The sequence below is a fragment of the Hyperolius riggenbachi genome, chromosome 4 (assembly GCF_040937935.1).
Source record: "Hyperolius riggenbachi isolate aHypRig1 chromosome 4, aHypRig1.pri, whole genome shotgun sequence".
Taxonomy (NCBI): Eukaryota; Metazoa; Chordata; class Amphibia; order Anura; family Hyperoliidae; genus Hyperolius; species Hyperolius riggenbachi.
This window is the reverse complement of record NC_090649.1, coordinates 79,106,394-79,178,482: the sequence shown is the minus strand read 5'-3', so window position 1 is coordinate 79,178,482 and position 72,089 is coordinate 79,106,394. Positions and strand designations below refer to the sequence as shown.

At 45.1% G+C, this 72,089-nt stretch overlaps 2 protein-coding genes and 1 non-coding gene across 9 annotated transcripts in view; 2 read left to right on the top strand and 1 right to left on the bottom strand.

Moving 5' to 3' along the window:
* Nucleotides 1-10,250, bottom strand: part of ITSN2 (intersectin 2) — a 225,262-nt gene extending 215,012 nt beyond the window's left edge. For 3 of the 4 annotated variants that reach the window (XM_068280241.1, XM_068280247.1, XM_068280245.1), the window contains exon 1: nt 10,161-10,250. The gene's annotated coding sequence lies outside the window, so the exon portion shown is untranslated. The remainder of the gene's footprint in view (nt 1-10,160) is intronic. The other variant, XM_068280248.1, reaches the window with a different exon arrangement.
* An 11,905-nt stretch (nt 10,251-22,155) lies between these two features.
* Nucleotides 22,156-22,319, top strand: LOC137505514 (U1 spliceosomal RNA). Its single transcript, XR_011020124.1, has one exon. It is a non-coding gene; the product is annotated as a U1 spliceosomal RNA (small nuclear RNA).
* Nucleotides 22,320-22,473: 154 nt separating this feature from the next.
* LOC137571300 (large ribosomal subunit protein bL19m-like) lies at nt 22,474-60,383 on the top strand. Of its 4 annotated transcripts, XM_068280238.1 has the most exons (7): nt 34,894-34,994; nt 36,232-36,340; nt 42,086-42,204; nt 46,527-46,661; nt 51,421-51,599; nt 59,645-59,879; nt 60,259-60,383. In XM_068280238.1, the coding sequence occupies exons 1-7, from the start codon at nt 34,907-34,909 to the stop codon at nt 60,261-60,263; spliced, it is 870 nt and encodes a 289-aa protein (XP_068136339.1). In that variant the 5' UTR covers nt 34,894-34,906; the 3' UTR covers nt 60,264-60,383. The 4 variants fall into 4 exon arrangements, with proteins under 4 accessions (XP_068136340.1, XP_068136339.1, XP_068136338.1 ...); XM_068280237.1 differs by lacking the exon at nt 60,259-60,383 and having other exon boundaries at nt 59,645-60,014; XM_068280239.1 differs by lacking the exons at nt 34,894-34,994; nt 36,232-36,340; nt 60,259-60,383 and adding an exon at nt 22,474-22,622 and having other exon boundaries at nt 59,645-60,017.
* The last annotated feature ends 11,706 nt before the right edge of the window (nt 60,384-72,089 follow it).

The window sequence follows — 72,089 nt, the reverse complement described above, 5'->3', positions numbered from 1 at the left end:
CTCATTCCATGCTTCCATCCCTACATAGGCCTCGATTTATAAAGCATTCCCGCATGCGGAAATGCTAAAAACAGCCGATTTTACCGAACACTGAACAAAATGTGTATTCATAAAGGCTGTTTCCGCATGCGGAGCTGACATTCCGGAGCAGAGTGATAAATCACCGCCTTATGCAGCGATTCTAGGCGGAAATGTAACAAAAGGTTTATTCATAAAAATTAGAGCAAGCGGTATGCGGACGGGAAATACCACTCCCTCTGATGTGGCGAGAAGCGTGCGGAGTATGTGTAAGTCAATGGGACAGACCTCCCAAGCAGCAGCAGAGAGAGCTGCGCACTGAGGAACTCAACCAGCTCCTGTGTTTCCACAAGGCTCCCGACAGCCTACAGCGGGAAATCTCCGCTCTGCTATCGCAACTGGCAACATTATATGAATGCCCACCCAGAAGTCTGAAATACCGAGCGCTGAGTTTCTCCGCACTGATTTACTTCACCAAACACATTTTTATGAATCGAGGCCATAGTGTTATGAAGGGAACCTGAAGAGAGAGGTATATGGAGGCTGCCATATGTATTTATTTTTAAACAATACCAGTTGCCTGGTTATCCTGCTGATACTCTGCTTCTAATACGTTTAGCCACAGAACTTGAACAAGCATGCAGATCAGATGTTTCTCACTCAAGTCTGACTGGATTAGCTTCATGTCTATTTCAGGTATGTGATTCAGACACTACTGACCAGAACGATGAGCAGGACTGCCAGGCAACTGGCACATGGAAATGAATATGGCAGCCTACATGTGCCTCTCAGTTCAGGGGTATTTCAATTCTTCTCCACACAGTAACTCCCAGTGGTAACTTATCCAAACTTCAGGACTACGTTTTCGCTCATCTCCGTGGTGTGGTGTTACCCTGTCCTGGTATACACATCCTGCTCTCCTCATTCCTGGACAAGGCTCACAAATACAGTGTTCTCCCCAGACTCTTTTAGAAGGGTGCCCCACCCAGCTAATTTTGGGGAGCACCCGGCTGTCATCGGCTCGCCTCCTCATGCTTCTCTTACGCTGTAAGCAGAGTTGTGCCGTCCCTGCATGACCCCCTCACACCCCACCCGGCTACTTTTCCTGCCCCCCGGCTGGAAAGAAATTCTGGGGAGAACACTGAAATGTCAGAGCTGATCATGTGCCTGTTCTTCAAGGTATGCGAGGCCTAGATGCCTAAATAAACCTGACTTCCTTCACCCAAGAAAGTGGTCATTAGTCACTTTCCACATCATAAGGTCCCAAGTACAGCAAACCATTATATACATTTCAACTTCTGTTTGGCTCTTGCAAATAAAAAGACATTAGTCTCTGTATACAATGCAGCTCTGTGCAAGCCAGAGAATTCTACAGAGTTGGCTAGATTGCTTTTCAATTGAGCTATGTTTAAGAGTAAGCATGTTTTAAAACACCCTCAACTACTTTAGCACATCTAGCAACATAAGAAACACTGCATATACGACCTTTCCATTTCTCTTACTGCCCCTTGAGACCTGTACTAGAAGTCTCCAGGGCCCTACCAGTTAATTACGGTATGTTTTTCTAGCTCATATTAAAAAAGGGACCTTGTAAGAGTAAATAAACTCAACACAGTGCCACGCAACACAGTGGCTGTACCACTGCCAGATGCTAATCAGTATAGTACAGCGCTCCCTGGTGTTGCCAGCGCTAGCGACTGCCTCCGCCCTCCACATCCACATTGTGACATCACTCCCGCCACACACTGATCAACGCTATGAACAGACAGATTGACGAGGGTAAAAGGTGGCCACTAACTAAATTTGCTGAATGATCGTCGATTCTTCGAAAGAACAATCGGAAATAACTGTTTGTGACCACTAATGGGAAAAAAAAAAAAATGAAAAAAAAAAAAATCTAGTAAACAACCTGATCAGATTAATGAAATCAATCCGAATTCCGGATTGATGTCGCCAATCTGATCGGATTGGTTAGGAGATTTTTGTCCATTAGTGGTTCAAACAAAAATTTCCGATCGCTCATATGAATAATCGTTCGTAAATGATTGTTCGCCAAATTGTATTGTTAGTGGTCACCTTAAAGGATACCAAGAATATTTTCATATTACAACTTTTGGAATTCATTTTAAAGTTTAACTACTTCACATTTGATCGCCAATTTTATTTACAGGTTGCTGGCACAGCAATGGGGGCACGGTGTGCCCCCTCATATGCTGGGCTGTTTTTGGGATGGTGGGAGAGGGAGGTGGTCTTTGGTCCTGCTTTGGAGCGATGCCAGTCCCACATTTTGGGCTGGCATCGCTTCATTGATGACATCTTTTTTTGGGATGGCTCTTTTGAATCCTGTCAGGAATTTATTGATTTACTCAATGATAATAATTTGAATATTCACCTAACATCTCATATTTCAGATCGACAAGTAGACTTCCTGGATCTCCGTTTAACAATGGGGGAGGACAATCATGTTCATTTCAATTTATTTCGCAAACCAACAGCAACCAATAGTTTACTACACTTCCAAAGTTGTTATAAACCAGATCAAAAAACGAATCTTCCAACTGGTCAGTTCCTCAGATTGAGAAAGAAATGCCTAGAACAAGAAGACTTTCAGCAACAAGCTCATGATCTAACACAGCGTCTACAAGACAGAGGATATCCTAGGAAGGTAATTGCTCATGGATACAGGAGAGCGAGGGAGGCAAATAGAGCTGATTTACTATGTCCAAAAGTCAAAAATGATAACACGACCATCCGTTTTATCACTAATTATAATAACCAGTGGTCTGACATCAGACAGGGATTGCGGAAACATTGGCCCATTCTACTGTCTGATAGCCACCTAACTACGGCCTTAAAACCATTTCCCTCAATGAGCTGTAGGAGAGCAAAAATCATCAAGGATATAGTATGTAACAGTTTTTACCAGAGATCTACACGATCTTTGGGGACTGGCCATAGGCTGAGGGGTAGCCATCCATGTGGTAACTGCTCCGTTTGTCAGTATATGTCTCCCACTTACTCAGTAACCAATGCCCTGGGAACAGAAACTTTCCAGCTCCATCAATATAATAACTGCAGATCAAGTGGTGTAATTTACCTTTTGCGATGCCCTTGTAATAAACTATACATAGGACAGACAAACAATCAGCTTAGAAAGAGGGTGCAACAACATTTATCAAATATCTCGTTAGCAAGTAGGGATCATTTAAATCACAAAAAAACTTACAAGTGTTGCTTCACACTTCCTGTTCCACCATCAGGGGAGAGCAGCAGGCTTACATGTTACAGTCTTGGAAAGTATAAAGATCGGCCCCAGAGGAGGTGATATTACCAAACTCTTACTACAAAGAGAACTGAGATGGATTTACCAAATGGGGAGCAGAGCCCCTAGAGGTCTTAATGAGGAATTTTCCTTCAAACCATTTCTTGGGTAAGTATACAACCAATGAGGGATACCACCTTTTAGGATAATTGGTGCACTTCTTAGGACAATTGGTGCACACACATATGGATGGGTTATCACTTTCTATAATATACTAGTTTTCCTTCTGTAGGAACATGGCCTTGCGGGGGTAAGCGCAGACCATTATGACACTGCACATGTTCTATTCACATACACTTTTTGCACTTTAGTATAATAGCTGCGAAGGTAAGCGCAGATTTTTCTGACACGCCCTTTCACTTGATGTAAGTGTGGTGGGGGTGGTCCTTGGTGAGTGGACCATGGCCACCTAATTATTTGTCGTATGTCACTCTATATATAATTGTGTGCACGATACACCAAGACACTATATCTGTATAAGGTTTATGGGATGTGGCTTTGGTTGGCCTTAGGTGAGGGGCCAATCAGGCCATTCTTTAACATATGTATTTGGCACTTGGTGTTCACCCTTAGTGATTTATTATTATATTGCTCCCAATGTGGTTCTTCTCATTAGGAATTACATATAAAGGCTTTACTCAAATAAATATACTATTTTTGACGTAAATTTTCATTTAGATCCTCTGGGACCTGGGGAATCTGCTCACGGCTAATTTCATGCGAATCCCTCCTCACCTTGGCTCATAGAAGAACAACTGATCATTCATTTGTGACAACCGCCTTCTGCTCTTCGTATATATTTGAAAATATGTGATTTTCTCACTCCTCAATTGCCATTATGCAAGAGACATATGTCTCTTATACATGTAGTGCATGGACGCTGCTTTTTGTGCCCACCGCAGCTCTCCTTTTGGGGGGGGGGGGGGGTTCCCTTTTCCCTCTTCCTTTTTTCCTTTATTTGATGGTGGTCCTTTTCCCCTGTCGTGCTGTGCCACCGGCGATGTGTATTCCATGTAAAACTGCAACACTCTTTACTTGCATTGGCGATGCCTTTTTTGAAAATTATGATAATTATTGTATATGCATGATCCCTGTTCAATTTCAGTATTATAATGTATTGTATTAAGCTTGCCTTCATGTTTTGTCTAAATATTTTCTCTTTTTTTAATTGTTGTTTGGGCAGCATAAAGTAATATTATATCTTAAGATAGCGTAGTATTCATTCAATTATATATGGTCTGCGCATGTGGGAACAGACAGCTCTGTTCTGGATTACAACAGTGGGAGGATGCGTACCTCTCACCTATATTCATTGCAATAGGACCTCCGTATCTATGAGCGCTCTATTTGTATTGGGGGATGCACAGTAGGGGGAGGATACGGATCCCCGTACCTCTCACCTATGCCCATTGTAGTGCATTTCCGCATTCTTGTGCGCTCCACCTTTTTTTGGGAGGGTGCGGACTTCCTTGTTTCTCACTTACACTTGTTGTAACGTATTTCCGCATTTATGTGCGCTCCACTTATATGGAGAGATGCGCATGCGGCCATACATTTGCATCTGTCACACCCCTCTTCTGACGCTCTACTATGCGCACGCAGCTGTGCCTACACGCACGCTGGATTACGACTTCCTGCCCATACAAGCCAGGCGCCCAATCAGCGGGCTGGCTTCCTCGCAATTTTAGTTTATAAGCAGATTCTTACCCACAATACACTGCTCCTGAGGAAGTGGTCTTTTTTGAACCATGGCACACGTGGAGCGTCCTGTGTGCCTCCCTCCACCCTCACTCCATGGCTGCCTCCATCCATTGTCTTGGGCTATGTATGTATACCTCCTAATTATTTGGTATCCGTGATCCTTATATGCACTGGTCACTTTCAATTATGTTTACCACTTATTATGGTTCATGAGCATATTGTCATATCTTAGCACTATTCTTATCTGTCACTTCACGGGTACATATAGGATATCTCTTGGTTCATACTTTTTACAAACTAGCCCAGACCCGGGTCTCATGTACACAATGGTGGGCTCAATTCAATGAACCCACGTTGAGTAAACCTTTGTGGCAGCCATTAGGGCTCATTTTAGACTTAAGAGGTGAGGCATTTGTGATTTGTTTCCGCAATTTATTGTATTGTGGCGATTTGTTGGGTACAGCCCTTGTATCCTTTTAAATGTTTTTATAATGTTTGTGCAGAAAATGTAATAAAGCTTTTTTCACATTTCTAACTGGTGGTGCAGCCCTTTGTACAGGATTTCTTCTTGCTCTCCTTTCTTAAAGGTGGCCACACACGAGACAATAAAATGATCCGATTTTACGTCAATTCGATAAAAACGATCATTCGACTGAAAAATCCGATCGGATTTCCCGTTTTCTTCTATTTTAATTGATCTGGAATGCCAGATATTTTTCTTCAATCTTTCTAAAAATGGTATGGTGTGTGTTAGATTGTCAGTTTTTTAATATACACACCCTAGCAATTTTCTCAGATTTTCCAATCATTTTTAACATAATTCGGGAAAAATTGAACATAGGTGTGTGGTACATTGGTCATATTTTTGAAATGTTATAATCAGAAAAATTGATTGCAATTCTTAAATTGAACAGATATTTTTCAAAAAATTGTATGGTGTGTGGCCACCTTAAGATGGATGAGGAGTGATATCACAGTGTAGGCGGAGAAAAGGGGCAGAAGCAACCACTGCATCCATGACAATCTATGTGTGATCATGTTGCTGGTCAGATTTGCAGAGAACCTAAAGTGTACCTAATTATAGTCTTTACAAACCAGGGCTGTGGAGTTGGTACAAAAATCTTCCAACTCCAACTCAGTTTATGAAACCACGACTCCAACTCCGGGTACCCAAAATGGCTCCGTCAGACCCTCCCGCGGGGGGCGGACTTTCAGGCGACAGTAGCGCGTGTGTACGCACTGTCAGCAGACTGATAAGGCTGTTTCTGAACGATCCGCTGGTGCCCAAAATTGCCCCAACTCCACAGCCCTGTTACAAACACAAGGTTTTATACCTAACTGGGGCTTCCTCCAGCTCCCTGTAGCCCGTGGGCTCCAGTCCTGTCCATTCTCCCGCAGATACCACCGGTAAAGTCGGGGACTACTGCGTATGCGCGACCCTGGTTACACACCTCCTTGGGAACGCTCTCTTGGCCAGAAGCGTTCTGTGCATGGGCAGTTACAGGCCTTAACTGTGTAGGACGCTCCCGGCCATGGGAACATGAGCAAGGAGGCGTGCAACCAGGGTCGCACATGCACAGTAGTCGGTTGACTACAGGCAAACAGATGGGAGTGGATGCATATTGAGTGAGGCTAGGGCCTACAGCAAGCCCCAGGCAAGCATAAATCCATGTGTTTTTAACATCTCAGGTTTAGGCCTCGTTCACATCTGCTGCGCTGAAAAACGTGTGAAAGCGCGTGGTAAAAACGCATGCGCTTGTGCGCGCTTTAGTGTGCGTTTCTGTGCGTTGCGCTGCGCTTCTTTAAAGCATGTTTTGCTTGTTGTATCAGCAGCAGTTGTCAATAAAACTTTGTTTTTGTATGTAAATGTATTTTTTTCTCCAATTAGGGGTAAAAAACGCATGCGCTTCTATGCGCTAAAAAAGCGTACCCATTCACTTGCATGGATGTACGCTTTCCAGCTCAACGCACAGAAATGCATGCAACCCTACGTTTCTGTAACGCTGCTCAGCGCAGCGCATAGATGTGAACCAGCTACATTTAGTTACATGGGAAAGTAAATACCTTGCTGATCGCACAGGGCAGTGCGCTGTAAAAAGCGCACAGAAACGGCCCTGATGTGAACGAGGCCTAATTCTGATTACCTGTAAGCTTAAAAAAAAAATAAAAAAAATACTCACCTTAGTAGAGGGAAGCCTCTTGATTATACCCCTGTCCCCCTCAAGCTTACCGTTGCAGCGCTGGGACCACCAGAGTCCAGTGGACTGCAGTGCAATACATATGTTATGTAAGTAGAGCAAGTATTTATCTACCTATATATGTGTTTTTTTCTGAGATTGTATGGCTGACAGCTCCTCTTTAAGTCAAGGATGCGAAACGCCAGTCCTCACACATTTTGGCACAGCTCAAAATAAGTGAAGTCACTGAATCAGGAAAGGTTCATCAAGTAGAAAGGCCACGGATGCGCCGAATGGAGGCAATCGGGAAGACGACGAGGGACTCAGTGGAGCTTATGGGGCTGGAGAAAGCCCTAGGTAGGCATCAAAACTTTGTATTACGGCTTCTTAGGAACATTTTAATTGGGGAAGCAATTTATTTGCATTACAGCAGCAAGGACAAAATAATTCTCTAAACACAAACGGATGTCAGAGAGAAACATCTCATCAGTCTTAAAGAGAAACCATAACCAAGAATTGAACTTCATCCCAATCAGTAGCCGATACCCCCTTTCCCATGAGAAATCTATTACTTTTCTCAAACGGATCATCGGGGGGGGGGGGGGGGGGGACCATGGTGCCGACATCACACTGTGGGAGCTTTGTTGCATTGTGGGAAATAACAGCTGTTTCCAACTGCAAAAAAAGCAAGCAGCATCTTCTTCCACTGACATCACCTGCCAGCAGTAAAAATGTCACCATTTGATAAATGTCTGAATGTAAATCAGGAAAAGGAAAGATGTTCCAATGAGCAAACACTGACTTAATCATTTATACATAATTACTGTTAAAATGAAGCACTTTTTTTACTACACTATTTTCACTGGAGTTTCTCTTTAACACAAGATGAGAGTGCATTTATCTCAGCCTAAATTTACACTGTTTTCAATAGTAAAAAATGCTTTTCTGAACAATCTTTCCGCGCATATTATAAGCAAAGTAGATGTAGTAAACAAATAGTAATTGCAGTAACTGATACAACTCGGAGAGGTACTGTATTCAATATCTCCAGGCGCTCTCTGCCTGCGTATCTACAGAGGTTCCCTAATACCGCACTACCTCTTCCCTTCGGTTATACTTCGCTGTCAGCAGCTAACAATCACCTAAATTGTAGACAAAGGTGAGGTTACTTTTTGTAAACAGGTCTTGCTGGTGCTGCATCTGGAACCCTGGGCAAATGTCACCCAGCCGTGACGTAGCAGCAGCACCCCAGCCAAACACACACACCTCTTCTGATCCAGAACATGAGATAAGTAGGTTGCAAAACGGGTACTGCACACTAAGTATATGCAATAAGCATCTGAAAACACAACTGATATGTGCATTGCATAATGCCCATGTACAATGCAAACATAACACACTGTGCATGTTAAGACGCATATGTTATTTTCACAGCATAGAAATGTACTGTAGAAATTACATTATAACATGATCTGTGACAACGCAGAGATGTGAACATGTGGTAACATAGCTTAGGCATCAGTCAGGGCAGGTTAGGTTAGGAAAGCAGAGGGCTCTGGTCTAGGTCAGGGGACCAAGCAGTAAACCTCAAAGGGAATAATCACAGCGCCCGCTACAGCACGAAGCGTTATGATTGGCCGCATAGTGTGGGCGTAGTTAGCTAAAGCCCCATCTACACGATACGATTCTTTATACGATTCAATTACGATTCTATTTACGATCCGATTAAATCCAACATGTCTGATCAGGATTCGATTCAATTCAATTCTATTTGCCATTGCAAAACAATGGCAAATCGAATTGAATCGAATCGAATCCCAATCGGACATGTTGGATTTAATCGGATCGTAAATAGAATCGTAATTGAATCGTATAAAGAATCGTATCGTGTAGATGGGGCTTAAAACCTATCTGAAAGCTGGCAGTTCGAGAGGGTGCTGTCCACCCAATCACATTAGCAAAATCTCCCTATGAGATTTTTTTTGCTGAGTCCCCTAAGCTAGACTAGTGTCGAGTTGGTCATAAAACACACCATCTGACTGTACAATTTTACCAGTATGTACTATAAGACCAATAGTTTGGACTGTAATCTACAGTATATTATTTAGTATTTATATAGCGCTGACATTTTCTGCAGTGCTGTACAGAATATATTGCCTCGTCAATTAACTGTCCCTCAGAGGGGCTCACAATCTAATTCCTACCACAGTCATATGTCTATCCGCACACTCCATATGAACCAAGTTCAATGTTTTAATTCATGTCAAGTGACACATTCCATTCCATATACCAACGGTTTCAGGGCCCCGTGGGGTCCCCTTTGTCAAGGTAACAAACACAGAACGGTGACAAAGGGGGCCCCGAAACGATTCATTGGTTTATGGAATGGAATGTGTCACTTAACTTTAATTAAAACATTGAACTTGGTTCATATTGAGTGTGCGGATCACCTGGATTCTTTTACATGTGTCTTTGATCTAGCACCTCCATGGTAGTGTGCAATTCCATACGGACTTGTGGATTTATCGCGTTAAACGCCTGAGATGGACATCATCCATCTGAACTAGTCCTTAGGATTAAGCATTACCTTGGGCACCCTATGCAGTAATGATCCTAAACAGAAGGATTAGGAACCAGGCAAGGTGATGAGTTTAAAATAGACAGTGGAGATTAAGGCAGCTTAGAACACTGAATCACTAATTTCTCCAGAATAATCTCAGTAATGAGATTCTCTCTGTGTCAGAACATGGACCTGCAGCTTAGACCCCCTGCACCACTGTCATGTCTGCGGGGAAGCTCAGGGATCAGGCTGCTGTGTGTACAGCAGATAGGCACTATGCATAGCATTACACAGCCAGGCTACTGCACACTACACACAGACAGACATTACTAGAGGCTACAGACCACACACACACACATGTCCCCCCGCAGCACACACAAACCTCCAAGCAGCGCAGCTCTCTCCTCTTCCTGCCCCGTACACCTCTACAGCAAGCCGAACAGGACAAACCAGCTCCCAGCGCGCAGCGTCACTTGCGTCACCCGCCTGCTGCCCAATGACAAGGTACAACGCTGACAGCCAAAGCGGGAGGGCGCAGGCAGGTGCAGCGTTGATCTGCAGGTTCAGCGAGGAGGCTCCGGCTGCAGATAAGCTCGGGCGGGAAGCTGACAGATGCTGAGGGTAAATGGGTATGGAGAAGCTGCCAGTAGAGCAGAAGTGTTTCGTTTGACAGGCTGAGGAAGGCTGCAGCTCTTCCCAGCTGTGCTGCAGAAACGTCAGCAAAAGATGCAATGATGACTGTAGGCAGTGCTAGGCTGTAGCTCCAGCTTGCAGAAGCAAAGTTCAAGAGAACCTGTGATTAATGATTATTCTCACATAAAATGACATGATATGCAGCACAATTAGGACTCCTTTCCACTGACTGTTGATAGGCAGTGAAATGCCTCTTAAACTCTCTCAACTGTTCACTGCTGCCTGTTAACTGCTTGTTGCTGACTGGTAACTGCTTGTTGCTGCCTGGTAACTGCTTACGTCTGCCTGTTAACTGCTTGTTGCTGCCTGATAACTGCTTACTTCTGCCTGGTAACTGCTTGTTGAGCACACAGCTCAACAGTCCCTGGAAACGGAGCAGTGCTTTTCAGCGCTGCTAGCTGTGGGCGCAGCCAGCGCCGCCATAGACTGTAATGGGAATCAGTCTATAGCGGCGCTCAGTGAGGAAGGTCGGCTCCGTCAGAAGACGGAGCCGAAGTTGTTTAAAAAACACAATAATTCGGCCTCCAGCAATCGCTGGAAGCCGAATTATTTCATTCCCCCACTATCCATGTCGGCCTGGAGGGGGAATAGTAATTAAAACGCCCCGGACTTGTGCAGAAGCAGGACCAGCCATTTAACAGCTGGATCCTGCGCCCAAGTCTACCAGCGCCGTATTCAAATGTACGCCCTCGAAAGGAGGCCTAAGTGGTCACATTGGGCCTGATTCATGATTGGGCAGTAAGGCCTCTTTTCCACGGACTCTTGAACCGTATGCTCAGCAAGCAGTTATCAGGCAGCAGCAAGCAGTTGTGAGAGTTTGAGAAGCATTTCACTGCCTATCAACTGCCTGTGGAAAAGAGGCCTTAGGGCTGGTTCACACGGGCGTCTGCCCAGCTTTCAGAGGCGTTGCGTTAACTGTCCCAGGATGCTACATGTAGTGTCCAGGGTCGCCTCGAACACCAGGAAAAATCAGGATTTGAATGCTGCGTTCGCGCAAATGCCGGTAAAAGCCCGGTACAAATGCTTCCATTCACTTGAATGGGAGTGTTTAATGCCGAGTCCTGAACGCCGGCGGTAAACACGGGGCAGACGCCCGTGTGAACCAGCCCTTAATCTGTCATGCACACATAGCACATGGCAATTTTACCAATATCAACACCAGGTGAGCAGCACCAATTACTCTATTAGCGGCACGCATGTTACCGTAGCAATAAAAGCTGTGCTAATATTGTAATGAGCACTGCTGCCCTGGCGTTAGCACTAGAAAAATTACCATGTGCTACCTGTGCATGGGAAATTTACCAGCTGTGAGCACAACCACTAACAGGAGTGATTACACAGAGTCAACTGTCAGCCAGCAACTGGTGCTAATCATTCATATCCTCTATCTTGTTATGGAAATTTACCAGCCTTTCGTGCATCAAGCCCAGTAAGTCTTACCACCACTACAAAGGCTCATGCAACAGATCTAAAAGTAGGAGCTTCTGATAACAGATGCATCACAATGCGCGGTGCCATGCTGGTCATGCACATGGTGTCCAGTAACACACAACTTCTTATTAGAAACAAACCGTGGTGGCAACACGCAGGTGTAAGTGTGCACATTGCCTGATCACTGCAGAAATTTGCTCTGCGTCATAGTGTGAACATGCTACAAGTGCAGTGATTGGCCCAATGATGGAGCCATGATCCCATCTCCGAGATTATCAGCTAAAGTCAGAACGCCAGGCGGACGTGATTGACTTGTATCACTTCCCCTGATTGGCCACACGGCGTCTGAAGGCTCCAACGAGCACACTGAATCAGAGGCGTAGCTATGGGTGGGCAAGTGGAGACATATGTCCCCGGGCGCAGCACTGTGAGGGTGCTCAGCATGGCCATTGCACCCCATGTGCAGGTGGCTCGCTGGCTACCCTGAGTGCCCCTGCTTCTCTCCCTCCCTCTCCAGGGGAGTGCAGAAGCATTAACAGCAGCAGAAAAAAGGCTATCTAAAGGGGGGCACATCTGGCTATATAGACGGGGAAGGGGTGGCACATCTGGCTATCTAAAGAGGCACACATTCTGTTGTGGGCCCCGATGCAAGTTTTACATTGGGGCCCCCCCAAGCACTCTGTACATAACAATTGATACGGCGCACCAAAACCTGCCAATGGCAACTACAGTGTCAAAAGTGCAAGAAAGGGACGGGGAACAGTTTGTTAATGATTACCACTATTCAAAGTATCTATAGAAGTGATTATTATGAGCACAGGACCAATAGAGTGCTAATACTGCAATCGAGGAATGGCCCCTTGGAGCCCCCCTGGCCCAAGGGCCTCGATGCGGTCGCAACCTCTGCTCCCCCTATTGCTACGCCCCTGCACATTTGGCTATTTAAAGGGGGGCACATCTAGCTATCTGAATGGGGTAAGGAGGGACATATGGCTATCTAAATAACATTTGACTCCATCCCTGACCACAAACACATGCTGATGTGTGGCCACACCCATTTTGTCTAGAATGGGATGCAAAAAACGCCTTTTCCCCGGGTGCTGAAAACTCTAGCTATGCCTCTGCACTGAATGGCTGCACGGAGGTCCTGGATCTCTACACCTGGGACATGGTTTTATCATCTGCAAGAAGATTAACTTACCAGGAGGGCACAGGGTGACACGTGAGGTCGCAGGGGACAGGGGGGCTGGTGAGGCACGGGAGCCGGTGAGACACAGAAGGACACCAGCCAGAGGGGAGACAGGGATTGCTTAAAAGGAAATAAATACGGCAGCCTCCATATCCCCCTCACTTCACTTGTCCTTTAAACCTAGTCACATTTAAAGGAATACTGTAGGGGGGGGGGGGGGGGGGGTCGGGGGGATATAAGTTAAACTAACCTGGGGCTTCTAATAGTCCCCAACAGACGTCCTGTGCCCGCGCAGCCACTCACCGATGCTCCGGCCCCGCCTCTGGTTTACTTCTGGAATTTCAGACTTTAAAGTCTGAAAACCACTGTGCCTGCGTTGCCGTGTCCTCACTCCCACTGACGTCACCAGGAGTGTATAGCATAAGCCCAGTATGGTCTGTGCCTGCACAGTACGCTCCTGGTGACATCATTGGGAGCGAGGACACGGCAATGCAGGCGCAGTGGTTTTCTGACTTTTAAGTCTGAAATTCCAGAAGTGAGCCGGAGGCGGGGCTAAAGCATTGGTGAGGATGTCTGCGGGGGACCATTAGAAGCCCTGGGTAAGTTCAACTCATTTTCCCCCGACCCCTACAGTATTCCTTTAATAAAGAAAACCTGAACTGAAAATTAAAAGTCAAAATAAGCATTCACAAGTCATACTTACCTTCCATGTAGTCTACTTCTTAGTGTCTTTCTCCTGTCCCGTGTCCTGTTTGTTCACTGTGATAAAGGGAATTTTCCGTCCTCCATTTTGAAAATGGCCATTACCCATTACAGTTTTCTGGTCAGCACACAGTTAAACTGTAACATCGCCCACTTGAGCCATAGGGAAACATGGACATTACCTGGTGCATCAGTTTTCCTCTCAGCTATAACTGACAGCAACTGATATTTTACTGACAGCAACTGATATATTTCAGATCTGACAAAATGTTGTCAGAACTGGAAGGGATTATTGTCAGAAGAAAATGGTGAGCTGAGAGGAACTGATGGCAAGGTAACTATGTAATGTTCATTTGAAGTTACCTCATGTGTTTATTTTAAATATTTTTACTCAGTACAGGTTCTCTTTAACCTGCCTGGCGTTCTATTAAGATCGCCAGGCAGGCTGCGGGAGGTTTTTTTTTTAATAAAAAAAAAACTATTTCATGCAGCCAACTGAAAGTTGGCTGCATGAAAGCCCACTAGAGGGCGCTCCGGAGGCGTTCTTCCGATCGCCTCCGGCGCCCAGAATAAACAAGGAAGGCCGCAATGAGCGGCCTTCCTTGTTTTGCTTACATCGTCGCCATAGCGACGAGCGGAGTGACGTCATCGACGTCAGCTGACGTCCTGACGTCAGCCGCCTCCGATCCAGCCCTTAGCGCTGGCCGGAACTTTTTGTTCCGGCTACGCTGGGCTCAGGCGGCTGGGGGGACCCTCTTTCGCCGCTGCTCGCGGCGGATCGCCGCAGAGCGGCGGCGATCAGGCAGCACACGCGGCTGGCAAAGTGCCGGCTGCGTGTGCTGCTTTTTATTTGAGCCAAATCGGCCCAGCAGGGCCTGAGCGGCAGGCTCCGGCGGTACTGGACGAGCTGAGCTCGTCCAGACCGCCCAGCAGGTTAAAGAGACACTGAAGCGAAAAAAAAAATTATGATATAATGAATTGGTTGTGTAATACGGATAATTACTAGAGTTTTAGTAGCAAAGAAAATATTCTAATATTTTTATTTTCAGTTATACAGAGTTTTTTTTTTATAACATTGTATCATTCTCTAATATTTGCAGTTTAGACACTACTCAGCAGTCTAAATGGGTTCAAAAGTTCACTAGCCTGCTCTGGAAAATCTTCCCTACAGAGGGGAAAAAATACATTCTAAGGCCTGGTGCACAACAAAAACCGCTAGCAGATCCGCAAAATGCTAGCAGATTTTGAAACGCTTTTTCTTCTTTTTCTGTAGCGTTTCAGCTAGCGTTTTTCGGTTTTGTGTAGCGGTTTTGGTGTAGTAGATTTCATGTATTGTTACAGTAAAGCTGTTACTGAACAGCTACTGTAACAAAAACCGCCTGGCAAACCGCTCTGAAGTGCCGTTTTTCAGAGCGGTTTGCGTTTTTCCTATACTTAACATTGAGACAGAAACGCATCCGCAATCCAAAATCTGCAGCAGCCCGGGAGTATGCGTTTCTGCAAAACGCCTCCCGCTCTGGTGTGCACCAGCCCATTGAAATACATTACCCTAGCGGATCCGCACCCGCAAGCAGATCGCAAACCGCAGCGGAAACACTCCGGTGTGCACTAGGCCTTAAAGCTTATTATCTCAAGTGTCTGGCAGAGTTCTCTGCTACATTGAAAGTCGTGGAGTTCAATGGCTAATTTCCATATATAACAACTGGAGTTTCTTAGCTCTTCCTTAACCTCCCTGGCGGTCTACTAAAAACCGCCAGGGGGCAGCAGAGCAGGTTTTTTTTAAATTTTTAAATCATGTAGCGAGCCCACGGCTCGCTACATGATAGCCGCTGTGCAGCGGCATCCCCCCACCCTCTTCGATCGCCTCCGGCGATCTCCGATCAGGAAAGCCCGTTCAAAGAACGGGATTTCCTGGAGGGCTTACCCCTTCGCCATGGCGACGGGCGGCATGACGTCATTGACGTCGTGACGTCATTGGGAGTCCCGAGCTACCCCTCAGCGCTGATTGGCCAAGCAGCGCACGGGGTCTGGGGGGGGGGAGCGGCGTGGCGGACAATCGGCGGGTAAAATTAGGCAAATCGGCCCAGCAGGGCCTGAGAAATCCTCCTGCGCGGCATAGCCCGAGCTCAGCGCCAGGGAGGTTAACTGGAAACAATATTAGGCTATGTTCACACTACAAATTGCTGAAGCGTTTTCTGGCGTTATTCTCAATATTATTTTGAGTGTTTTTTCACTGTATGGGATAGCGTTTTTCAGCGTTTTACAGCGTTTTACAGGAGATGGCCGCTAGCCAGAAAACAGAGGTGTTTTATGGGTAATCTGCTCTGTCTTGTGGCTAATCTACTATATTTACTGAGTAAAAGCGCTGGAAAAACGCTGATTATTGTGAACAGCCCAGCGCTTTTGGGCGATTTTGAAGTGCTCCTATCTTTAACATTGAAGCGCTAATCGCTCAAAATCGCTCAGAAATGGTGCAGGTTACGAGTTTGCGTTTCAGCTAATCGCTGAAAAACACAAAACACTTAAGTGAGAACAGCCACATATACTTAACATTGACCAAGCGCTTTTCAAAACGCTAGTGATTTCCAGCGATGCTGAAATCAACTGAAAAGCGCTCTAGTGTGAATGGGGCCTCAGACTTATGTCTCTGCTGCTAATGTTTTTTTTTCTTAGATGTACTACACATACAAATCATTATATGATATTTTTTTTTTTTTAGCTTCAGTGTCTCTTTAAAGTGAAACAGCACTGGAAATTTGAGCGCACCATGCGCCACCATAATGTGAATTACGGCTATAGTGGCGCTTAGTAATTTGGGAGCTGGGAAAAGACGGTGCCCAAATTACTTTAAAAACAGCGTCATTTATCCGCCAGCAATAGCTAGCAGCCGAATTACGTCTTTTGCATAAGTCCATGGCAGCCTGCCGGGGGAATAGTAAGTAACGCAGCCATGGCTTTTGCAGGAGCAGGGTGAGCCGTTTTTCGGCTTCACCCTTGCCCAAATTCCCTGCCGACGTTTTTGCATGTTTGCATTTAAAGGATACCCAAGGTAAGCGGCTACAGAAAAATGAAGTGTGTGTTTCTGGGGAGGTGTGCAGATGTTTACTGCACCTCCTATGTGCCAGCGCCCTCTTCAGTTGAGCAGTAAAAGGCCCTGTTGAGTTACCGTGGTTGGTGCGCTTTGACACAGACATACTATGCTGTGCATGTGCTGTATGTCGGGTCAGCAGCCTTCTGAGCGCGCTCCCCACGTGAGAGCGCGAGTGCATAAAAGGAGACATAGTACGTCCGGGTCAAAGGGCGCCAACCACTGTACCGGGCCTTTTACTGCACAAAGGAGGGGGATGCTGGCACACGGGAAGAGCGGTATGCATCTGCACCCCCCCCATACACACCTATAGTGTCCATTTTTCTGTAACTTTTTGTCCCAGGTATATTTGAGGGCCCATTTACACATAATGCATTGTATTAAGTTGCATCGTATTGCGGGCCCTTAAAGTAAACCTGAAGGGGAAAAAGGTCCCAATTTAGGTACTTATCTCGGTAGAGGGAAGCATCTGTATCATCCTGAGGCTTTCCCATCTCCCTTCTACAGGATCTTCTCAAAAAATTAGCATATTGTGATAAAGTTCATTATTTTCTGTAATGTACTGATAAACATTAGACTTTCATATATTTTAGATTCAAATACACACAACTGAAGTAGTTCAAGCCTTTTATTGTTTTAATATTGATGATTTTGGCATACAGCTCATGAAAACCCAAAATTCCTATTTCAAAAAATTAGCATATTTCATCCGACCAATAAAAGAAAAGTGTTTTTAAAACAAAAAAAGTCAACCTTCAAATAATTATGTTCAGCTATGCACTCAATACTTGGTCGGGAATCCTGTTGCAGAAATAACTGCTTCTGCTGCTGTTTCTGGTTCAAAAGTGGGTTCATGCTTCCATCTGCTGAAAAGCTTTATGGAGATGAAGATTTCATTTTTCAGCACGACCTGTCACCTGCTCACAGTGCCAAAACCACGGGTAAATGGTTTACTGACCATGGTATTACTGTGCTCAATTGGCCTGCCAACTCTCCTGACCTGAACCCCATAGAGAATCTGTGGGATATTGTGAAGAGAAAGTTGAGAGACGCAAGACCCAACACTCTGGATGAGCTTAAGGCCGCTATCAAAGTATCCTGGGCCTCCTTAACACCTGAGCAGTGCCACAGGCTAATTGCCTCCATGCCACGCCACATTGAAACAGTAATTTCTGCAAAAGGATTCCCGACCAAGTATTGAGTGCATAACTGAACATAATTATTTGAAGGTTGACTTTTTTTGTTTTAAAATCACTTTTCTTTTATTGGTCGGATGAAATGTGCTAATTTTTTGAGATAGGAATTCTGGGTTTTCATGAGCTGTATGCCAAAATCATCAATATTAAAACAATAAAAGTATTAATTCTGCAATGCTTATTTTATTGATTCAAGTAAAAAAAAATGATAAAGGGGTGACATTAAAGTGGATCCGAGGTGAACTTTTACTCATTGCATAATTGTGTTCCTGTCCTATTGTTTATAGGGCATTCCTCAAGCCAAATACTTTTTTGTTTTAATACTCTAATTCCCTATAAACTAAAAAAACCACGCCCACAGGTTTTCAGAGAGCCTTGGCAGTAGCAAGGGCTCTGGGGGGATCAGTCTGCGCCGGAGGAGGGGGAGGTGTTACTAGCCATTGATTTCAGAGGCAGAGGGGAGGAGGGGGGAGGAGAGGGTATTAGGCTGATGGCTCAAGATACAGATAAGCCTGCCTCTGTGTAATGTTTACAAACAAAATGGCTGCTGTCATTGTATCACAGGAATAAATAATCATATTCTATTAAAACTGCAGCTAGATTTGCTGTGTAAACCATCTAAACTTTAGTTAAGATATATAGACAAGTTACTTGTTATAGTTAGTTTTTTATCTCGGATCCAGTATGTGCTGTTTTGTATGGCAGGTGATTTGCTGTGTTTTGCGATCCGTTTCACATTGCACGCAAAACACGTGTTCCTAGCATCCAGTAAACGCAAAATACAATTGTAGAAAAATTACTTTGCATTTGCGATTGTGTTTTGCAGTATAGAACACTGTGCAGGTTGCGCTGTGATACTAACACAACGCTGCTGAAAAGTCGCACGGCATGTTAGACGCGTGGTGCGACTATACACTGAAGCATACAGTACAATGAAAGTATGCTTTACTGCCAGTTTAAACATACACGTTACCTGGTTAACTCACAGCATGCTGTGTCCTACTGCATCCTAACCCACTACACCTCAATCCATGTGAAACACCCACAGGAATATTATGTTGTACATCTCCTGCACATCTCATTAGTTTCCAGATACCAACCCAATCACATCCTCAGATCTGCACATGACCTGCTTTTATCCTCCTCTAGAATTACTCTTTGCATAAACGTATACAGGATTTTACACGTGCTTCACTCCTCCTCTGGAATGTCCTCCCTCAACACATCTATCATTCTCCAAGCACACGCTCTACATTAGGTCATTTTTCCTTTGTCCCAAGGCCAAGCTGCACTCCTACTAGATATCCTAAAAACACACTACCTAAAGGTATGTTCACAGTATACTACTCCATCTCTTGTCCCCCCCCCCCCCCCCCCCTTCCTTTAGATTGTAAGCTCGCAAGGGCAGGGCTCTCTCACCTTGGAGTTCATTGTATATTTTATTCATCATGTTACTTTTGTCACTGTCATTACCAAGTCTGTATTTTGTATCTATTCTGTATTTTGTATATTGATTTATAACTATCATCTGTATTACTATGTACCCCATGTTTGTTTCTTGCTTTGTACAGTATCACAGAATATGTTGGTGTTTTTATAAATCAATAATAATAATAATTGCGATGCGACAACTTTTCAGCACTTAGCAATTGAAAAAGTACCAAAAGTATATTAAAAAGTATTTTAAAAATCATCAAGTATTTTCTTGCTTGCTGATGATTTAAAGAGACTCTGAAGTCTCATAAAATTCAGGTTTTTATACTAAAAATCTCTTTAACATGATTGTCCTAACTAAAACACCCCATCCTCGCGGCTGAACACTAACTAAATCCCCCCAAAACTCCCCAGCAAAAATCCATGACTTTCTTGGTAGTGGATTTTGCTGCTGGAGGAGGCAGAGCTTTCAGCTGTAGCTCTGCCTCCATGCGCGTCAATCCGTGCATATCTCCGCCTCTCCCCCGCCCCTCTCAGTGAAAGAAAACTGAGAGGGGCAGGCAGAGGCGGCGATCCGCGCTGATAGACGCGTGTAAAGGCAGAGCTGCAGCCAAAAGCTCTGCCTCTTCACGGAAGCGCTCCCCGCATTGTGCCCCGGGGAGTTTGGGGGCAGTGGCGGCTCCAGGATTTTTTTTAGGGGGTGCTATGCAGGTGCTGGACCAATTTCCAGGGGAGCTGATGCCGCGGCAAAAAATGGGCGTGGTCATGACCGGATGAGGGCTGGGCTAACTGTAATTTAACGTGAACCCAGGGTGAGAGTGATAGGGTGGCTGCCATATTTATTTCCTTTTAAACAATTCTAGTTGCCTGGCAGCCCCGCTGATCTATTGGCTGCAGTAGTGAACTGAATTACACCAGAAACAAGCATGCAGCTAATCTTGTCAGTTCTGACAATATTGTCAGAAACCCCCGACCTGCTGCGTGCTTGTTCAGGGTCTATGGTTGAAAGAATTAGAGGCAGAGGACCAACACGGCAGCCAGGCAGCTGGTATTACTTAAAAGGAGATATTTTAGACGCCTGAAGTCAGTTCACGCCAGGGGGTGCTTTGGGGGTGCTTGGACAAATTTAGGGGGTGCTTGAGCACCCCCCTGGCGCCGCCACTGTTTGGGGGGATGTAGTTAGTGTGCAGCCGCGGGGATGCAGCGTTTTAGTTAGGGCATTGATGTTAAAGAGATTTTTAAAATAAAAACCTGAATTTTATGAGACTTCATAGTCTCTTTAAAAAGCAATTTATTGACAAGGGTCCATATGCAATAACCTTTTTCTCTTGAGTTTTCACCTTGGTGAATTTTTCAAAATGTCAATAAAATGTCCTTTAAACCACCAGCTAGAAAAATAATTTTGATAGTACTTTTTCACCTACTTTATGGTACTTTTTCGATTGCAAAGTGCTGGAAAATTATTTTAAATACAAGTTAAAAAATTATCTCCTAGGAGAAAAAGTTAAATGCATATGGACCCTTGCCAATAAAATGCCTTTTAAATCACCAGCAAGCAAAAAAAGATTCTGAATCATTTTTAGAGTAATTTTTCATCTACTTTTTCCATTTGAAAGCACTGAAATGTTATTGTTTTTAAAAAAATCTCTTAGGAGAAAACTCAAGAGAAAAAGTTAATTGCATATTGGGCCTTAGGGCCTTTTTACACTTACAGTAATCATTTGCTGTCAATTATAACTGAAAGAACAACTGATTTTCAAAGTAATGCTTACGTTTTCTATGGCTCAGTTCCCACTATATGCGTTTTAACTGAAAGCTTTTTCACAATATACTGCTATGGAGAAAAAGAAACGCGTACCAATGCATTAAGTGTGAAAGGGCTATTATTTTTTTCTTTCTCAAAATGTAAGTTTGTCTCATATTCAATACTCTGCAAATGTTACAGAAATAAATTACTGTAAGTGCTTTTCATGAGTTGCATGTGTGCCTGTCAGTAGAGATTATGGATGAACCGCATCTGTAATATACCCTGTTTAGCGCTATGGAAGATGATGGCGCTATATAAATAATAATCTGTAGGGGAGTTGGTTGTTTCACAAGAAGCAGAATTATCCAGGGCAGAGCCAGCATTTTCCACAGGGTGAATCAGATTTGGAAACCAGTGATTAATTATAGGAATCTGATTAATCAGTTGAGCTGATAGGCACCCATCCTTAGCCCTCCGAATCCGGTTAGTCCTGTGCAAAGTTCCTGCTCAACCAGGGAGAGTTGACGCTCAGTGCAGAGCGAGCAGCCTGGTCGAATTTCACATGACACCTCCATTGAGGATGCAGAATCACGCCCCATTGCTAAACAGAATGGCTTTTCATCCTTAAAAGGAGTTGGGGCGGCTACTTCAATGACATCACGTATTCAAATGTAATTCTGGTCGCAGTGCGCTCTGGGAAAGGTCCTTTTCATGCTGATGTTATGTTTAGAGCTAATCTACATTTACTGTCATTACATCAGAGCTTACTACTTTACATGGATGTGGATTATATCAAAGCGCAATCTAGAAAACAATGTTTCTTTTATATCATAAAATCGCCCCCTGTGTAATTGGGAGTGCTCTAAGTAGCATCGTTCCATTGAGCGCAAGCAACTCATACTTACCTGGCAGGGGAGACACCATGATCACGAAGGTGGTTCTCCCAGGGTGAGGCTCATCCATTGCACTTCGGGTGGGTTGACCCCTGCGATTTCCCCAAATGCGGGAAACTCGACTGCATAATTTGTGGTAGTGGGGGACTGCGTTCGCGCTTTCCCCTGACAATTCTGGTCAATAATAGTGATGTAAATTCCAGCTCTTTTAAGAGAATTGGCTCTTTTAAGAGAATTGGCTCTTTTGGCTCGGCTCCCATTAAAAAGCCGGCCCGGCTCCTATGGCTCTCAAACAGCTCTTCATTTAGCTACAGAAGAAAAGCCCCGCCCCGTTTCCATGGCAACTTTAGGCTGCTTCTCTAAAGTGGGACAATCCCTCCTGCTACTGCTCTGCTCCGACCCTATACACTCCTACAAGCTGCAGGAGGAGGACTACATCTCCCGCCCTTTATTACAGAGCAGAGCGCACTGGTGAGTGACTCACAGGCATCGGCTCTTTTTTAAACTGAGCACCGGTTCTTGTCGTTCGCGAACGACCCATCACTAGTCAATAATAGAATGAACAACAAGAAATGAGCAGTGGCAAAAGGGCGTTGTACAGCCCTGTCACTGCCATTTGTAACATCTTCAGCTCATTTAGATCGGCACTATGGGCTCTTGAATGGCTCTTTGTTTAGTATCACTCGGATGCTTATAGTTTAGCCTAATTAAGCAATTATGAATGGTTTGTATATAAGCAATTTCTTCATTGTTTTCAGACATTACGTATTTTTATGCATTTTTTTACTATTCCTATTGTTTAACATTTTAATGTTACAGAGTACCCAGCTAGCTCATGGTGAACCAGAACTCCATGGAATGTGTAAGAGGCTACAATGGACCAAAAAGCCCTCTTACCATGCTATGGAAAACAAAAGTTTGCTTTCTTAAAACAGAAAGTATTTGCAATACTGCAAATCATTGTATTCCAGCGGATCTGGAGGTGTTTTTAGCTTACAGGGACAACAATGGTTGATTTGCATATTTCAGCTGTGATGCACTGGTAGACATCTCGGAGCTCACTCCAACCTGAATTATTGCAAATACTTTCTGTTTTAAAGGGAATGTCCAAGCAAAATAAAAAAATGAGTTTCACTTACCTGGGGCTTCTACCAGCCCCATGCAGCCATCCTGTGCCCTCGTAGTCACTCACTGCTGCTCCAGCCCCCCGCTGGCAGCTTGCTGACCTTGGAGGTCAGCGGGACGCATTGCGTACATTTTTACGCATTCCCGCCAGTGCAGGAACATTAACACATACATTTTTACGCATTACTGGTTCAATGCTCATTTTTTTATTTTGCTTGAACCTTCCCTTTAAGAAAGCAAGCTTTTGGTTTCTTAAAGTGGTCTGAAACTCCGACATAACATTAACCTCCCTGGCGGTAAGCCCGAGCTGAGCTCGGGCTATGCCGCGCAGGGGGAGATCTCAGCCCCTGGGGGGGCGATTTTTATTCTGTAAAGTGCTGTGCGCGCAGCCAGCACTTTGCTAGCCGCGCGCACAGCTTGATCGCCGCCGCTCTGCGGCGATCGGCCACACGCAGCGGCGAAAGAGGGCCCCCCCCGCCAGAGCCCTGCGCTGCCCGGACCAATGAGTTCCGGGCAGCGCTATGGGCTGGATCGAGTGTGCATGACGTCAGGACGTCGGCTGACGTCCATGACGTCATCCCGATCGTCGCCATGGCGACAGGAGAAGCCAAACAGGGGAACGCGTTATATACGCGTTCCCCTGTTTGCTATAGATGCCGGCGACGATCGCACTAGAGGGACACATGCGCCCTCTAGTGGTGTTTCATGTAGGTACCACTCTGGTAGCTTTACATGAAACAAAAAAAAAATTTTTTTTAAAAAAAAAGGATTTTTGCCAATTAGGCAAAAAAAATTAACCGCCAAGGAGGTTAAATAAAAATGTGTTTTCCTACTTTTTATTACTCAAACAGTTATCATATTTGATTTTGTGCACAAGTAATATTATCTGTTTACAAATTACAAGTTTCCAAAGTGTAGTTTATTCTGCCGTAAAAGCTGCCATTGCAATTTATTCAAACTGCTTTTTATTAATAATGAGCTATTCTGAACTGTGTGCACAGAGAGCTTCACAGAGAGCTCCTTTTCACCTGTAACACTGTGTTTACACACATTGTACCAACATTGGAATGAAAACAAAGATACTGTTTTCTCCAGTTTGGATGCGGATTTGAAGCTGAATAGCAGGACAAAGTGCTTTGTTTAACCATTTCAGTGAAGTTCTGCTAAATCAAATTCTGGGATAGCAGCTTTCAAGCTCTGAGGAATCTTTTAGAGCAAAGTAGAAATGCTGACTTTCAGACCACTTTAGCATTTTAATAAAAGCTTTAAATGAACAACTTAACACAAAACCACAGCAAACAAATTTAAATAAAGGCCAAACTCAACAACAACACAACACTATGGCTTCAATTCGTCAAGCATTACCGCATTTAGTAATGCTGAAAACAGCAGGTTTTTTGGAGCATTTTGCAAATTGGCAATTCATCAAGGCTGTTAACACATGGCAAGCAGAAATTACTGAGCAGTGAGGTAAATTACCGACTTGTGCTGTAAACACCTCAACAAATGTCAGCAAATATCAATTCATCAAGATTACAGCATGTGGTAAAGCCCAGTAACCTGTTTGATGATTACTGACAGCTGTATGTCGAAAACAGTGTGGAGACTATGTGGGAGCCTCACAGAAGCAGAGAGGGATTACCTATGACTGACAGGAGCAGAGAGCCAATAGAAAAAGCCCCTGTCTCCTGCAAGTCCTGCTGATTGGATGCTGATCGGAAGCAATGCCTTCTCTGGAGGGTCAAGCTTTTCTGCCCCCCAGGTAGCGGAGGAGAGAGAAAGGAACAAAAGAGGTTTCCCCTGGAGCCCTTTGGACATTTAATTAGCAATCATCCTTCCAAGACCCCCTTTAGATGTCCTGTTGTAATTAAGGCAACTGAATGATATTATATATATATTTGTAACATTATGTATCTCTCTGATTTTTAAATTAATATATGCTGTGTGTTCTAACATCGTGTCAGCATACTGAAATAGCCTGAAGAAGGCATATTAGCCAAAATCTTACTCTTTTTCTATTAAATTTGCCAATAAATTGTATAATACTGATTCAAAACGTCCTTCCAATAGGACATGAATGCTAATTATTTAGGCAATGTCTTTGTACAAAATTTTAAACTGTCGTAGGCAGTGTGTATTTATAATTATTCTCTTGGTAGAGCCATTTAAGGCAATGTATTCTCTTCTCCTCACCGTGTTAATAAGCAGACCATAGCCTACATGGATTAGCAATAACAAATAGCTTATGCGCAGAAATTGTTGTTTCTCAAAAATAGTCTAGGAAGGATACTCATATTGCTACCAGGCCACATACACTCACTTAAAGGCGAACACACAAAAAAAGTGAATTACCTCATGGCCACTGCAGTCCTTGCAGACTATCAGCGCCTCCCTTGTCTTTGTCTGACGCTCTGTTATCATAATCTATGCTGTAGTGCAGGCCCCGACCCTGCCCGGGGTCGCCCTATCAGTTTGCGATTAAAATAGCCGCTTAAAAAATCCTGCATCTGCGCAGTTCTTAGCCGCTGGTGCGGCTGCACAGGTTCTCTGTCCTGTCCCCAGCCCGTCTTTGCTCCTTTCGCTCAGCTCTACGTCATGTGGACGTGCCCGCACGACCGCCCACATAGCTGATTGAGGTGCAAGTCATGTTTCCCCATGCTCAGCACTGCTTGTCTCTGCTGAGGGGGCGCGGCTGACTTGTACCTCAATCAGTCATGTGGGGGGTCGTGCGGGCCGGGGACAGAACAGAGAACCTGCGCAGCCACACGAGCGGCTAAGAGAACTGTGCAGATGCAGGATTTTTAAAGCAGCGATTTTAATCGCAAACTGATAAGGTGACCCTGGGTAGAGTCGGGGCCTGCACTACAGCATGGATAATGATAACAGAGTGCCAGTCAGTGACAAGGAAGGCGCTGATAGACTGCAAGGAGGACTGCAACGGTCATGAGATAATTAACTTTTGTTGTGTGTGTTCTCTTCGTAAGTCCTTTAACTAGCATAAAAAAAACTTTTATGTAACTGTTAAAGGACACAGTCCCTGCCAGCTGTCCTGTGTCCTCGCCGCATCTCTGCTCCCCGGTGGCCCAGGGTCCCCTCCGGCGCAAGATGTCCACTGCGCCTGCGCGAGCGGCTCTCAGAGTAGCGCTGATGTCATCCGGACTGTACTGCGCAGGAGCAGTAGTTCTGCGCCTGCGCCGTCCAGTCCGGATGATGTCAGTGTGACTCGGTGAGCTGCATGGTGAAGCGCAAGCAGATGCCGACCTGGCGAGGTCGGTATCTGCACCGGAGGGGACCGGGAGCCACTGGAGCTGCGGCGAGGATGGCTTCCAGGGGCTGGAGGAAGCCCAAAGTAAGTGGATTTTTTATTTTTATTGTGCTCTGATCTTCCCTTTAAGGAAGTTTACTTGAACCAAAATATAAAGCAAGGGCCCATTTTCCATAGTCGTGATCTGATCCGATCATCGCCAATGAAACCAATGCAAGTCAATGGAGTAGTTTCCATTGACTGATTATTTTGATTTGTGATGTGACCTGGAAAAAGAATCAGATGCATGCTGCAGATTCTCAGAGCACGCATCCGATTCCCCTTAGCACTAACAGGAAGCTGCATCCGGATTTACAGAAGACAACTGGAATTACCCGCAGCTAGATGCAATGCAGTCATCGCATTGTATCATCCCGCTAGTGAAAATGGGACCTTAAAGTGTAACTGTCGGGCATAAAATCAAAAATCAATTATTTATTTGTGTCTGGTAAACAAGTAATAGGGATGCTAACCAGGCAATTCTAAAGTTAAAATCACTATTACTTTTGTTGATAAATGATCATTACCCAGTTTACCTGACTCTTATTTGGTGCACTTAAAATTTGGTATGCGAAATGCAGGGTTGTCCTTTTTTGCGTCTCTATTTCCCCTCAGACTTAACTAATGCAGCCTGATTGGCTGAAGCCTCTTTCCCTCCTGTTTCCCGAAACCCCGCCCGCCCCACACCTCTGTTCCTTTATGATTGGCCAATATTTCTCATGCAGAGACAATGCACTTTCTATAGTGAAGGGCGGGCAAATCAAGTAGACGAGAAGGGAGGAAATTACATCAGGATTGGCTTCAAAATAGACACACTTAAATGGGAAATGCTAAGATGGATTTTCTCTTTTTTTTTTACTGTAGAAAAATCACTAAAATCAAAAGTATGTATCTACTTATATATGTGTTGTTTTTTTTCTGCAATAGTATGGCTAACAGCTTCTCTTTAAAGTGTACCCGAGCCAAAGCTTTGGTACAAAATCAGATAATTACCTAAAGAGAGGCCTCAGGATCCTATTGAGGCTTCCTTCTCTATTCTGATGTCCCACTTGCTGAGCGCGACCCCCCCCTCCTCCCCCTCCCCCCCCCCCCCCCCCCACACACACACACCCACCCACCCGGAAGATTACGACAATGTATTGTTGCTAATCAGATCGAGGCCGCGTAGCTCCTCTTCCTTGTACATGGCCGCGCAATAGCCAACTCTGCCCGCTTGCGCTGTAAGCTGGTGCAGTGGGCTCAGGGCCGGCCCTAGACTTTTTGCCGCCTGAGGCAAATTTAGGAGAAAATTGCTGCCCCCCCCGTCCGTCCGTCCGTGGGTGCGGGGGGGACCGGCCGCCGAGCCGGAGGGGTAGTGGGCAGGTCGGGGGTATTGGGCCTAGCGGTGGGAAGGGGGGATCGGTCCCCCCCCCCCTCCCTCGCCTGGGTCCCCCGATCTGCGCTCCCCTCCAGCTGTAATTAGGAAGCAGCCGCTTGCAGATCGTAAGAGGCACGGGCGGGGAGGACTCACCTTATCCGCGTTCCATCGTGCGCTCCACTGACGTCACTTCCTGCATCGCCGTCCACTTACAATACAGTGGGCGGCGATGCAGGAAGTGACGTCAGTGGAGCGCTTGCTGGAACGCGGAAAAGGTGAGTCCTCCGTGCCCGTTGCCTCTTACGATCTGCAAGCGGCTGCTTCCTAATTACAGCTGGAGGGGAGTGCAGATTGGGGGACCCAGGCGAGGGAGGGGGGGTCTAGGGGGGGGAGAGGTTTCCCTCTCTGCAGAGTAAGAACTTGTTTTGAGCTTTGGCTTGGGTTCACTTTAAAGTTAAAAAAGTAACTGTGGGGCAAAGCACTTCATGCAAAAGCTCTTGTTGCTTGTTGCCCTCAGAGTCCCTCCTATTTCTTATTCTGGCCTGTTTGATAATTCAACTGTCTGGCCAGTTAATTCCTCATAAGTGCTGCGCAATATGTTGGCGCTTCATAAATACAATAAATACATAAATAAAAATAAAATGGTGCCCATACATGGTACAATTTTTTTAAATTTTTTGTTCGATTAGATAATTTTGTTCAATTATTCCGTTAGATCAAATATAAAGATTTTTCCATCATGTGCGATCGGATTTTTATTGAAAAAAATAGATAATCCTTTGTTTTTCTTGATCGAAAAAAAAGATTCTTTTTGACTTGCATTAGATTCGATCATTTTGGTTGAATAAACGGGAAAATCGAATGTTGTTATTGTGCTGTGTATGGGCTGCTTTAGCCTGAAGCACCTATGGCCATGCTTACACACTGGGTGACCAGTGGGCGAGTTCCAAACTGTACATACCTAGTAAAAGGAAGTACTTATACACAAAGAAAAGAAGATGGCATGAGTGCTTCCTTCCACTGGGCATACGCGATGTGAAACTTGCCCAGGTTAAATGTATTTCTTTACCACCTTAGGGATCTTCTGCAACGCTGTGGAAAAAAAAGGGGGGGGGGGGGGAGGAACAGGACAGGCAGTGACGGGAATGATCAGTGGTAACAGCTTTTGTATTACCGTGTACCTGAGATACATCGGCTTGCAAAAGTCTCGGCCCCCTTGAAGTTTTCCACATTTTGTCATATTACTGCCACAAACATGAATCAATTTTATTGGAGTTTCACTTGAAAGACCAATACAAAGTGGTGTACACGTGAGAAGTGGAATGAAGATCATACATGGTTCCAAACATTTTTTACAAATCAATAACTGTGGAGTGTGCGTAATTATTCAGCCCCCTTTGGTCTGAGTGCATTCAGTTGCCCATAGACATTGCCTGATGAGTGCTAATGAATAGAGTGCACCTGTGTGTAATCTAACGTCAGTACAAATACAGCTGCTCTGTAACGGCCTCAGAGGTTGTCTAAGAGAATATTGGGAGCAACAACACCATGAAGTCCAAAGAACACACCAGACAGGTCAGGGATAAAGTTATTGAGAAATTTAAAGCAGGCTTAGGCTACAAAAAGATTTCCAAAGCCTTGAACATCCCACGGAGCACTGTTCAAGCGATCATTCAGAAATGGAAGGAGTATGGCACAACTGTAAACCTACCAAGACAAGGCCGTCCACCTAAACTCACAGGCCAAACAAGGAGAGCGCTGATCAGAAATGCAGTCAAGAGGCCCATGGTAACTCTGGACGAGCTGCAGAGATCTACAGCTCAGGTGGGGGAAATCTGTCCATAGGACAACTATTAGTCATGCACTGTACAAAGTTGGCCTTTATGGAAGAGTGGCAAGAAGAAAGCAATTGTTAACAGAAAATCATAAGAAGTTCTGTTTGCAGTTTGCCACAAGCCATGTGGGGGATACAGCAAACGTGAAAGAAGGCGCTCTGGTCAGATGAGACCAAAATGGAACTTTTTGGCCAAAATGCAAAATGCTATGTGTGGCGGAAAACTAACACTGCACATCACTCTGAACACACCATCCCCACTGTCAAATATGGTGGTGGCAGCATCATGCTCTGGGGGTGCTTCTCTTCAGCAGGGAGAGGGAAGCTGGTCAGAGTTGATGGGAAGATGGATGGAGCCAAATACAGGGCAATCTTGGAAGAAAACCTCTTGGAGACTGCACAAGACTTGAGACTGGGGTGGAGGTTCACCTTCCAGCAGGACAATGACCCTAAACATAAAGCCAGGGGCAACAACGGAATGGTTTAAAACAAAACATCCATGTGTTAGAATGGCCCAGTAAAAGTCCAGATCTAAATCCAATCGGGAAACTGTGGCAAGATCTGAAAACTGCTGTTCACAAACGCTGTCCATATAACCTGACTGAGCTGGAGCTGTTTTGCAAATAAGAATGGGCAAGGATTTCAGTCTCTAGATGTGCAAAGCTGGTAGAGACATACCCTAAAAGACTGGCAGCTGTAATTGCAGCAAAAGGTGGTTCTACAAAGTATTGACTCAGGGGGCCGAATAATTACGCACACCCCTCTTTGCAGTTATTTATTTGTAAAAAATGTTTGGAAAGATGTATGATTTTCGATCCACTTCTCACGTGTGCACCACTTTGTATTGGTCTTTCATGTGGAATTCCAATAAAATTGATTCATGTTTGTGGCAGTAATGTGACAAAATGTGGAAAACTTCAAGGGGGCCGAATGCCACTGTAAATGCCTATGCTTTATTTATACTTACCTGGGGGTTCCTCCAGCCCTATGAGGTGCGTGGGGTCCCTCGCTGTCATCCTTAGCCCCTCTGCTCTGCTGCTATCTCCTCCAGTAACCTGGCTGGTCGCGGTCCTCAGCGCACGTGTGCCCCCGTCGCGTTCTCGTGCCCGGAAGATTTCTGACTATGGGAGTGAATGTGCGGCCGCCTAAATTACCGGAGGAGATAGCGGCAGAACAGAGGGGTCGAAGAGGATGGCAAGGGACCCACACACCTCATGGGGCTGGATGAAGCCTCAGGTAAGTATAAATACAGCATAGGCATTCATCTCAGGTACACTTTAAAGGGAACTGAAGTAAAAGGTATACGGAGGCTGCCATATTTATTTCCTTTTAATCAATACCAGTTGCCTGGCAGCCCTGCTGGTCTATTTCTCTGCAGTAGTATCTGAATAACACCAGAAACAAGCATGCAGCTAGTCTTGTCAGATCTAATTTTAAAGTCTGAAACATCTGTTCTGCTGCATGCTTGTTCAGGGGCTATGGCTAAAAGTATTAGAGGCAGAGGGTCAGCAAGGCTGCCAGGTAACTGGCATTGCTTAAAAGGAAATAAACATGGCAGCCTCCATATACCTCTCTCTTCAGTTCCCCTTTAATACAAAAGCTGTTACCACTGATTATTCCCATAGTGCCCGTGCAGTTCCCCCCTTTTTTCACAGCATAGGCAGTGAATAAATGTAGATTGTTGTTCATGGAAAGACATCCCCTGACAATAAGTCATAATGCTTCTTTTGGAGCCCTGGGCCCATGTGCAATTAACTTTTTCACCTAAGTTCTAGCTAATTAAGGGCTCATTTCCACTATCGCGAATTCACATGCGTTTTCCGCATGCAAATTCGCATAGCAATACAAGTGAATGGGACTGTTTCCACTTGTCAGGATTCCTTTGCGTTTTTCTGTGCAGAAAAAAATCGCATGGCAGAGCCATCAGAATTCGCATACCGCATACCACTATGCGAATCGCATACAATGTATTTAATAGGAAATTTGCATGAGGTTTGCGTATGCGAATTTTCATGCAAATTCGCATAGAAACAATGAAAAAGCACACCAGCACTGCCATGGTTAAATTCGCATACATCGTCATCCATGCGAATTCGCATGAAAATTCGCATGGACCCGCATGCAAATTTCGCATCCGCATAGGAATTTTTACTCCGGCGATTCGCACCGCACAAGTGGAAATGCAGCCTAAAAGCAATAGTACAATAAATAAATAGTAAATGCTTGGAAATTAATTAGAACCAATTATCATGTACTACGATTAAATATATATTCGTCAAGCGGTACTTGGGCTAGAACACCTGTGCATACAGGCCTCTGAGTTGTAAATCTAGCCCTGATAAGGGGTGACGATGCTAGAACGAGCGGACCGTGGAAGGCTACATAGGACCTTCCCTCTCCATAGGTATCTGTTGTTGTTTTTTTACATTCACTTCAAATATGCTTTAATTGATAGATGTTTAGAGTCTACTAAACACATTTTTTCTGTAGAAAAATACATATATTTACACAAATCTGTTTATCAGTCCTGAAAGAAAGACAACTGAGGAAGAAATGGAGAGAGTGATTTAGGGCTCATTCACACTAGAAGTGCTTTTCTGAGTGTTTTGCGATTGATTCACGTCTTTTAAAATTTCTCCCATTCACTTTAATTAAAATCGTGGAAAAATTGTGTCGATTTCACAATTGCGTACGTGAATATCGTGGCGATTTTTCAGCAATTTTAATGAAAGTGAATTTTAATGAAAGTGAATGGGAGCGATTTTTAAAAACGCTAATCAATCGCAAAACGCTCAGAAAAGCGCTTCTAGTGTGAATGGGCCCATAGTCCCCAAAGAGCTGTCTGTAAAAGGGACAGTTGGGAGCCATGCTACATAGAGCATACCTCCCAACTTTTTGAGATGAGAAAAAGGGCCTCTTAAGCCACGCCCCTGCCACACCCCTGGTCATGCCCCCACCACACCCCTAGTCACGCATACCATAAAGATTTCATAAGAAAAATATGTTGTTTTATAATTCAAAACACATTGGTCCTTTCTATCCTGGTTAATTTTCCTCCATAGTAACATTTTAAAATTAGTAATATATCAATTTAAAGGATTGGAATAAAGTTTAGAGTCAATCAAACACATTTTTAGTACGGTATAGAAATATATATATTTTAGGGTTGCCAGGTGTCCGGTTTTACACCGGACAGTCCGGTTTTTGTGCGCTGTGTCCAGTGTAAAAAAACATGCTAAACCGGACAATTAAGTTGTCCGGTTTTAGAGCCCCCCCGCAGCGCAGGAGGAGAACAGCGCAGCAGAGAGAGAGCTGGGAGCAGCGGTGGAGAAGGGGGGCAATCTCCCCCCCCTTCCCTCACCTTAGGGTGCTCTCTCTCCCCTGCTGTCTCCTCCAATATGATGTGCAGGGCTGGCGAGTGGCTGCAGGCGGAACTTACCTCTGTGTCGCTCCAGCGCCGGAAGTTCGGGTCCCGCAGCCGCTGAGAATCTCATTCATGAGCCGGACAACACTATCAGTCTGAATAGTGTTGTCCGGCTCATGAATGATTCGGATCTTTGATCCGGATCTTTTTTGAGTCGAAACTCAGCGGCTGCGGGACCCGAACTTCCGGCGCCTGCGACACAGAGGTAAGTTCCGCCCGCAGCCACCCGCCAGCCTGCACATCAATATTGGAGGAGACAGCGGGGGAGAGAGACAGCACCCTAAGGTGAGGGAAGAAGGAGGGGGAGATTGCCCCCCTTCCCCCCGCCCCTGGCTACCTATTCTGGGCACATATAGCCCCTGGCTACCTATTCCGGGCACATATACCCCCTGGCTACCTATACCGGGCACATATAGCCCCTGGCTACCTATTCTGGGCACATATAGCCCCTGGCTATCTATTCTGGGCACATATAGCCCCTGGCTACCTATTCCGGGCACATATACCCCCTGGCTACCTATTCCGGGCACATATACCCCCTGGCTACCTATTCCGGGCACATATACCCCCTGGCTACCTATTCCGGGCACATATAGCCCCTGGCTACCTATTCTGGGCACATATAGCCCCTGGCTACCTATTCTGGGCACATATAGCCCCTGGCTACCTATTCTGGGCACATATACCCCCTGGCTACCTATTCTGGGCACATATACCCCCTGGCTACATATACTGGGACATATATACCCCTGCCTACGTATACTGGGACATTTACACCCCTGCCTACATATACTGGGACATATATACCCCCTGGCTACATAACTGGGCACATATATCCCTGGCTACATATACTGGGAACACTGGCTGTTTGTCATTATGTGCATTTAGTGGTGAAAAGCTGTCTCTTATTATGTGCATTTACTGGTGAAAAGCTGTCTCTTATTATGTGCATTTACTGGTGAAAAGCTGTGTCTTATTATGTGCATTTACTGGTGAAAAGCTGTCTCTTGTGCATTTACTGGGAAAAAGCTGTCTCTTATTATGTGCATTTACTGGCGAAAAGGTGTCTCTTATAATGTGCATTTACTGGTGAAAAGCTGTCTCTTATGTGCAGTTACTGGTGAAAAGCTGTCTCTTATGTGCACTGGACCAGTACTACTGGTGAGGACAGTTAGTGACATGACTATGTACTCTGTAATGTGCTGCAGAAGATGTCAGTGCGATATAAATACTATAATTTTTTTTTTAAAAAAGCCCATTGCTTAGCCCCACTCTACATAAAAGTGCGCTTCTGACTCCGCCCCTAACTCCACCCCTAACTCCACCCCCTGTCCGGTTTTCTCCATCAGCCGACCTGGCAACCCTAATATATTTATATAGAAAGAGGGACAAAGTTCTGAAAGAGGGACAAATGAGAGGGACATGGCTCACAAAAAGGGACTGTCCCTCCGAAAGAGGGACAGTTGGGAGCTTAATGATAGAGGTGTCTGAATTATGTCATTAGATTTTCATGGAAAGCTATAACCTATACTTTTACTAAGCAGGAGAAACTAGGCTTGGCTGCACTTCCAGAATGATGTGAAGCACTTGTGCTGTCAGTGCGGGATTTACAGCTCCCCGAGTGCCACTGAAGTTAGTAAAGAGACTTCGCGTATTTCAGTACTTTGATCCGGACGGTCTCCTGTAGAATGTGGGGAAGCGCGTAGTGCGCATGCTCGCTGTGTACAGCGCTGACGCCGCTGAGCGCTCCAGTATGGCGGCGTGCAGGAGGTCATTGCTGCTGGCCCGGTATCGGACAGGTGAGAGGCGGAAGATGCTGCAGTGATAAGGGCCTGCAATGCAGTTAGGGTGTTGTGTACTGACAATGCGAGTCAGGTCAGAATAGGATACTCCCCTGGTAATACGGCAGTGTCACGTTGTAGGATCCCCCCCTCTTAGTTTGTGCACCACCAGGCAGGGAAGCCCAGCCTCAGACTGACATTGTCCATATTCTAGCCTTCAGTCTTTCCAGGGAAATGGTGCAGCAAATGTCAATAAAGTATTTTTTCATTAGTGTTTTCATTAGTGTATCCCTTTTATTTTCAGCTGAAATAGGGGTGAGAATATAGCAAAAAAAAAAAAATATGGTTCAACTGAAACTAGAAAATCACTAAAGAATAATGATATTCTGGATCTGATTGTTAATTTGCAGCTTAAAGGGAACGTAAACATGAGTTTTACTTACCTGGGGCATGTACCAGCCCCCTGCAGCCATCCTGTGCTCTCGCAGTCACTCATGACTCCTCTGGTCCCCCCGCTGCCAGCTACTTTCGTTTTTGCCGACTGGGAGTTGACTGGCCGCCATGTGTACCTTTTTACGCATTCCCGCTGGTGCAGGAAGCTATTGCAGACATCAACAAGTACATTTTTAAGCGTTACGGGCGTAATTGTACTTGTTGATGTCTGCAATAGCTTCCTGCACCAGCGGGAATGCGTAAAAAGGTATGCATGGCGGCTGGCAGACTCCCAGTCGGCAAAAATGAAACTAGCTGGCAGCGAGGGACCAGAGGAGCCATGAGTGACTGCGATGGCACAGGATGGCTGCAGGGGGCTGGTACATGCCCCAGGTAAGCGGACCTGAGCTCAGAACTTCCTCTCTGCTCTAAAAGAAAAGCAACAGCATAATAACCTTTAAAGAACTAACATTTCTTTTTTACAGTTGATATAAATCTGCAGTGTATCTACTTCCTGCTTTCATGGAAGCAGACCTATTGTTGACATCCTGTGTTTACAAATTAGTGGCTCTGCCATGGTAGTCAGCTGACCCAACTGCGAGATGAAATTACAACTTGTGATTAATCACATGAGGAGGTTTTGGACAGGCTAATCTCTCTAAATACATAGAGGATGCATTTCTCGTTGTTTTCCTTCTGTGCGGTGCAAGAGTTCAGGTCCACTTTAATTGGTAACCCCCTGCAAAGTGATGATTAATTCAGCTATGTTATTTATAAAATAAGCTAAATTGGCCATATGTTATTTTTCTGCTCTTTACCTTAGGACTCTGCACCCCTGCCAGACTTCTTTCTGATGGAGAGCCGACAAAGTTCCAACCACCTACCAAGCCACTATTTATAGATAAGGAGGCACAGACAGCAGTCCGGAAAAAGTATATATATATATATATATATATATTTTTTATTATTGTCCATTTTTATAGCACTGGCATTTATTGCAGCACTTCACAGACTACATGAAACAATTTTTTATTTACGGTTATGAAGAGAAGCTCACGGTCTAAGCCCTACTATTATTCTACTCTTATTTCTTTATTATAAAGCCTTGTTCATGGCTGCCTCTGGTGAAAGGGACTGGCAGATCATCTCACGAAGCGCAGGCTGTCCCTATTGTTCTGCTCAATCCACCCACTCAGTCGTGCACCACATAGTCGCCATAGCAAGACAACACTTCACTAGCCTGTAGTTTAGTGACACATCTCTACAGAATTTGTCCCTGACCTGTTGCCCGAGGCATTGTGCACTGAATAATAATAATTAATCAAGCCGGCGAAAGATTTAGTACACGTGTTCATAACATAAATTTGGGCAGTATCACTGAACTTACCAATATGTTTTTGGAATAAGGGAATTAACCCTCTCAAACAGGGCGAGAACATTAAAACTCTGTGGTGCAGATAGTGTCCTGGCTGAGATTTGACCCTAGTGCTGCAAGACAAGAGTGCTAGCCACTTAGGGCCTGATCCACAAACTGGCGGTAATGCCATATGCAGGAAACGCACGGCAATTTTACCGTTACTAATGCCGGGGAGCACCACCGATTAATGGCACACACAGACATTGCTATGGTGCTGCGCATTAGCCCGGTAATGCGCATCACAATAGCAATCTGTGCATTACCATGGTAATGTGTTTGGCAATAAGGGGTTAACAGGCACTGGTCCCCAGCATTAGTAACCATAAAAGTGCTGTGCGCTACCTTTGCACGGAAATCTAACCGCTAGTTGGTGCACCATGCCCTTAAAGAGAACCCGAGGTGGGTTTGAAGAATATTATCTGCATACAGAGGCTGGATCTGCCTATACAGCCCAGCCTCTGTTGCTATCCCAAACCCCCCTAAGGTCCCCCTGCACTCTGCAATCCCTCATAAATCACTGTGGTTGCCCACATTATGTAACATGAACTTTGGCTTGTGTATACACTTTTGTTGTCACTTAAAAAACTCATTCATAGTAACACTCTGCTGTCTGTCCAATTGTCCCTTAACCTCCTTAGCGGTAATCCTGACCAGAACAGGGTGGTAATCCTGTGCCTGAATGAGTTTCATGCAGGAGCTGCTGCAGACCTCTCTGAGGTATGTTTTTCTTCTTGTTTTTAGGGTCTAAAAGCTTGTGAAAAAAATTGTGTGGCTTTTAGACCTTAAATCTGGAAATAATCATAACGCCAGGGAGGTTAATGATAACCTCTTCATCTTCAATAGTTTGGCGAGGTGGAAAACCAGGAGCTGACTGCTAGGATCAGGGCTGTGAAGTCAGTACAAAAATCATCCAACGCCTCAGTTTATGAAACCCTCGACTCTGACGCTCTTGCAGGGCTCTTCAGTTTATGAAAAAAAATTGCTCCGACTCCACAGCCCTGGTTATGATTTCCTGCACACAGTGCTAGTGGCATTGCTCCTTCATGTCCTCCCATCCCCTTCTTCACAGACCTGAGCAAGCATGTCTCATATACTTATTGCTCCAAAACAGTCAACAAAACCACCAGCACAGATTGTTTCAAGTGTTAAACGTCTTCAATAGAATATTAACTTTTGTGGTAAGAATGTCCCTTGGAGAGGTGTCTCCTTGGAAAGGTTCCCTGATGTCCTGTGACGTGTTGTGACAGGAAGTGAGGGATAGATTTCCTGTAACGTGTTGTGACAGGAAGTGAGGGATAGATTTCCTGTGACGTGCCATGACAGGAAGTGAGGGATAGAGATGGCCAATGCAAATAATTCTGATTCGCGTGCAGATTTCATGCACTTTGGATGCAGCTTGAGATTGGGCCATTCAAATGCACTTCCTGTCAGTTTTGATTGGTCCAATTTCAAGTTATGTACGGTTTGCATCAAATTTGCATGCAAGACTAAAATTATTAGTATCTCATTGACCATGTCTGGATGGGAAAATCTCAAAAAGGCAGAGATGGCAGTAAAATCAGTTCAGAGTACAGTGTTCTCCCCAGAATTTTTTTCTAGCCGGGTGGCATGAAAAAGCAGCCGGGTGGAAAGAGATGAGAGCATGCAGGGCAGGTGCTTCTCTGCACAACTCTGCTTACAGCATAGGAGGAGGTAAGCTGATGACAGCCGGGTGCTGACCAAAACTAGCCGGGTGGAGCACCCGGCTAAAAGAGCCTGGGGAGAACACTGAAGTATATTTTTTTCCCCCCAAATCATAATCAGAGATACCACAGGCTTACAACCACCTAGGGACCAATTTTTGCCCCCCCCCCCCCCCCCCAACAGCCAATCAGCAGGAACGTCTCTCATAGGCATCAGCCTATAAAAGGGATCCTCTCTCTTTTTTTTTTTTTTTCTTTTTTTTTTTCCCCTCCAGGACACAGCCGAGTGACAGGGCTGTCCACAGTACAGCACTGCAGTAGATCACATTGCTGTACTATGTAAATAGACGGCGGTTTCGGTCTTATAGCGGCAAGATCCTCTGCTTCGTCACTTACAGTAAGCGGGGATGCGCGCGCGATCACCACTAATCTCCGCCCCCAGGACTTGACACCTTCCGGTGCTACGCAGGGTAGTTATCCGTTAGCCGGGCGCATCCGACAGGTGGCGCTAATTACTATTCCCCCTCCAGGCCGACATGGATAGTAGGGAAAGATGCAACTCTAGTGGAGTTTTGTCGCCACCTGCTGGATGCGCCCGGCTAACGGATAAGTACCTTACGCAGTACTTGCGGCGGCCAATCAGCGTTAGGCGGTCGTGAGGTGGTTAATCTGAACTTGTAATGTAATGATAGTATTTGCTGGCATTTAAAGGGAGTCTGAAGCGTAACAAAAAATAAAAACCAGATACTCGCCTAAGAAGAGGGAAGGCTCTGGGTCCTATAGAGCTTTCCTGGTCTCCACGTTCCCCCGCAGGCTCCCCCATTAGCAATCTATGACACATGGGTCGTAGACTGCTCTCTTCCACGTTGGGCTGGCTTCAGGAGTCTTTGGAAGCACTCAGGCCGCTCCGCACTGCGCATGCGTGAGCATCCGCTCTCTCACGTTAAAGCAATCCTGTGAGGTCCAGAAGGGAAACCATGAAATGCCTCAGTAGAGGGAAGCTTCTGGATCCTCCAGTGCATCATTCTCCTGACCACCAATCCAGCGCTGGGACCCTCAGAAGCTTGCATCCACACTCCTGTACATACACCAGCGTGGCTGCACTGCGCAGGCCAGCCTGTGCAGCAGCAAGGAGCCACCACTTGGCCTTGGCAGAAAAAGCTGAGCTGAGCACAGTGCAGCCGAGCTCCATCAGCAAGACCTTGTTGATGAACCTCAGGATGTCCCAGCGCTAGACCGGCAAGGGGGAAGGGCTAAGCCTATGAAGTACACTTTAGGTAAACTTTAAAATAAAGTTAAGATGAATAGGAGAAAAGGATTTTTACTTACTTACCTGTTGGTTCCTCCAGCACCATATAGTCTGTCAGGTCCCACAGGCCACTTTGCTGTGCAGTCCGGGATCCAGCTGGGGAGCGGGCCACTGCGCATGCGTTGTTTTTGGCCACGTGCCTCCTCCATCTCGCTCCCATAGCCAGGAGCATTTTGCGCCGCCTTAATGATTCTACTGCACGTGCACAGAATGCTCCTGGCCATATGAGCGCGATTGGGGGTATGTATAGTAGTAGCGGACTCAATGGCATTGACACAAAGGAGGGGACTGGGAGAACATCGAGGGAACTAGAAGAAGCCCCAAGTAAAAATATTCATCTCAATCGCACTTTAAAGAGACTCTGAAGCGAGAATAAAACTCGCTTTTTCCCTTTGATTCAACATGGGCATGTTTGCCCCTGCTAAACCGCCGCTATCCCGCAGCAGAACGGGGGTCCTTTACCCCCCAAATCCCCCCCCTGCAAAATCCACGACCAACTTGGTCGTAGATTTTGCTGCTCATGGAGGCAGAGCTATGAGCTGTAGCTCTGCCCCATGTGCGTCTATCAGCGGCGGATCTCTGCCTCCTCCCCGCCCCTCTCAGTGAAGGCAGACTGAGAGGGGCGGGGGAGAGGCGGCGATCAGTGCTGAGAGGCAGGGCTGTGGCCGGAGGCTGTCTTGTTTATTTCCTTTTAAGCAATACCAGTTACTTGGCAGCCCTGCCGACTCTTTGCCTCTATTACTTTCAGCCATAGACCCTGAACAAGCATGTAGCAGATCAGGTGTTTCTGACATTATTGTCAGCTCTGACAGGTTAGCTGCATGTTTGTTTATGGTGTTATTCAGACACTTCTGCAGCCAAGCAACTGGTATTGTTTAAAAGGAAATAAACATGGCAGCCTCCATATTCTTCTCATTTCAGTTGCCCTTTAAACGGGCACTATGGCGAAAAATTGTAAAATTTAAAATATTTGCAAACATGAAGTATGTTTTTCCAGAGTAAAATGAGCCATAAATTTTTCTCCTGTGTTGCTGTCACTTACAGTAGGTAGTAGAAATCTGACAGAAGTGACAGGTTTTGGACTAGTCCATCTCTTCATAGGGGATTCTCAGCAAGGCTTTTATTCTTTATAAAGATATTCTCTAAAGAGGATTTAAAAATGATGCTGCCCAGCTTCCCTGCTCGCTACACAGTTTGGACAGAGCAACTGCCATTTACTAAGTGCTTTTTAAAATAAATAAATCCCCGAGAATCCCCCATGAAGAGATGGACTAGTCCAAAACCTGTCACTTCTGTCAGATTTCTACTACCTACTGTAAGTGACAGCAACATAGGAGAAAAGTAATTTAAGGCTCATTTTACTCAGGAAAAACCATACTTCTTTTTTTGCACATATTTTAAATGTTACAATTTCTCACCATAGTGCCCCTTTAAGGACTTTTTCATTCGAACTGCATGCCTATTGCACAGCCTCCACTCTACTGGCCACTGAATGCAGCCAAGTGTTAGTGTTTGATTTATGCTCGCATCATATGCCATGTCAGGGCAGTGTTCTCCCCAGAATTTTTTTTCTAGCCGGGTGGGTGTGAAAAAGTAGCCGAGTGAATGAAAAAATAGCCGGGTGGGGCGAGATGAGAGAATGCAGGGCCAGTGCTTCTGTGTGCAACTCTGCTTACAGAATAGGAGGTGGTGAGCAGATGACAGCCGGGTGCTCATCAAAACTAGCCGGGTGGAGCACCCAGCTAAAAGAGCCTGAGGAGAACACTGCAGAGGGCAGTTGTAGCCATGTTTATATGCCGAAGGGTGCACAGGAGCAACGGGCAGGCAGTTGACTCATTGCCTTCAGCCTCACATGTGAAATAAGGTCTAAAGGCTCATACACACGTCCCAACAGTCTGCCCAACTATCTTATAAACTTGGTCTGTTGGAGGATAGTTGGCAAACAACCAGATGACCAACTGATCCAATCGGTGGATCAACCTGCTCAACTATCTCTTTTGAACAGCTTTGTTGTTTTTGAATGTGGACATGTTGTGCAGTTTGTCGTTTAGCTTGCGTGCAAAGTATTTAAAGAGTTAGTTGTTTAGTTGATTGGCATGTGTGTACGTACTTGTCATGTAAGCAGCTTGCCATGTTTTTAGTCATGTTGTATGGTTGGTTGTGCATTGTGTTGGACACGTGTATAAAGGAAATGCGTTACTCAGTCTGTAAAATAACTGAATATCTACTGAATGTGAAATCTTCTTTTTTTTTTTTTTTTTTAATCAAGGTACCTGAGCCCAGAATTCATACCCCGTCGATGCAGAAAAGACCCACTTTGTTTTTACCTTGAAAGAAATGACATGTTTGAAAGAAGGAAAACCATTGAGATTCCCGAATTTTACGTAGGTATGGCGACCGATCCAGTCGTTCTGCTTTGTAAAAGGCTCTGGAAGAGATACACAGCACGATGCATTAATAAGAACTATTTGTGTAAGCAGAATTCTTGGTAATATACGGTAGCTGTGTAGTGGCCCTTCAGTAACGAGTTAGATTCTGTCTTACACAGTAAAGGTTTATTGCTGTAACTACTGCGCAGAACACTCCAGACCACGTGAGCGCGATCGAGAATGGCGCTCTGGCGCAGCTGAAGCGGAGGGCATCTTGGGACTCTGGAGCTGAGGCGAGGGACATATCGGCTGCCAGGGGCTGGAGGAAGCCCCGGGTAAAGATTTTTTTTCTTTGTTGTAGCTTGGATGCTTCCTTTAAGATCCTTAGCGGTAATCCCAAGCCTAGCTCGAGGTATCTAACTACCTGTCTCCACGTGCTCTAGCAGCATTCCTGGGTCCCGCACGCGATCGCTGCTGCCAAGTGGGACCCTCAGCCACCGGAATGCCCATGTCCCCGCTCTTCTTCCGGGATCTCGGTGAGCAATCAAAGTGGAGGTACGCGTACGTCGTGACATCATCAGGGGCATCGGATAAATTTCAAGTGTCATTGTGCGGTCTCTCACCCTCCTCTGCAGCCAGCTCTCCGCTTCTCCTAGCAGCTGCCCAGCCTCCAGCCTTCCTCCCCTACAGAAGCTCTGTGCAGCATGTTGTCTCCACCATTCACTCTGCTGCCCAGCTGATCCCTCAGTGCCAATGAGAAGCAGTCTCATCTGGACCTGGACTCTTGCACAGGACAAAAGATAAACAGAGAGAAACACACCCTGTATGTATGTAGAGCATTAAGTCTAATTCCTCCTCATTTATTTCTAATCACAAGTTGTAATTTGATCTCTCTCCTGTGTTACATGACTGCCATGGCAGAGATGTCAGATAAGCTCATGTGAAAACACAGGGTGTTAACAATATAGCCATTTGGTTCCCAACTGCTTCTGAGCTAAGTGCTTCTGCTGATCTGCTGTTACCGACGTTTACCTGGATTTTGACTACCCTCTGCCTGCCGCCTGCACCGACCTCTGCCTGGATTTTGGCTACCCTCTGCCTACCGCCTGCACCGACCTCTGCCTGGATTTTGGCTACTCTCTGCCTACCGCCTAAGACTGATAGCAAATGGAAAAAAGTCTGAAAGGAATCGCACCTCTACTGCCCAGATTGTGATTAACCACCCTGGCGTTCTGATTAAATCGCCAGGGTGGCTGCGGGAGGGTTTTTTTTAAATAAAAAAAAAACTATTTCATGCAGCCAACTGAAAGTTGGCTGCATGAAAGCCCACTAGAGGGCGCTCCGGAGGCGATCTTCCGATCGCCTCCGGCGCCCAGAATAAACAAGGAAGGCCGCAATGAGCGGCCTTCCTTGTTTTGCTTATATCGTCGCCATAGCGACGAGCGGAGTGATGTCATCGACGTCCTGACGTCAGCCGCCTCCGATCTAGCCCTTAGCGCTGGCCGGAACTTTTTGTTCCGGCTGCGCAGGGCTCAGGCGGCTAGGGGGGCCCTCTTTCGCCGCTGCTCGCGGCGAATCGCCGCAGAGCGGCGGCGATCAGGCAGCACACGCGGCTGGCAAAGTGCCGGCTGCGTGTGCTGCACTTTATTTGATAAAAATCGGCCCAGCAGGGCCTGAGCGGCAGCCTCCGGCGGTGATGGACGAGCTGAGCTCGTCCAGACCGCTCAGGAGGTTAAGCCCTCTGTGCCATTACCTGTTTCAAAATATACCAGGTGTATTAGATATATATGTACATATGGTATTGTCTGGTGCCATATTTGTACAGTTTCACTATTTTTTAAGCTTATTCATAAATTTAATTATTTCAACAATTTTGTGTTCTAGTCTTTTATTATATGCGGGATGACTTTTAAGGCCTTTATTCTGACATATTTTGGAGAGTTATGAATTGGAGGCCTAAAATTCTTGAAAAAAAAATGTACCGCTTTTAGACCCATAAATCCAGAAAGAAATGCACCGCCAGAGAGTTTAAAGAGCCTCTGTAACGTCAAAAAGATCCCCTGGGGGGTACTCACCTCGGGTGGGGGAAGCCTCCGGATCCTAATGAGGCTTCCCACGCCGTCCTCTGTCCCACGGGGGTCTTGCTGCAGCCCTCCGAACAGCCGGCGACAGAGCCGACTGTCAGTTCAATATTTACCTTTGCAGGCTCCAGCGGGGGCGCTGTGGCTGCTTTCCGCTCCGAACTACACGGAAATACCCGATCTCAGTCGGGTCTGCTCTACTGCGCAGGCGCCGGAAACTTGCGCCTGCGCAGTAGAGCAGACCCGACGGCGATCGGGTATTTCCGTGTAGTTCGGAGCCGACAGCCGTCAGAGCGCCTGCGCAGGAGCCAGGAAGGTAAATAATGACGTCATCTTGTACAGAGGGCTGCAGCGAGACCCCCGTGGGACAGAGGACGGCGTGGGAAGCCTCATTAGGATCCGGAGGCTTCCCCCACCCGAGGTGAGTACCCCCCAGGGGATCTTTTGATGTTACAGATCCTCTTTAAGGAGGCATTCAGATTGATATAATTTGGTGGGCAACATGAAAAGTTCTCACTCTGACAATTAATACATTCTGTGTTGTAATAAACAGTAGAGCTATGTGGAATTTTGCTGTGTTGAACTTGCCCATAGAAATTAAGTAATTTAACCCTTTGCACATTCACACTCATTCACACATCATAAGCAACCATTATCCCTATTGCGAATTATAAAGCAGAGCTATTAGTTTGGAAAACAATGTATTATTGCCAGGCTCCTCTGGGTAAGTATGTGTCCTAATTCTGACCCTATAACATGCATAATGCGGTATGCAAGCATACAGTGCGTCAACTTATCTAACAGATTAGAAAGCGTATCCTTGTCGCTCCTCTCCTGAGGCAGACAGTGCAGATGTCTGAGTATTTGTGAGTGTGCAAAAGGTTAATTGACTTTGCTGTTTGACCACACCCCCTTTAGCACCTCCATCTGACTCAACTGCCATCATTAGAGAGATGAGCTAGGATTCAGTATTTTTTTTTGTGGCCAAGGTTAATTCCAGTGCTCTTTCCTGTCCTGTAAGTACATTCAGCATTTACAGGCTCTTGCTGGTGTGTGCGTATGGTGCGAGTAGAAGTTGCTGCAGTGCTCTTACATTATGCATGTTATAGGGCCAAAGGTTAGACACATACTTGCACAGAATAGTCTCTGCGTTGTGTATGTGACACTGGGAAATAATGCATTTTTTTGCAAACTAAAACCTCTGTAGGGATAGTGGTTCCTTATTGTTAGGTTTGAATGAATAATTGTGTGCAAAGGGTTAATTGATTTTGGCCACACCCCTTTAGCAACTCTATCTTAAATACAGTGCATCCAGAAAGTACTGTACATACTTGAGTATAAGCCCAATTTTGGGGCCAAAAGTGGGGGTCTCTGCTTATACTCGAGCCACTACTCTTTGAGTAACCCCCACAGTGCCCCCACTATATGCACAGTGGTGCATCATCTGAGGGAGACCAGACCACACACTTGACATTTCCATGGGAGGACCCAGCTAACCTCATCTCGAGTTGTAGCCTTGGAAGGCATACAGGGACATTGTCTACTGAGTGATGAGAATCCTTGCAGTCCTAAATCAAGTTTTATATACATGACTATGTGGCTCTGCATTCCTTGCTTTATCTTTATGCCAGCTTAAACTTTGCAACAGGAGTTATTTGCATGTCCATCCCCATTGTAGGCCTATGTTCTGGCTTATTATTGCAATCTGCTGAATTTCTGCTGCTTTTCTAATATATGGTTGTCACCGGCCATGGCTGTGAGTGGTGGTGTTTTTTTTTTTAAGTTAAAAGTTGGTGGGTCGGCTTATACTCGAATCGGCTTATACTCGGGAATATACGGTATTCACAGCGCATCACTTTTTTTCCACATTTGTTACAGCCTTGTTCCAAAATAGATTAAATTCATTGTTTTCCCTCAGAATTCTACACACAACAGCCCATAATGACAACGTGAAAAAAAAATTCCCTTGAGGTTTTGGCAAATTGATTAAAAATAAAGTAGGGCTGCAAGGTAAGAGTGCTATCCATTACATCAATTAACATGAGGGTTGTGTATGAGTGTATACCTTTTATTAGTCAAAAGAAGAAATGAACTTTATCTGTCGGTAGCAGCGACCATTCATCCATCACCCTGATTATGCGTATACAGATAGTGGTATTGGGTGACGGTGACCTCACGCCCATTTTTTGTATGCTCTGTGTGGGCGTTCTGGTTTTCCTTGTATTAATTGCTTTTTTTTTTCCCCCTTAATCTTTTCTAGGTAGCATCCTTGCTGTGACCATGTCAGATCCTCACAATGGCGGAAATCTCCACAGATTTGTAGGGCTTTGTATCCAAAGATCAGGGGGTGGCCTGGGTGCCACTTTTACTCTCCGAAATGTTATTGAGGGACAAGGTATGTAATGCCTGAGACCCCTAACTAGAGCTGGTTGTGTATGACACATACATCTAATGGTGTACACTTAGGGCCTGTTCAGACTATGCGCGTTCCTAGCCGTTTTCAGGGAACGCGTACGGGTACCAAAACCGCATAGAACCGGCTCCTAATGCTTTTGAATGGGCTAGTTCACATGTATGCGTATGAGACGCATACGTTTCTTATCCGCATTGCTGCATGCAGTTCTGTGCATCACGCATAGAAACGGACGCAATGAAAGTCTATGGACGCGTATCAAAAACGCGTACTATTGCGTTTTTAGCATACGTTTTCCTCTGCGGTTCCCATAATTCTTTTTTTTGCCCTGGGTCACGTGTGTGTGCAAAATGCAATAGAAAACGCATTAGAACACTTGCGTTTCTTTGATTTTATACGCGTTCTTCATACGCTGACAGTCTGAACAGGCCCTAATTATACAATCTTTTTCATCCAATTTTACCATTTCCATGTAATGTAAGGGAACTGCCTATATTATCCATTCAAATCCGTATATACTCGCATAGAAGCCGAATTTTTCAGTACAAAATATGTGCTCAAAAGTCCCCCCTTCGGCTTCTATGCGAGTCACCTTCTTGCTGTGGCAGTGTCAGTGCGCACAAATGTATTGATTTACCCGATCCTGTGCCCCTGAGTGAAGAGATGATCGGAAAGGAGTGCAACGGTAATGCGAGCAACATGCTTCCACGCAGTGGATGGCAGGCGGGGAGAGCTTACTGGATTGGTTAGCAGGAGGGAGGAGAACAGATGATTGGATGGCCGAACAGAGCAGAGGGGAAACGCTGATCACATGACCAAACAGAGCAGAGGGAAACAGCTGAACACGTGGCTGGCTGGCCGCACAGTACAGAGAAGAATAGCTGATCACATGGCAGCACGATGCAGGGGAGAACAGCTAATTACAAGGCCTCACGGTGCAGATGATCACAAAGCCACACAGTGCAGGGGAGAACAGCTAATTACATGGGAATGGAGCAAAGTAAACAGCTGATCAGATGGCCGAGGTGAACAGCTGAATGGATCGTGGAACAGAGAACAGCAGAACAGCTTCCGTCCAGATTTGGTGATTTATTGCTGCACACTCTTGCCCTCCCTGTTCTGCTTTATATCTCAGTCATTCAGCAGCCTAGTCTGCTCGGCAACACTTTCACTGTGCTTTGCACAGAGTGCACAATCTTTTCATTAACTCTTTACTGCTGCTGCATGAGTTTCTTTCTCTCTTTTTCCACTTACACTTGGCACTTTATTCATTGGTTACACTTCTGGACATCCATTTTTCTTTGGCTGCTGCTGCAGTCTTTGTTTTGCACAATTTCCTATATATACTGCACTTGATGCTTTCTGATTTATGACAGCCTGGTTGCATAGTATATGATGTATTGTTTATTGAATTTTCTCATGCATTTTTTTCCTATTGCAAATTAGATCATATTCATGGATTGCATATTGCACTTTATTGGTTTAGGTTACAATATGTACATACTTTTTGAATAATGTGCACGTGTCCTGCATAAGTCTGTGTCAGTCACTATAAGGTACATAGCTTGTAATAAGTATGGTGCTGGCTATGGAGAGGGGGCAGCCTACTGGGGGCACATATGGCTACAGGGAGAATGGGCCACCTCATACTAGGGGCACATCTGGCTATTTAAATTGGATCTGGGGGTGCTTCATTGTGGGGGTACATTTTGCTATTTATACTGTGGAGGGGGCTATACTGGGGGGGAGGCTTATATGCGGGTCAATGACTTTTTTCTGATTTGTGAGAGAAAAGTAGGTATCTCGGCTTATACGCGGGTCAGCTTATATGCGAGTATATACGGTATATTAATTCAATTTACCCTTAAGGCCATACATGGTACAATAAAAACGTTTGATTATCCCGTTTATTAGATCTAAATAATCGAATGAAAGTTGAAATTTTTTTTTTTTTCGATCAAGAAATTCAAACTATTATCCAGTTTTTTCGAGAAAAATCAGATCGGACATGCTGGAAATATCTTTATATTCGATCTAACGGAATAATCGAACTAAATTATCTAATCGAAAGAAAAAAAAAAATATTGTGCCATGTATGGCCACCCTTAGACTACCTAGATGTGGTAAAATTGGATGAAAAAGATTGAATCATTAGTGGCCACCTTAACCTCCTTGCCGGTTATCCCGAACACAGTTCGTGGTAACCTGCGCAGGAGGATTTCTCAGGCCCCGCTGGGCCGATTTGCATAATTTTTTTCCTACACGCAGCTAGCACTTTGCTAGCTGCGTGTAGTACGCGATCGCCGCCGATTCGCCGCTACCCGCCGAGCCGCCATACCCCCCCCCCCACCCCAGACCCCTGCGCAGCCTGGCCAATCAGTGCCAGGCAGCGCTAAGGGGCGGATCGGGATTCCCTCTGACGTCACGACGTCCATGACGTTGGTGACGTCATCCCGCCCGGTCGCCATGGCGACCGGGGAAGCCCTGCAGGAAATCCCGTTCTCAACGGGATTTCCTGCATTCTCTGATCGCTGAAGGCGATCGGAGTGGGTGGGGGGATGCCGCCGCTCAGCGGCTATCATGTAGCGAGCCCTGAGCTCGCTACATGATTTACAAAAAATTTTTTTTTTTTTTTTTAAAAGTGCGGCGCTACCTCCTTGCCGGATTTTTTAGAACGGCAAGGAGGTTAAAATAGTGCCAGCATAATTTTAGTGAAATGGTATTGAGCCACAGCACTGCACAACTTCTCAGCAGCCTACCTTTACTTGATGCTGTTCTATATATCATTTTAATGAAGAGAGACAGAATATCAACTAAAAGTCTAGAAAAAAAGACTTTTGTCCCCTGGTGTCATCCTCCGCTCCCCCATGTATAGATAAAAGCAGCAGCATCGCATCTCTCACCTCATACATCAGAGCCTCTCCTCTCTCTCAATGTTTCCCTATTGCCGGTCACATGTATTGACACAATTAGTAGAAGCCAGCACTAGGGGAGCAGTGAGGTAAAGGAGGGGTCTCTGATTGCAGCAGGCTCTGATGGATGAGGTGAGACGCGATGCAGCTGCTTTCATTTATTCAGGAGGACACAGGGGATTGGAGGGGGCAGTAAAGGGAGTCCCTGACATTGCAGCGGGTCGGCAGTTCACAAGTTGGGGACACCCCTGTATTTGGAATATAAGACACAATAACTGTCCATTTTTGGGGAGAAAAAGTGCATCTTCTATTCAGAAAATACTTCACATTGATTTCTCAAAGCCATTCTGTTTCTGGCATCCCTACTCTTAAGATAGTTGCAAAAGTAAGTGCTTCCACTGCGGGGCACAGCAGTTAAACAAAAAAACTTGAGTGAATGTACCTGAGGTAAATGCTATTTAGTAATGGAGACCATGGCAGAAATCAAGTATAAGGACTGTGATTGCCAACACATAGATTTCATATTGAGAGACAAATCTTGTAAAAACTAGTAGCCTGTGCTGCAGTTGTAATATATACTACAACTGTACAGTGTGTGTGTAATGTGTCCTACAGTTGTATAGTGGGTTCTACAATTGTAAGGTTTACTGTATTTTTTTGGACCACGACGCACTTTTTCTTCCCCTAAACAGCATCTTATGGTTCGAAGGTTTAAAAAAAAAAAAAAAAAAAAAAAAGCTGGGGTGCGCAGGAAGCCACTCTTACCCATCCGGCTTGTCCAGGTGTCCATCTTCTCCTTGGGCATCTTCTCTTCCGGCATGGGTGGCATCTCGTAGCAAAGCTACGGAGCTAGTGGCCATGCGGACGGGGATCCCGAAACTGTATAGCAGCAGGCAGCTGCTGTGCACAGCTAGACCAGGTGATGCCACAGATGCGGGAGGAGAAGAGGGATGCCTGGACAAGCTGGAGAGAGGTGGGAGGAGCGCGGCGGCTGGATCAGGCAAGAGCTGAACGGTGAGGTGCTGTTAGTGTAGTGTAGCTTTGTTTGGAGAGCAGGAGGGGGTTAGTGTAGTGTAAGGGGTAGGGTGCAGCAGGGATTAGTGTAGTGGATTTTAGGGACAGTTTGGGGAGGGGGGTTGCGGCGGGTAAAAGGCCCATAAGACGCCCCTGCACCATAGACGCACCTAGGTTTAAGTATATTTTTTCTTCCCTGATTTTTTTCCTCAAAACCTAGGTGCATCTTATGGTCCGAAAAATACGGGTATGTAATGTGTACATTTTGTGTAATATGTTATGGCTGATATACTAGGCATACACGGTCAGTTTATGTGCCGGTATCGAGCCAGTGGCTCGATGCCGGCGCGGGTCGATTCCCACTCGTCCCCGCGGGCATGCCTTATCAGCCACTCGATTGCCTGCTATTGTCCGCCCGTGGCGATCGAGCGGGGCATCTATCCGGCGGGTCATCGGACCTGTCGGATATTATCAATCGAGCCATCAGCGGCTCGATTGATAAGGACACAAATGAGCCGTGTATGCCTAGCAATACACACCATGCAATTTCCTCGACAGATCAATCATTCCCAGAATTTCTGAACTGCTTCCAATTGAGATAATTTTGCGCAGTGAAATCAATCCTTTTCTCAATCACAAGCAGATTGAACATGCCTGAAGTTTTCAATCAGTCTGACAGGAAATGTACATGGTTTGTATCAGCTATTACAGTTAAGTGTGTGCAGTATGAGCTATGATTGTACAGTGTGCTATATAGCTGTGCTGCCGTTCAGTGTGTGCGCCAATACTCAGGGCCTGGTCTTTGTCTTGTTCAGGTGTGGAGATGAGATATGATATGTACAGTCCCCGTATGCAGGAAATCAAAGTACTGAAGCTGGAGAAGAGGCTGGACGATAACCTGATGTATCTGCGCGATGCCCTGCCTGAGTACAGCACGGTGGATGTCAACATGCAGCCAGTTGTGCTCTATGACACAGAAGTTCCTGTCAATCCTGTAAGTAACTATATCAATCGATACGGTAGAACGTCAGAAGGATAGTATTGTAGTTTGAACTGGAAACTTTATTTTTGCGTACTTACCTGATGAAGCCACTTGGTTTGCAAGGCCCATTTCATGTAAGTGGTGGAATGCCCAGGACAAATATTTGTGTGGATGCAAAGCAGGACGACTGCGAGAGATCCATCCCGATGGAGAGGACAACCATGTTGGGGAACAGCTGTACATACTTTAGATTTCCAGACCTAAAGATCATCTTGGCCAAGAAAAATGTAAAGTGTGTACAGTATTTAGCTTTGAATTTCTGTAAACTTTGCCAAACTATTCCTAAGGAGCATTAAAGGAAATCTGAGATGAACCAAGTATCAGGTTTTACACTTACCTGGGGCTTCCTCCATCCACCTTGAGGCCACTCAGTCCCTCGCCGTCTTCCCGTGCCGCTCCCATCCCCTGCTGGACCGCCGGTACTTTGGCCAAGTCTCGCTTCGTCGCTCGCACGAACACCACGCCCCTTCCCATCACTCTTCACCTGCGCAGTAACTATAAAGTATCAGGCTGGCCATGGGGGAACAGGAGCAGCCCAGGGAGATGTTGAGGGACCGAGTGGCCTCTAAGGGCCTGGAGGAAGCCCCAGGGAATTATAAAACCTGAGATGTAGTTTGTCTCGGGTACACTTTAAAGAAGTTATAACAATGTTGCGCTGTTAATATGAGATGTTTAGAGGTGATTGTTCAAGTTTGATAGAAATACCCCTTCATACCCCTTCTCTGTACAAAATGTGCCCTTCATCATCCTGGAAGGCAGTGTTTGTATTGAGGGGTAGGTAGACTGAAGAAACAGGTCTTCTGTGTTTGGTATTATATATCCTCAGTGCTGCTTGGTCTCCCCAGGGTACAAACCTTTGCACTAATCAGTCTACTGGACTGCATACAGTATTTCAAAAGTGAGTTCATCTCTCAAATGTTTGTAAATAGTTTCTTTTATCTTTTCATAGGACAACACTGAAGATATGATGATACTTCGAGACATTGCAAAGTAGTCAGTGTACAACTTGTATAACGGTGTAAATTTGCTGACCCATCGAAACAACACACAGCCACTGCCTTGCTAATGAACCTGAGGGTATATACAGTAGGTGGTGGACTGACAGAGCATGTCTCCAGACCTAAACCCTATTCAGCACCTGTGGGGCACCCTCAAATAGAAGGTGGGACAGCACAAGGTCTCTTATATCCACCAGCTTCATCATGGAGGAGTGGAAAAAGATTCTAGTGGCAACCTGTGAAGCTCTAGTTTAGACATGTATAGCTGTGTGTAGAGTTTTATTGATGGGACAGTACATGTACACTGTTATACAAGCTGTGCACTGACTACATTGTATCACATCTTCACATTGGGAGGGGGAAGCCTCTGGATTCTAATGCCTCTTAAGCCTCAGGGATCCAGCGCTGTCTCCCCCAAAACTACAGCAGAAAAGATGTCTTACAACCATCCTGCACTGGCGGCTTTCCGATCAGGCGGATATAGCGAAGCCTGATTGGGTCTGCTCTACTGCGCAGGCTATTGTGACCTGACCTCAATCGGAAAGCTGCTATTGTGCCTGCTGTGCAGGATGGTGGTAGGTAAATATTTACATTGCTAGTGTTTGGGGGCCAGAGGGTGAGGAGGGTTCCATTTCCAAAGGTAAGTAACCCCTAGGATTTTTTTATTTATTTTACAGATTCTCTTAAAAAAAACCAGTGCAATCAGCTTGTGTAACCCGAGTTTGTGAAAGTTTTGCTTTAAAAGACAGATGAACTGAGAGGGATGGGGAGGTTGCCATATTAATTTAAATTTAAACAATACAGAGTTGCCTGGCAGTCCTAATCCCTTTGGCCACAATTGTGACTGAATCACACACCTGAAACAAGCATGCAGCTAATCTAATCACATTTTAGTCATAAACACCTGATATGCATGCTTGTTCAGGGTCTGTGGCTTAGAGAGAAACCATAATCAAGAGTTGAACTTAATCCCAATCAGTAGCTGATACCCCCTTTCCCATGAGAAATGTATTTTTCTTTTCACAAACTATCATCAGGGGGCTCTGTATGGCTGATATTGTGGTGAAACCCCTCCCACAGTGTGATTTCAGGACCATTGCCTAGTTGCATTGTGGGAAATAGCTGTTAACAGCTGTTTCCAGCTGCCAAAAAAAGCAAGCATCTCCTTCCACTGACTTCACCTGCCAGCAGTAAAATGGCACCATGTGATGAATGTCAGAATGTAAATCAGGGAGAGGAATGATTTTACAATGGGCAAACACTGACTAAATCATCTATACATAATTACTGTATATTCCTGCGTATAAAACTACTTTTTAACCCTTGAAAATGTTCTGAAAAGTTGGGGGTCGTCTTATACGCCGGGTATCATTGATGCTGGGTGATACCCCCTATCCTGTTACTGTCTCTCAGATCTTGCTGCTGAGGACTGTAGTGAAGCGGCACAGGTGCATATGTGTGAGATCTGAGAGGCAGAGAGGGAGGTAAATAGGATACAGGGATGGGCCAGAAGGGTGGAAGAGGCGTATTTTATGGGCACAGCGCGATCTATTCTTCCATACTGCTCTGATAAACAGGGAGAGTTGACCAATCCAACCAGTCAATTGCCTATATACTGTTATATACTGGGTACCACATACAGTACAGCACCAGTATATGATTTTTCTTTTATTTGGTGTACGTTGGAAGAGGGGTAGTCTTATACGGCGAGTATATCACAAACTCAATATTTTAACTGAAAAAGTTGGGGGGTCGTCTTATACGTCCAGTCGTCTTATACGCCGGAATATACGGTACTGTAACTTTTATTACATTATTTTCACTATAGGTTGTCCCGAAAAGGAAGCTAGAGACAACACTCTCAAAACAATTAATTTACCCTTCTCTCTACTTTTCTCTCCTCTAATCTCTCTGACTCTCTCTCCTCCACTAACTCTTTTCCTTTTCTACTCTCGCTTTGCCGCAATAGCGGGGGATCTACACACTTTACAGTGTGGACCCGCAAGACACTAATTTTGGCCAAATATCCATATCCTGGCCAAATCCCCTTCCGATCCCCCACCCCATTTAAAAGCATGTTCCAGATAGCTGGTATTATACCTCTGGTTCACACCTGAGATCCTCATTAGATATCTCACTTCCCGTCCGATAATCACAAGTGGGCTTGGTATCCCATGCACAAACTATGGGATATAGCCTATGCTATACATAAGGTTGAAATATTGTTTATTTCTCTCTCATTTATGAACAGTTTGCCTAGTTTTGGTTCCCTTGGTATATTGAAAATGCTATATCAACACAATGTTACCTTGCTTTCATACTCATTCATGATTGTGTTATTGGAACCCTATGTTTGTTACCTTCTAACAAAACTTCAATAAAAATCTTTGAAAAAATAAATAATAATTTACTAAACTATGCTAGAATTCACAAAATGCCCATGTGCCTACTATCACTTGATGCTGAGAAGGCGTTCGACAGGGTCCATTAGGACTTTTTTTTTCAAAGTTCCTTACAACAACTTGGACTCCAAAATAGCCTTCTCCATAAAATAATGGCATTATATGTAAACTCTACAGCCAAGATTTCAGTCAGCGGGACCCTGTCGGGCGCCTTCAATATATGCAATGGAACTAGGCAGGCCTGCCCACTATCTCCACTCTTATACATAATCACAATGGAACACTATGCAAATGCAATACAAAATAACATATCGATTTAAAGGAATAGAAATATCTTGCCACTTCTATAAAGCATCTAGGTATGCAGACAATGTGTTATTATACGCTACTCAACCAACAACTACTCTCCCCAACATAATGACTGAAATAAATAGATTTAGTAAGTTGAGCAATTTCAAATTAAACTCTCCCAAATCAGAACTCCTCCCAATGAATCTTAACGCATCCCAAATTAATCTCATCAATCAATCTTTCCCATTTGTCATTCAGCAGACATCTATTAAATATCTAGGCATAAATATCTCAGCAACCCCAACTAATCTCTACCAACTTAACTACCCTCCATTGATACACACAATTTTACAAGACATGGAAAGGTGGTGCACTTTATACATCTCCTGGGCTGGTAGACTAAATATGATAAAAATGAATGTGCTCCCCTACTTGCTTTATCTCTTCCAAACTATACCCCTCATAATACCTGGATCCGTTATTAAACAACTAAAATCTAAGATTATACAATTTGTCTGGGCAAACAAACAACCTAGAATTAAATACTGTATTTTTCGGACTATAAGACACACTTTTTCTATCTGCAAAATGGGGGGGGAAAGTCACTGCGTCTTATAGTCCGAATATATGGTATCCCCCCTCCCCACACACACAGCTTACATATGATCTAAGGCTCCCCTCCAGCTCTCCTCTCTGGTGGCATGATCAGGTCTCCTCTGGCTAGCTAAACGTGCCGCTCCACTCCCTTGGCATGTGTGCCTCACCTCTGCGCCATCTGATGACTCACCCCTGGCGGCATGTGCTGCCTACCTGGATTTTGAATGACCGTCTGTCATTCAGCTTCCGCAGCTCCTCCTCCATCCTGCAGGTGGAAGATCCGAGGGCTCCGGGTGTTCAGGGGGTCATGTGACGCTGCCGGCGATGTCACAGTTCTTCAAGTGAGCAGGTCACGTGACCAGCGCTGGAGGACTCCACCCGGGTGGCATGTGCGGGCTCCCCAGAGTTTTCAATGATCTGGTGTCCAGCTGTCGCCGCTCCGCCATCCTGCGAGCTGGAGACCCGGGTGCTCGCTAGAAGACATGCTGTGTCGGGCGTGCGGGGGTCACGTGACGCTGCCGGCGATATCCCCAGCTCTTCAAGTGAGCACCAGAGCTGGAGCCATAAGAGCTGCCGCATCCCTCTCTGCATTGAAGCATGCCACTGGATATTTGAGGGGCTCCAGTGTACCTGTGATTATAGTGTAGCTGTGTGATTGTACAGAGTGTAGTGTAGCTGTGATTGTACAGAGTGTAGTGTAGCTGTGATTGTACAGAGTGTAGTGTAGCTGTGATTGTACAGAGTGTAGTGTAGCTGTGATTGTACAGAGTGTAGTGTAGCTGTGATTGTACAGAGTGTAGTGTAGCTGTGATTGTACAGAGTGTAGTGTAATTGTGATTGGGAGAGCAGCAGGGGTTAGTGTAGCTGGGCAGTGTAGATTAGATAGTTTGGCGGAAATGGTCCATAAGACTCCCCTGCGCTACGGCCACACCAGGTTTAGTTTTTGTTTTGTTTTTTCATTTTTGCCCTCTAAACCTAGGTGCGTCTTATAGTCCGAAAAATACGGTACTCTTCTATGTACAACTAAAGATTTATTTATTGTATTTATAAAGCACCAACATATTACGCAGCGCTGACGATGGAGGAATGGGATTACCAGACCTGACAGGTTATCATAAAGCTGACATATTTACACAAATAATAGATTGGTTCCAAAACCGCTCCCATAGACAATGGGTTACTCCAGACAAACATATCAGTAATCTAGATCCCAGAGCATACCCTTGGATACACAAAAATCTATGCCCACATCCAGACAACATATCTTTGTCAGCTAATATAACCCTTCAATATTGGGACAAGCTAGCCACACAATACAATCTTTCCACTATCCCAAGCCCTTTAACGGCTCTTCTCGATAATCCGGAGTTCCCGGTAGGCATCCGCAGCTCTCATATCCTTAAAGTGATCCTTAAGTCAGAATTTTTTTTTCACTTTTACTCACCTGGCCACAATTGTGCCCTCTGTGCTGCTATATGCTATAGCAGCATAGAGGGCGCAATTGTGGCTGGGAACCCGAAGAATTACTTGCGCTCCCAGCCTGTCGGCTCCTGACGGCGAAACTGTTTTTTTTTACTTAAGGATCACTTTAATTTGTCCAGAGAACAAGGGCCACAGATCAGGCACATTAATACTTCAGGTGTCATACCTATTCCTTCAGACCTAGACTCTACATCTAATTTTCCAAAATGTACTTAATCTTTTAGAGACAAATATTCAGCTTTTATAGCTCACTCCATCCTAAAGCTCATATTCAACGTAAACTTACTCCATTTGAGCTACTTTGCACACACACGGAACCACAGTAACATACCTTGTCCCAAGCCTACCAAATACTACTTCTCTCACTCACTAAAGGAACAGCTTTGCCTCGTCTCTAAATGGGAATCTGACCTACAAATTACTATCAAACCCGAGGACTGGGATAAGATATGTACACTAATGCTGGGCATATACGTGTCGATGCGCCCTTATCAATTGAGCCGCTGATGGCTCGATTGATAATTTCCGACAGGTCCGATGACCCGTCGGATCGATTCCCCGCTCGATCCCCGCAGGCGGACAATAGCAGGGAATTGAGCGGAAGATAAGGAAGGGCCCGTGGGGACGAGCGGGAATCGATCTGGACGGCAGCGGGGACGCGGCAGGAGTCGATCCGGCGACTAATCGAGCCCCCGGATCGACTCGTGTATTCCCAGCACACGTCTGACTGAAGCCAACGACTGGTCCATCGGCACCTCCCGCTGGGCGGGTTTTCAGCACAGTACAGCGTGTGTACAGTCTGTCGGCGGACTGATAAGGCCTGCCCGGCTGATCGTTCAGAAACGGCCTTATCAGTCCGCCGACAGACTGTACACACGCTGTACTGTCTGCTGAAAACCCGCCCAGCGGGAGGTGCTGACGAACCTGTTAGCTTCAGTCAGACGTGTATGTGTACGAGCCTTCAGACATATCCTAATAGCTGCCAGACAACTGATTGCGAGACATTGGAAGTCAAATAATGCCCCACAGCTACCTGAACTAATAGACAGTCATATAATGCAAATGGAAGAACTAGCCCATTCTTTTCAAAACAGAAATGACTAACACCTTGAGATTTGGGCCTGCTGGATAGATAAACAAGATGAACTCACAAACCAAGCTGTATTAGATGAGCTTCTATCATCTACCCCCGTTAGAAAAAAAACCCCCTAGTCTTGAGATTCCATGAAAATGTATCAATCCGGAATGAAATGATCGTCCGAATGGCTGGGCCCGCGGAGCGCAAGGATTAGGATGCACCTATATCTCTCCTATATACTTTCCTTGTTTCTTTTCTTCTCTTAAATCCTCGCTACATATTTTAATGTAGCTAAAACGGGTCTATATGTTTAAATGTGTATTTCTAATACAATTGCACTGTTATGTACCTTTTACCTTGTAAAATTTTTTTACTGCCACAGTATTACTCTGTTGTGTTTATCGATACATGTTATATTGAAGGCGCAATAAAAAATGTATTAAAAAAAAAAAGTGTTGGAGTCAATGGATCACCAGGACAGACAGGCAATCTGTATTGTTAAAAAGGAAAGAAATATGGCAGCCTCCATATCCCTTTCAGTTTAGGCATTCTTTAAAAGAAATCTGAAGTGAAAGTAAACTTGTATAATTATCTGTATGTGTAGTACTGCTAAGAAATATGACCTTATTAGCACGTATGAGTCTCCTATTGTTTTTAGTACAGGAAGAGTTAAGAAACGTCTGTTATCTATGCAAAAGAGCTTCTGTGAGCTCTGCGAAATTATAAAGTCCTGGACAGCACTGTCTTTTGAAGCATTTATCTCAACTGTCTCTCGTTTGTTCTTTGTTTATGGTTTTTTGAAATGTTCAAAGGGTCAGTAGCCTGCTCTGTGAAATCATTTTAAAATGTGTAGTGTGGAAACTGCAATTATTAGAGAATGATGCAATGTTATTAAAAAGCTATATACTTGAAAATAAAAATGACCTTATTTTCTTTGCTACTAATGTTCTATTAATTATCTGTACTACACAACCAATTCATTATATCATGAGGTTGTTGTTTTTTTTTGCTTGTGTCACTTTAAAGGACACCACCACTACAGCCTCTCATGTAGAGTTGGTGAAATGTGTGTGTAAATTTTATAGAGATATGATGTAAATGCTACAAAATGACCTCTTCAGCTACGTTTTCTGTTTCCCCCAATAACAGATACAAGTGGCGATGAAGCCGAGGCCATGGTCCAAGCGGTGGGAGCAGCACAAATTCAACATAAAAGGCATCCGGTTTGAGAAGTATCTGTTGCCGAGACACTTTGAAAGAGCGAAGAAGTCTGCTAAACCCTGGGATGAGTTTGATATGCTGAAGGAATACGATACAACCAAGATTGAGCAGGATATACTGCAAGAGTTAGAAAGCCGAGAGAAACAGTCTAAACCCAAACAATGTTCACTGGGTTATGAAGGGCACACCATCTGTTAAATCGGTTGGGTGCTTGACACTGAGATATAGGCATCTGTATCTCCAGATAAGACATTGGACAAATGTGTCAGCACACCAATAATTCCATAGTACACGCTCTTTTATTGAGCCATGCGTTCCCACAAGAGGAAAAAGCCGACAATTGTTTCGGGGCCACACAGGGTCCCCCTTCTTCAAGGCGCGTGGTTACTTTTGTAACCACGCGCCTTGAAGAAGGGGGACCCTGTGTGGCCCCGAAACAATTGTCGGCTTTTTCCTCTTGTGGGAACGCATGGCTCAATAAAAGAGCATGTACTATGGAATTATTGGTGTGCTGACACATTTGTCCAATAAACCCAAACAAGTCTGATCTTGGCACACTGAGCATTGTTGCCATTGTGGAGGACTGCGATTTTAAAGCAAAGCTGGAAAACAAACTTTTGTAGTCATTGGCGTACTTATCTATAAATAAATGTTCTTGTTAACAGGAGTCGGTATATTTTAAACTGAAATAAAGGAAAAAGCACAGGTTTTTCCCATGGCAGGTAAAATTACAAACAAGGTGGCCACACACCATACAGTTAAAAGATCCAATTTTACACCAATTTGATAAATACGATTGGTTGTACCGGAAAAGTTAAAAAAATTTTTTTTCATTCAGTCAAATCTAATTGAATTTCTTCTTTTTATTTTATGAAAGAAGATTGAGTGTTGGCTTTTTATGATCAATTTTTATGAAAATTGTATGGTGTGTGTGGTAGATTGACAATTTCTTTGATGTACAACCTAAGCAATTTTTTCTGAGTTTACAATCATTTTTATCATAATTAACCACTTGAGGACTCAGCCTTTACCCCCCCCCCCCCCCCCCCCTTAAGGACCAGCGCTGTTTTTTATGATCTGTGCTGGGTGGGCTCTGCAGCCCCCAGCACAGATCAGGTTGCAGGCAGAGCGATCAGATCACCACTTTCTCCCCCCCCCCTCCCCCTGATGTGCAGGGGGGGTCTGATCGCTCCTGCCTGCCTGGGTGTTGCTGGGGGGCACCTCAAAGCCCCCCTCCCTCTCACCCCTGGTGATCGGGGCTGCACAGGATGCTATCCGTCCTGTGCAGCCTGTGACAGGCTGTCATCTGTCACATGGCAGCAATTCCCGGCCGCTGATTGGTCGGGGATCGCCGATCTGCCTTACGGTGCTGCTGTAGCAACAGCGCCGTTCAATGTAAACAAAGGAGACAAACGTCTCCTGCGTTTACATTTAGTCTGCGAGCCACGATCAGCGGCTTGCAGGCTATTCACGGAGACCCGCTCCATGATCTAACAGGAAACGGCCGCTCGGGCGAGCAGCCTTTCCTGATTAATTAGGAAGGCACCTGGCGACGCAGATGTGCATTGCTGGTCATCCAGCTACCACTTTGCCGCCGCACGGTATGAGTGTGTGGTCGGCAAGTGGTTAAGGAAAAATTTAACGTGTGTGTGTGGTACATTAGTGAGATTTTTGAAATGTTAGTCAGAAAAATTGATTGCAATTCTTGAATTTAAATTTTTTTTTTTTTAAATTGTATGGTGTGTGGCCACCTTTAGCATTGGTTCTTCCCTGAATCATTCATGAACCTTTTAGGTGATATTTTACCATGATCTGCAGCTTGGCTCCCTGATCTTCTTGACTATATAGGAAATACCGATACAGGCCAGTCCTGTGAGCCTATGTTTTATATTCATCTCCAGTCCTTTTGGTTCTGGAAAACTCAAAGCAACCTTGTGTGGTCATGGCAAAGGGGGAGATATATCCACACTTCTCCATATTACTACTCACATTTCTTTTGCTATTAACCAAAGTGGTACTAATGTACCATTTTGTTTAGTAATGAACAGCTGCTTAAAGTACTACTGTAGGGGAAAATAAGTTGAACTTCCCTGGGGCTTTTAACGGGCCCCTGCAGATCTCCTGTGCCTGCGCAGCCACTCACCGATGCTCTAGTTCCTTTCCTCTGGTTCACTTCCAGAATTTCCGACTTTAAAGTCTGAAAATCAATGTGCCTGCGCTGCCGCGTCCTTGCTCCCGCTGACTTCACTGGGAGTGTATGGCGCAGGCGCAGACCTATTGGGTCTGCGCCGTACATTCCCAGTGACATCAGCAGTAGCGAGGACACAACCGCGCAGGCGCAGTGATTTTCCGCATTTAAAGTAAACCAGAGACGAAGCACACATGTATTTTACCATATATATCAGTGGGAACAGTAGAGAAAATGCCTACCCTGCTCTCCGTTTCATTTTTAACTGTTCAGCTTGCTTCTAATCAGTCCTGATAAAATCCCCGACTGAGCATTCAGTCTGGCTTTGCAATAATGACTCAGCTATAATGATTCCTGAGCAGAGCCACAAGGGGCAGGCTTGGGTAGAAAAGACACCAGAGAACAGAGACTCGGCTATAAAAATTCCTAAGCAAAGCCAGATTGAATGCTCAGTCTGGGATTTTATCATGGCTGATAAGAAGCAAGCTGCAGTTAAAAATGAAACCGAGAGCAGGGTAGGTGTTTTCTGTAATGTCCCCATTGATATATATGGTAAAATACATGAAGGTGCTTCGTCTCTGGTTCACTTTAAAGTCAGAAATTCCAGAGGCGGGGCCGGAGCATCGGTAAGTGGCTGCACAGGGCTTCTGCAGAGGACCATTAGAAGCCCCGGGTAAGTTCAACTTTTCCCCCCTACAATACTCCTTTAAGGTAACCATACATCAGATGATGATGGGCAGATTTGAGTAAGAGACACAATTTCTCTCTCTAATCGAATCTGATTATAGAGAGATCTGTAGGCTGCCCATACACCTCAGGGCGATTCCAGCACGAAATCTATCAGGAATTAAAGAGTCACTGGAGCGGAAAAAAAATATGATAAAGTGAATTGGTTGTGTACTATGAATAATTACTAGAAGATTAGCAGCAAAGAAAATATTCTCATACTTTTATTTTCAGGTATATAGTGTTTTTTCTAACATTGCATCATTCTATAATATGTGCAGATTACACAACACTCAGCATTCAAAATGAGTCTTTCAGAGCAGTCTGTGAACTAATGAACTCTCCTCTAGCAGAGAAAAAGTAAATAGTCCAGGAACAGTTGAGATAATAAAAGTCAGATAACAGCCCTCTCCACGACTAACTTAGTCTTATGCTGGGAATACACGTTTCGTTTTTGCCTTCGTTTAAACCTTCGTTTCGATTGTGCCTTTTGTCCTTTTCGATCCCGAAATAATCGGTCATACGGTTAATATCACCACCCACGGTTTCGTTTTTTTTTCGATTCTGATGGTTTCGTTTTTCCAATGATCGAAGGCTGCAAAGAAACGAAACGAAAATCCCTTTTTACAGGGACGGACTAGCATAAACGAATATATAATCGATCTGAACAGCCATCAAGCCTACCAATGGCTCGATTAGATGGATAAAGAGAGATAATATCAAACATGTTCGATCACTAGTCGTTCGTTTTTGGGGTCTATTAATCGAAACTATAATGAGATTATGACTATTTTCACATACGTTTTCAACACTCGATTCGTTTACCGAACGAATCGAAGGTTTAAACGAAGGCAAAAACGAACCGTGTATTCCCAGCATAAGAGTTATTGGCTTGTTTGCATAGAGATAACAACTGGAGTTTCTCAACTCTTCCTGTACTGGAAACAATTAGATTGATGTATCTGATCTTAATGTTTTATTTCTTAGCTGTGCTACACATACAAATCATAATATCATCATTTTTTTCCCGCTTCAGTGTCTCTTTAAAGTCCCGCCGTTCCCCAGTGTATAAATGTAGATGTATGCATTTATACATCACTTGTCCTGTGTCATGGTGCCCATCCGTCGTCTGTATCCACCGATCTTCCATTAGCCCTGTACACGCGGCTGGCATGGCGTGTGTATGACGTCACGTGCTATACACCAGCGTATAATGGCGCTAATGGAAGAGCGACGGATTTAGAAGATGGATGGGCACCGCGACACAGGACAAGTAATGTATAAATGCAGATAGATGCACATTTATACACTGGGGAAACTGTGCTGGCGGTTTTATTACTCGCCCCACTATTGATCACTGTTATCGCCCTTGCACCCGATCAACCAAGACATCCCACCATCTCGCAGCACGTCCAATCAACATGCTTGGCCCAAAATTTGTCACACTTGAAAGAGCATGCACTTGGCACCGATTTTCATCTGATTTGATAGTCAAATTGGACGGTCAATCAGCCGCCAAGTTGCTAGCTGTATGGGTAGCATTAGGCATATCTATCATTTGCATATTTACTCACACAATGGTGTAACTATATGGAGATCCCCCCCCCCCCCCCCACTCTTATCACAAGGGAGGGACGTAGTTCTGTTCTCAAGACCAGCAATGTACACTTTTTACTGCCTAAGGACCACTATCTCCAACTGCCCTGCAGCAAACAGCATCCTCACCTTACTACCCCAGCCACACAAACATTTTCCCACAATAAGAACAGCAATTTTCTGGATGAAATATGAAATTCTCTCTGGGAGGCTGTGGAAGTAACGTTGGATCATTCCATCAACTGCCACAGGAGCACTACAGCAGGGGTGGCTAAACTGTTTGGAACAAGCGCCATTTCACCAATCTTGAGATAGCTAGGGGGCTGAACTAGCTAACACAATCTTTCTATTTTGATTGCCTCTTGGTACGGGATACTTATTAAAGTTTTGACTAATAAAACATTTCTATGGGAAATAAACCATACTTCATGTGTGTGATAAACGTGCCCTTCAGTGTGCAGTGGTGGCTGCTCAGAGTGGCTATCCTTCACTTATCAAGTCCAGGCCCATGTATCTATTTTTCCTCCCCTCCATCAGGACTTCTAGTGCCATTTTCTGTTGTCCCATAGAAATCAATAGGAGTACAAGAAATAGCTGACATTTTTCAATGTGTTCTGAGTATAAACTCCGTGACCATTTCTATGTAGGTCTTTACTAATTCCTATTGGGCTGAAGGAGAGCGGAGGGGAGGCAGAGTGGTGACAAAAGGTTGTCACTAAAAATTAGTGTGTGGTGCCAAAGGAATGACCTGTGGACTGCATTTTGCCCTCGTGTCAGGCTTTGGACACCCCCTGCACCAGAGAAAACTGACCTGCAATTATTTAAATGGGGAGTGTGACACCAGTATCTGCTACAAAATGCTTTATTGTAACAGTTAATAATATTGTAACCATTTTTCACCCAGTTCCATAAAAAAAAAAAATCAATGTTACAGAAGCAAACCTGCACAACCACAAATAAATGCTATTCCAACGCAACTTCTAATTAATTTGATAAAACCAGTTAGCCTGAATATGTAGGACACACGATTTTAAAAAGAACCAGAGAGGAAGCACCCTCATGTATTTTATTACATTTATCAGTGGGAACATGACAGTAAACACCTACCCTGCTATTAGTTTCATTCTTATCTGCTTAATTAGTCTATTAGCAGCTGTGATAAGAATTCCCCAACTGGCTCAGTCTAGGTTGACCTGGAATCATTATAGCGGAGTCACTCTTCTGTGGAGTTTTTTCAAGCCCAAGCCTGCCACCTGCTGGCTCAGATTTCCTGCTTTGCATACTGAAAGCTGTGATGACATGGGAGGGGCTGCTGCTGCTGAGAAAGAATCTATGAACCAGACAAGTGTGGCTTCAATATGTTCCCTGTGTGCACTAGATAATGATGATGATGATGACTGCAGTTTGATGCCTATGAGACACTTCCTACAGGCAGCTGCACATCATACCAAAATGAAAGCACACAGATGAAAGGCTGCAGCAGCCTCTCTCATATAGCCTAGATAGCAGCCTAGTCTCATATAGCCTAAACAGCACATCCAGACCTCATAACCCGGAAGCAGAAGGGATATGAGCCGGCGGCCATATTTAATTTTTCCTGGAGCAATAATAGCTTAAAAAAAAAAGGCACACCAGAGTGGCAAAATTATCAGGTAGAACATTTATTCTTTACAAGCTATCAACTGATATGTTTATTTTGTGTGAAACATTTTTAAACCCTCCTCAGAGAGAGAGTAAAGTTTAAAATATGGTGTAAAGAGCAGTTGCTGTTCTGACATACCAGGGTGTTCCCTTTAACCCAGACTAGAATGAGGCTTATACATATAAACACATTACCCCACCACAACCCAACATGTTTCACCCCATATAAATAGGGGCTTTGTCAGGATACATATAACAAAGTGCATTGGTGCTCAATGTGCTATCCAAAACAATGCAACATTATTCATGAAAACAAAAAAAATAGTGTCATTGCCACACAGCTATATAGACAGGCTAGATAGTACATTATTGTAGTCTAAGCTAAAGGGTATGTCAGAATAAGAATTGCTCCTTACACAAGGTTGTTACCTTCCCCCCGAGTATGATTTAATAATGTCCTACATATTCAGGCTAACTGGTTTTAGCAAATAATGAAAAAAGTTAATTTTTAATATCCTCTTCTATAAATGTATAACAACTATGTTGCATTTAGATTCAGTTCTGTTTTCAACAACCCGAAAAGACACAAAATCCAGAATGCAGTTTTCTCCTTAACCACTTAAGGACCAGGGGATTTTATACTGATCGGTGCTGCGTGGGCTCTACAGCCGGCAGCACCGATCAGGAATGTGGCAGGGCGATCAGACTTCCCCCCCCCCCCTTTTTTCCCCACTAGGGGGATGTCCTGCAGGGGGGGGGGGGGGGGGGGAGTCTGATCGCCGCTGGCTATTACTGATTTGCGGGGGAAGCTCCTCAAAGCCCCCCTCCGCAGCGTTTCCCTCCCTCTCCCTTTACCTCTGAGCGGCGCAGGACGGATATCCGTCCTGCGCCTGATAGGATAGGCTTCTGCCTATCAGATGCCGGCGATCCCCGGCCAATCAGAGGCCGGGGATCGCCGATCTACGTCACGGCGCTGCTGCGCAGCAGCGCCGTGTGATGTAAACAGAGGAGATTCCTTCCCCGCCTGTTTACATTATGCGTGCGAGCCGCGATCGGCGGCTCGCACACTGTTCACGGAGGCAGTCTCCGTGAACCGGCATGGAAAGGTCGCTCGATCGAACGGCCATTTCCATGCTATACCACTAACGACCCGCCGACGTCTATCGGCATTAGGCGGTCGTTAAGTGGGTAAAGGGATACTGTAGGAGGTCAGGGGAAAAGGAGTTGAAGTTATCCAGGGCTTCTAATACTCCCCCGCAGACATCCTGGGCCTGTGCAGCCATTCACTAATACTCCAGCCCCACCTCCAGTTCACTTCTGGAATTTCAGACTTTAAAGTCTGAAAACCACTGTGCCTGTGTTGCTGTGTCCTCGCTTCCTCTGATGTCACCAGGAGCGCAGTCACAGGCCATACTGGGCCTGTGCAGTACGATCCTAGTGCCATCAGCGGGAGTGAGGACACAGCAACACAGGCACAGTGGTTTTCAGACTTTAAAGTCTGAAATTCCAGAAGTGAACCAGAGGCGGGGCCGGAGCATTGGGGAGTGGCTGCACAGCCCAGGATGTCTGTGGGGAACCATTAGAAACCCCAGGTAACTTCAACTCATTTTCCACTGACCCCCCTACAATGTCCCTTTAAGTTGGCCACATAGGATACAATAAAATTGTCAGGTTACGACAATTTAATTGAAAAAAAAAGACTTAGATCCCCAAAAAATCTAGTTTTTTTTTTTTAATTCAAGCAAGAAATCCAATTGAATTTACCATTTTTATTTAATAAAAGTCAATCAGGAATGGTGGACTTTTCTGATCAATTTTTTAATGAAAATTGAACGGTATGTGGTAGATTGTCAATGTATTAATATATACACCCAAGCAGTTTTTTCAATTATTTCTCATTTTTTTTCTTAATTGGGGAAAAATGGAACACATGCATGTGGTACATTGGTGAGATTTTTCAAATGTTACAATAAATCAGTAAGATGGATTGTGGCCCTTGAATTGAAAAGAAATGTAAAGAATTGTATGGTACCTTTAAAGTGCCAATTAAACAGTACAATTTTTATCATTAAATGCGATCTTTTGATACGATTTGAATGATAAAAAGTAATCTGAAGTTAATTCTTGATTGTTCGTTTACTAAACGATTCTTTCTTGAAATTCAATAGTAAAATCCAACTTTTGGATCAATTTTATCCTATTAAGCAATTGATCATTGAATCCTTTATCGATTGCCCTCATAAACAGCAAATTTTTTTTATACAATTCAATCATTTAAATTGCATAGAAAGATCTCATTTGGTGAAAAAAAAATTGTACCGTTAATGTGCATCTTTAGGGAGATGAGCTGAGATTTGGTATCTTTAATAATTTGTGATCCTTGTGAACAGGGTTACCAGTGCTTTCGCTCAGAGCCCTGTAACTACTGTCAGCATTTACACAACTATTGCTAGTGTGTGAGTGAAAAGATGCTATAGCACCCTTGGAAAAGGTTGATCTCGAATCACTATCTGCCCCATGGGAAGAGCCTTAGCTTATTAACTCCTCATCAGTTTGATATGTTGATGCACTGTATGTTTGCATGCTATGGTGCTAGAGTTAAGACACAATAAGAACCTCGGTGTAGTATATATGAATATACAAAGTAACTTACATTTTAATGGACAGCAAATGGCCTAACCTAAATTAAAAACATATGTATAACCTTGGGAGCAGCTAAGCAAAAATGTGTAACTCACATTTTAATGGACAGCAAGGAGAGGGCCAACGCGCACCACAAAGGCTGCATTTGAAATGACCAACAGCTCACATGTGCAGCACCTCTAATAAGCTTTCTGCACACTTCTACATATGATTTGCATCTGAATTTAATGTGAACTACTATTACTTACCATGCAAATGGAAAACTCAGGAATACAGGCTGGGAGCAGCTAACCTGGTAGTTACATACTAGCAAAATTATGAAAAGGAGGGGGGGGAGGGAAAGAGGTTGCGCATCCCTAAAAACAAGCTGCAATTGACTGGTTAATCGCTCAGGCATGCACCACCTCTATTAGGCTGAAAATGCATGCCCTGCGTCCAAAACAAGGTAGTGCATGCCTGAGCTATTAATCAGTCAATTGCAGCATGTTTTTCGGGATGTGCATCCTCCCCCCCCTTTTCATAATTTTGCTAGTATGTAACTACCAGTTTAGCTGCTCCAAGCCTGTATTCCTGAGTTTCCCGTTTGCATGGTAAGTAATTGTAGTTATGCATATGATTTGTATCTTAATTGACTGCGAAGTGTGCAGATAGCTTATTCTAGGTGCTGCACATGTGAGCTGTTGGTCATTTCAGATGCAGCCTTTGTGGTATGCACTGGCCCTCTCCTCGCTGTCCATTAAAATGTAAGTTACACATTTTTGCTTAGCTGCTCCCAAGGTTATACATTGTTTTTAATTTAGGTTAGACCACTTGCCTGGAGGTCTGCCTCACCGTGGTGCAAGTGTCCAGTATATTATACTTTGCATGCAAACTATAGTGGAAGCCAAAGTTCCTCCACAGTATAATAAATGTAGCATTTGGTTTGGACGCAGGGCATGCATTCTCAGCCTAATAGAGGTGGTGCATGCCTGAGCGATTAACCAGTCAATTGCAGCATGTTTTTAGGGATGCACAACCTCACCCTTTTCATAATATACAAAGTAATGCATTGTTTTGCTAATAAAGGATCTGTAATAAAAAAAATCCCCTATGAGGTACTTACCTCAGAGGGGGAAGCCTCTAGATCCTAATGAGGCTTCCCCCATCTTCCTAAGCTTCAAGGAGCCAGCACTGGCTACCCCAAAACCGCAGCCGAAAAGGCAGTTGGTTGTGGCACAGGTGCAGCAGTGGCTACAATATTTACCTACCGCAATCCAGCGCAGTAGGGGCTTTCAGAATGGGCTCAGGAGGAAATAGCCAAGCCTGATCGCGTTCGCTGTATTGAGTCGCCTGTGCAGTCGAGTGGACCCGATCCGGCTCGGCTGTTTCCACCTGAACTCGCTTGGAAAGCCGCTAATGCGTTGGATCGCAGAAGGTAAATCAACGCTGTTCAGGGGCTGTTAGCGCTGGATCCCGGAGTGTGAGCAGGACGGGGAAGCCTCATAAGAATGCAGAGGCTTTCCCCCTCCAGAGGTAAGTACCCCAAGGGGCTGCTTTTTTTCCATTACAGATCCTTTTTAATTAGCTGTAGGGAGAATGATTCCTTGTTATGTGTGCAAGTATGCCAAAGGGTAATTGACTTTCCAGCACAACCACACACATTGCCTGTAAATGCACTGATCAGATCTTCCAAAGATCAAAGCAGGGAATGCACTGTGCCATAAGAATGACAGTCTTGTAGTTAATATCAGAATACACCATGTCACCCCTCCAATGATCACTGCCTGGAGAGTGGTAGAAAAGACCAGTAAGGATACAGCAACTGAATCTCCTTGGAAAATTGAAACTACCGTATTTTGCGCCGTATAAGATGCTCCGGAATATAAGACGCACCTAGGTTTAGAGGGCAAAAACCAGGGGGAAAAAAATAAATAAACTAAACCTGGTGCATCCATATTTCAGGAGCGTCTTGTACATGACCTCCCCCAAATGGTACCCTCCTGTGTCCCCATGTCTCCCCAAGTTGTCCTCCTGTACCCCCGTGTCAGTGCTGTACCCCCCCAAGTGTCCTGTCCCCCCCCCCCCCCCCCCAATTGTCCTGTCCCCCCAAGTGTCCTCCCAAATGTGCTCCCAAGTGTCCTCTTGTCCCCCCAAGTGTCCTGTCCCCCAGAATGTGCTCCTGTCCCCCCAAGTGTCCTCAATCTGTGTCCCGCTGTGAGTACCCCCCTGCTTGTCTCTACCCCCCCCCCCCCCCCTGTCGCCGGATCCCCCCCTGTGAGAAGCGGCAGAAGCTTACCTCCTCCATCTTGCCCGCGCGATTGCAGACATCCGGCTCCTGTGGGCGGCTTCCTCTAGTGCCGGCTTGTAATGACGCGTCATCAATTACGCGTCATTAGAAGCCGGCACTAGAGGAAGCCGCCCACAGGAGCCGGATGTCTTCAATCGCCGCGGGCAAGATGGAGGAGGTAAGTTGACGCTGCCGCTTCTCACAGGGGGGGACCCGGCAATACAGTAGTGGGTGGAGACAAGCGGGAGGGTGGGGTGGGGGGACTCACAGTGGCACTCTTAGTGGAACAAAGGTAAGGCAGGGAATCCCCGATGGCGTCGGGTCGTATCGGCGGGCGTCCTTAAGTCGGGGATTCCCTGCTTTTGCCGTATAAGACACAGGGACTTTTTCTCCCCATTTTTTGGGGGAGAAAAAGTGCGTCATACGGTGGAAAATACGGTAATTTGAAAATTAAAAAGAATGCCATGAAGAATTAAGGCAGCTAAGATGGGGAAAAAAAGGTCACACTCAGTACTAGCAAGACGTACCTAATAAAGTGACTAGCAAAATACAGGTAGTCCCCAATTAACGAACAGAATGGGTACTGTAGTTCCGTTCCTTACCTGAATCCATTCTTATAGAGACTCTGTAATGAAACAAAGTTCCCCTGGGGGGTACTCACCTCGGGAGGGGGAAGCCTCCGGATCCTATCGAGACTTCCCCCGTCCTCTTGTGTCCCACAGCGGTCTCACTACAGCCCTCGGAACGCAAAGCCGACAATTTCAGGCTGTGCAATAATTCCACTTTCTGGCTCCAGAGGAGGCGTTGTTGTGGCTCTCTACTCGGAAATAGCTGCGCAGTAGAGAAGACCGTCTGAGATCGGCTATTTCCGAGCGCAGAGCCACTACTGTGTCTGCTCTGGAGCAGGGAAGGTAAAGATTTACATCCCCCCTGTGTGGAGGGGCCCAGCGAGACCGCTGTGGGACACAGGAGGATGGGGGGGGGAGCCTCAATCGTAACCAGAGGCTTCCCCCTACCAAGATGAGTACCCCACAGGGGATTGTTTTTAGTTACATTATCTTTAAGTCTAAACACTGTCACCTCTGTGCCTCTTTTGTCCCCCTCTGTTAACCCGTGTCACCTCCATTCCCCCCTATGCCCCTTTTGTCCCCCTGTGCTATTTTCCGCAGCCCCCACCCTATCCAGCACCAAATCTCACCACTTTCTTGCCAGCCGCTTAGCTCTGGTTAGCATGGTTACTACCAGCCAGCACCTCTGACATCATACGGATGTGTTGGCCGGAAGTAACCATGGTGAAAGTACGTGAAAGGGAA

Coding starts and splice junctions, on each gene's coding strand:
- LOC137571300 (XM_068280237.1), top strand. CDS start 34,907: ATGCTCGCTGTGTACAGCGCTGACGCCGCTGAGCGCTCCAGTATGGCG. Junction 36,341..42,085: donor CAGACAGCAGTCCGGAAAAA/GTATATATATAT, acceptor TTTTTAATCAAG/GTACCTGAGCCCAGAATTCA. Junction 46,662..51,420: donor AAATGTTATTGAGGGACAAG/GTATGTAATGCC, acceptor TGTCTTGTTCAG/GTGTGGAGATGAGATATGAT.